The sequence below is a fragment of the Sturnus vulgaris genome, chromosome W (assembly GCF_052056855.1).
Source record: "Sturnus vulgaris isolate bStuVul1 chromosome W, bStuVul1.hap1, whole genome shotgun sequence".
Classification (NCBI taxonomy): Eukaryota; Metazoa; Chordata; class Aves; order Passeriformes; family Sturnidae; genus Sturnus; species Sturnus vulgaris.
In genome coordinates this window covers 26,901,046-26,973,134 of record NC_142282.1, presented here as the reverse complement: position 1 = coordinate 26,973,134, position 72,089 = coordinate 26,901,046, and the positions used below count along the sequence as shown (strand labels likewise).

General features: G+C 43.2%; 1 protein-coding gene across 1 annotated transcript; it reads left to right on the top strand.

Annotated features, from left to right (window-relative positions):
* The first annotated feature begins 18,508 nt into the window (after positions 1–18,508).
* LOC148220053 (zinc finger protein 131-like) lies at positions 18,509–66,408 on the top strand. The gene is made up of 7 exons (XM_088155522.1): positions 18,509–19,736; positions 21,897–22,035; positions 25,797–25,898; positions 27,544–27,688; positions 31,329–32,011; positions 51,664–51,794; positions 62,649–66,408. The coding sequence occupies exons 1-7, from the start codon at positions 19,635–19,637 to the stop codon at positions 63,309–63,311; spliced, it is 1,965 nt and encodes a 654-aa protein (XP_088011648.1). The 5' UTR covers positions 18,509–19,634; the 3' UTR covers positions 63,312–66,408.
* Positions 66,409–72,089: the final 5,681 nt, after the last annotated feature.

Sequence of the window (72,089 nt, the reverse complement as noted above, 5' to 3'; positions counted from 1 at the left end):
CAGGCTTCCTCTCACGCTCTTGCAGTTTGGGGCAGCCTGGTGTTTGTTTTGCTGGCAGTTCGATCTGTGCTCGGGAAAAGATTTTTTTTTTCCTTCTTTTTTCCTGGCTTGGAAAAATCTGCAGTGGCGATCTTTGGGCTGCTCAAGGGGGAATTCTGCAGCTACTGTTGGAGAGCCGGAGGCATCGCACTGAAAGAAAGTGGAGCAGAGCGACCTGACTCCAGCTCAAGCCACCATTTACCTCATTGAGCCGAGAGGAGGACACATGGAGTGACCCCAGCCCAGCCACCCAGCTGCCTTGCCTTGACTGCTCCTGCCAGATGGTCTGACACAGCTACCAGAATTCTCAACTGAGAGCTTCACTGTGTTGTAATTTTGTTGATGTTAACCCTTTTGCTTTTTGTTCTAATAATTGTATTGTATGCTAAAGTTTGGATAATTATGAAACAATTAGCCTACCGGCTACCCCCACTAATACTAGACAATCCAAGCACCACAAATGTGCTAGACAATCCACGTGGTAATAAAGTGTGAAACGCTCTCAAAATCCATTTGGATATCGTGGAGCTTGAATGATTATGGTCATGGGGTGGATTATGTGGAAAGATGGCTGGGGGTAATATTAGAGATAACTGAGAAGTTATATTCACATCCAAACAGAAGTTATAATGGTATGGAAATGATAGGGTAAAATATAGTTGTTGCTCTCTGGATAGAATGAGGTTGGAATGCTCGAAACCTATTCCGCAATGATTCCCCACACCCACAATAGGCAACCATAGCACCTGCTCAGGGAGATGGAACAGAGGGTAGAGTGTGGTGGAGATACTGTGGCCAGGGTCTGTTGAAATCCTTGTGGGGAGGGGAACTTGATGGTACTTTGCAGATGAGAAACTGTATTGCACCTGTCCACCAAAGGGAGAGAGGAGATGTCTTGTTGCTGAGCCAACAACTGTGTGGCAGAAGAGGGACAATGGTCAAAATATAAATATGGGTAGGCCTGGCAGATCGATTACATCACACTGCTGCAAACCTGCCAAGACAAGCACTATGTGCTGATGATGGTGGAAACAATGGCTAGATGGCTGGAAATGCACCCTGTGCCTCACACCACTTCCTGGATTACCATATTGAAAAGCAAGTCCTGTGGCAACATGGCACTGTGGCGCTGTGATGCTACCACACAGAGAGAGACTCACACCTGACTCCAAGCAACTTGAGCAGGAAAGAGCATTTTATTTACATTACATGTCTATTTATAGAATCCCAACAATGATCATGGATTGGACAGTGATGATGAGACCTCTTGACTCCATTGGTTCACCACATGTCCCTCAATTCTCTCTTCCTCCAAGGAGGAATGCCAAACATCCACTGTTTACCAGAAAGAGTGTGAGAAAGTGTAAAAGAAATCTGTCAGCATCAGAAGGCCAGAACACAGGTGCAACATGGCACCTCAGAAAGAACTGAGTCAGAGACAAGACTGTGGGGAAGAAAGGGTTGAAAAATGGAAGATTGGCAAGGAAAGAGAAAAATAAGTTGTTTTTAGAATTGTTTTCACTCAGAGACCAACCTTGCACCTGGGAGATGTTAGAAAATAGTGTGAGAGAATTCATGTTTATGTGTTTGCTTTGGACTGCTTTCTGTCTACTAAAGAAGTGGAATTTTCTCAAAATGATAACAGGATGTTGTTACAATTTGCTTAATTACAGAGGAGCAAAGAGCTCTCTGTGAATTGCAGAAAAACTTCAGGTTCAAATATTCCCCAAAACAAGATTAAAACTCAAACAAGGTTATATGTTAGTACCAAAAAAATCAATACTTTATTAATGGTAAAAGAGGCAAAGAGAAAGAAAGGGGGAAAGTAGAAAAAAGTTGGAGAGAGCTAAGATTATTTTATTTAATAGTAAATGAGAGAGAAAGAGGAAAAAAAGAAAGAGAAAAAAAGGTGGGGGGACAGAAAGAGTGACAGAGACAGATTAAGTAGAAAATATCACCACTCTGTGGATCCCAATTGTGTACAGTTGATCCTCACAGTCTTGACTTGTTGGTGAGGGTCCCCCGAAAAACATAGAGTTCAGTGGATTAATATGTTTAGGCCAGATGGGAATGCCCAAGTACCTCCTCGGGGGTGGGAGGGAGGGCAAGTTTGACACTGTCTCTTGCAACAGGCTCTGGATCAGTTGCATCACTTTGCATCATGTGTAGTCATCAGGTGCAAGGCCTCAGGAATGAGTCTGGGGAACACTTCAGGGGGTCTTTGATGGATATTATGATACCTTCAGCTGTCTCTCATGTGAATGTCCCATGGATGGGGCCTTCCCAGGGTGAGGGGGCTTTACAGCTGAGACAGTTTATGTAAGAGAGGATGGGTGTTCACTGCCTCTGACCAGAGGTTATGCCACACACCCAAAACTCTCCTCCTCCCCCTTTGGTTGGGGGGGAGTCTGTGCAAATCTGGCCTCATCAGATAAGTCTGTGAGCTATGGTGTCCCACATCCCAAATCCAGCCAGGGATGATTTTCAGGACAGCTGCTGGGCTTGGCCCTCCTGTGGATGCATTCTTCTTCCCCAGCCTTATCTGCTTCTTTCCAAACCTGAGACAATTGAATAACAGTGTCACCTTTATCTTACCTCAAGTTTCCTTAGGCGGTTTAACAGTCTAAGGTTCCAGTCAGGAGGCATATTCAGGGTGAGGTGGGCTTTGTTGGTGCAGCTTCGTTATACAGTCTTGCTATTGAGACAGGGAATTGAAAAGTAAGGAATAGTTCATCAAAAAACAAGACAACAAGGAATGCCTGACATTTTCTATGCTTGCAAAAATCGGGAGGAGAGGCAGACTGCTTTGTGATAAATGGAGCCAGGACTTGCAAACAAGGTGAGGGGTGCAAGGCTACCAGTGATAAGTGATAAATCCAAAATTCTAAACCAGCAAGAACTAATCTCAAGGTCTGGAATGTGCCCAAATGGCTAAGATGCATGCTCCAGAGACAAAGTTGAAAAGTTCAAGTGCGATGAAGAGTTTGGAAGCCTTCATCAGAGACCCCCGACGACCCCTGAATTGGGGAAGCACAAGCGCAAAAGGACTTTTGGTTCATTTTAATACAAAGTGAGAGTAGGCGGGGCTAGGACATGAATATGTATTAGGCGTATTGTGTAATCCTCTGCTTTTAGGGAATAAATAGAGCAGTAGTTTGAAGTTTTGGTGTGCATGCTTTGGGAGAAATTATCCCCGTGCACCTCAGCGCTGAATAAATGCATACCTACTTCGTAATTCTCATTTCCTACGAGTTATAGAGTCTTTTCCGCGTATCACTATAATGGGCAAAAATCTTTCATAACAATGTTTAAGCCATGAACCATAACATTTCGGTCTCTGACAGTTGTTAAAGACTTCAAAGCATTCTTCCCATAGGCTTGGGGCCTCTCTGTAAGGGAGGAAGGGAGATAAGAAGTTTGGAGACTATAAAACACAGCCTGGTGAAGATTTGTGCATGCTCTGGGCCCTTTGATAAATGTAACACAGGGCTCAGGCCCCACTGCTTTTTGCCCCTGCTAAAATGAGTTTAGCAGTGTGTGTGTCTCCATTTGCTTTTTGAATCCTCCAGCCAGCGAGATGATGGACTAAATCTACTCTTTGCACTTCAGCAGTGAGTCATGCTCGCCTTGGTGTTACTTGCATATATTTGGTTCACACAGGGACTCATTTCAAAAACAGCCTCAGAGACACTTGGGCCAGAGAGCATGGTATTGAGTGGGTGTATGATATTCCCTATAATGCACCAGCCTCTGCAAAAATTGAATGGTACTGTCGGGAGGAAAGGGTTAAAACCAGAAGATTTGGTGAGAAGGGAGAAATAGTTATTTTTTGCTCAAGATGACCTTGCAGCTGAGGGATGCTAAGAATATTCAGTGTGGGAAATTTCATGCTGTTTTCTGCCTGTCTTGAGAAGTAGAATTTCTGTAGAAGATAACAGAATGCTGTAAAAGACCTACAAAATAATCTTCACAGGCCAAGTCCTCCTGGTAGAAGGAAATACAGATAAGAAGCTTAGAGATTGTAAAATATGGCCTTGTGAAGGATTGTGCCTGCACCAGACCTTTTTGAAATGTGAGGCCTGGAATGGCCCAAGTGCTTTTTGCCCCTGCTAAGATGGAATAAGCTTAGCAGTCTATGTGTCCCCATTTTGCCAGTGTGGTGATGGAAAAAATCTACTCTTTACACTTCAGCTGTGGATTTTGGCCTTCTTGGTTACCTACATATATTTCAGTTCACACAAGTACAATGGACTGGTAAGAACCCCACTGAAAGCATTGAGTGGTGGTGATGCCTTTTTCTCTGGTCCTAGAATTAAGAGCCAGAGATGGTTAAGGGATAAAAGGGTTTTTACCTCGGTATTTAATAACGGTCCTTATGGTGCAACAATTAGTCAAGGTGGAATGCACTGAAATGCACACACACAGTATATTGCATATACAATTTTACAGACCTTGCAAATTAGCATATCTAACAAAGATTCCCCAGTGAGAGGCTTAAATGAATGGTGTGACATTTCCCTATTCTAAAGTATTCCCCCCAGATGGGTTTAATCCTAGTTTACGGAATATGTTCTAGAGAGAACCTTGGTTTCTCAAGATAGCATAAGGCTTTCTGGCCTTGTCGCGGTTTCGGTAACCAGGCAGAAATACCAATTTCATGTAGTGGTTTTGGTTCGCCAATTTGAGATTTCCCGGCCAACGCACCAATTTATTGTCATGGGTTTTAGCATTGGCCAAATTGCCAGTGCACCCACTAGAATTATTTACTCATTTCCTGCTGTGAGATAGGATTAGGAGGAAGGCAAAACAGGCTCAAACTTTAAAGGGTACAAAGAAAGACTTTATTACTAGAAACTATAAGAAAAAAAAATAAGAATAAGAATAAAACTTTCAGAACACTTCTCCTCCCCCCACAACTTCTTTTCATTTACACTGACAACGTACAGAAACAAATCAGTCAGTTTATGTCCTGGGGTACAATGCAAAAATGTGTATTCTATCACCATCTGTTGAAATGTGGGAGGGGTGGTGATCCTTATCTCTGTGGGAGATATCCTCTGCTGATGTGCCATCTGATAAAATCAGGGGGATGATCATCGTTATCTTTTCACAACCCATCCTTCCTCCAGAAGATATATTCTGTTAATGGGCCATTAAGTCCTATTGTGTGACTGATAAGATTACATCATCTCATTGGGAGATGCACCAGCCAGGGGGAGGAGCCAAACATTTCCTACCTAGATAAAAAGTGAGATTTGGAACACCAAGGCAGTCCTTTCCACTGGATCCCAGAGGAAAGTCGGACCTTTTTTCCACATCATCACTGGATCTTCGGAGGAAAACTGTACCTTCTACAGGAGCACTGCTTCAACTGAATCATATCTGTCATCCAGGAGGACTGCAGCCACCATTTATACGGACTGCTACCAACACCCTGACTGATGGGGTGTCAGGTTGTATTTCTGACTTTGTCAGTGTTTTTTCTTTTATATTATTGCATGTATTTTATTTTTTCTTTTTTCTCCTATTAAACTGTATTACTGACTTGGAGTCATGCACTGGTTTTACTTTCAAACCAACACAGTTTACCATCTTTAAAAATAGTCTTTTGCCAATTTACTTGGGAGAGGAGTTTCTCTCTTCAATCTATGAAGATTTCTCCACAAGAAACAGTTTTCTCGTGGCCTCAATGTCACAGTGAATCAGCTGCCTGGGAGAATGGAAATCTGATCACTGTGCAAAAATTCCTTCCTCGACTAACTGTCTTCCCACAACTGTTTTCGAGGACCAGATCAACTTATAGGTCACACTTTAAGGATTATAACAGTTCAAACAAAAGCTGTCTTCGTCTTTGAAAACAGAGATCTTTCTTCTTCTCTTCCCTGGGGGGCAGCAGGGGTCTTCATCCCTCCTCTCTCTCTGTGATCAAATTTCTCATCAAATCACAGCTACTTCAACATCTGCTTACTTTAGCACAAATGCCTCTGCTCATGTCCACAGTTAGAACATTTCATCCACCCCATAATGCATTCTCTATGAGTTATAGGGAAACAAGAGTCTCTTCTCCACATCTTGAAAAAAAAGATAAATTTCAGTCCAAGAGTGAGAGATCTCCATCAATTCCTTCCATCTGGGACCTGAATCTTCCTTTTGTCTGACCTTGGTGCTTTCATGCTGTTTCTGTGCTTATCTTCATCTCGGTCCTTTTCTTTCATTCAGGAGAGAGAACAAAGTGTCTGCAAGTCTCATTCTGGGCAGTGAAAGAGTTAATATTGTGCCTGGGCAGCGGCTGGAGCAGTTGGGATGTAGTATTTCAGACTGCGTTGGGGGCTGGGCCAAGATAGCAGGATCCCAGTAAGAAACGGTGGTGGCTGCTCTGGCTGCATGACTGTTTTCTGGCGTTTGCTACATTCAATTCCAGCTATGGGCTGATGGTCTTCCCTCCCTCTGCCCAGCAGGCAAGGGGGACGGGGGACGCCTTGGTGGAATGGGGCCTAGCTGTCTCTCCCCCAGGCCTCGTGGGCACCACGGCGGGGCAGGCCCGGCCGCCCAGAGCCACTCTGGGCCAGCGGCAGGGCAGGGTTTTAAGGTCGACTCGATGTTCAGCCAAGCCGCGGACTCCCTGGCCACACCAGTGTAGGGGGGAGGCGAAGCTAGGATCTTAGCAGCTGAGCGGGCCTGTCCTCCCCCTTTCTATTGGGGGCCCCAGCCAAAAATGTCAGAGCCCCCCTGCCCTACCCACCTCGGCCTGGCCCGGCCCTGGCCTGGGCCTGGCCAGGCCCACGGGCCATGTGGGAACTGGCCTCAGCCAGGCTAGTTACCTTCTGAGAGGCCAGAAATGAAAGAGGGCTTCCTGGAGTTTGTTAGTTTTAAAATGTGAATTGCACAGAGTCGTGTCCATCTCCTTCAGTGTTTAACCGGTTGTCAGTTCTCAAAACCAATCACTGATTGTTTTTTGTCAGACATAGAAGAAGCCTAGCTGCTCCTATCAGAAAAAATCACTTCCATGGGTTGTCTTTAATGCCAAACCAGCACAGGCCTCCAACTGTGAGGCCTTTAGGATGTTTGGTCTTCTGGCCTAGCAGAATACCAGAACTATGCTGAGATATCAGACTTAAAGAATTACAAGTATGTATGCTAAGAATACTGAGAATACATAAAGGTATATAAAAAGGCAAAAAATCATGGCATCAGTGGAACCTTCAAACATTGGGATCTACATTTAGCAAAGGCCACCTGGTTACTTAACACCAGAGGGTCTACCAATTGAGCTGGCCCTGCCCAAGCAAAACCTCCATGAACTGTAGAAGGGGATAAAGTCCCTGTGGTGCATATGAGGAATGTGTTAGGGAAGACAGTTTGGATTAGTCCCGCCTCAAGCAAAGGCAAACCCATCCGTGGGTTTTTGCTCAAGGACCAGGGTGCACTTGGTGGGTCATGCAGAGGAATGGGGAAACATGATGTGTACCTCAAAGGGATTTGATTTTTGGGTGAGAATAGTCTGTAATGTTGAATTTTATGACATTTGTTGCTAAATGACACTGCCACTGTATGTTAGAATGCCAATGGCCGATGGGAATGGACTGCTTCAGATACACCAGTTGGGAGCTCTGATGCAGCAACCAGCTGATAGCACACCAGCCCTCCTGCCCGGGAAGACACCTAGGACGGATAGAACCCAGAGGCATGGACTAAATGAACTAAACAGTCACCTTGGAAGGACAGCCATTGACTATGGAAATTATACCTGTGCTTGTGTATATTTATATATATGGATATAGATATGGATATAGATATGGATATGGGGGGAAGGTGTAGGATCTGGAGGTGAGTAGATCTTATAGAATAAGGGGTGAATAATGTCCTGGTTCCAGCCCAGATCAGTGGGAGGGGGCATGGCCAAGACTGTGTTATTCAATACTACATTACATCATTGCCAGGGGCAGGGAAAAGGGACTATCTTCCAGGAAGGAGGGGCACCCCTTTCCAGGGTGGGGAACCCATGTACCAGAAAACAAGAATAGATGTGTGTCTTGGGGTGAGTGTATTATGCCTATATTTTTAAATCGTCTGTTCTGTCGGTGTTGAATATTAAATTCTGCAACTTTAAGACTGGTTCTAGGAGTGAAGGGGGGGGGAAGAAGAAGTGCAGAGTTTGTTATCAGAGACTGCACCGGCTCCCCCGCATTCCTGCTGACAGACTGCGTTGTCTGCAGTGGACAGCAAGAGAGAGCTCACTTTTGCTCTTTGTTAGTTTTCTGGCTAGCTGAGGCAGAGAAGCCCCCTGGATTGGTTTTTTTTTTTTTCCTTTTTTCTTTTTTCCGGGAACTGTTTGAACCTGCTCTGGACTAAAAACCCGGAAGAGCACCGGGAGCTCACACCTGTGGCCCACCGGGCCTGGCCTGGGCCATGGCATTTCCCAGCACCAGAGGGACTGAGAACAGAGTGAGTGAACTGGGCAGCCCACAGAAAGAACTCTTCTAAATCTGTCATCTCTTCGGAATGGCGAAAAGTTTTGCTGTTTACTGTTGCTCATTTTTGTGCTGGAAGGTGTGTTGCCTGTTAAATAAACAGTTTTTCTTTTTTCCACTTCTCTGAGAAATTTTTATTTTCCCCGAGCCAACTGGGAGAGGGACTGCTTGGATCTTTTCTTTTTTTTCCTAGAAAGACCTCATTCAAAAGTTTCCTCCCAAATTTGCCCTAAACTTAGACAAATACTTTTTGGCGCCCAACGCGTGGATTGAGAAAGTAGAAAAAAAAACCCTGTTCTAATTGCATTTTAGTTATACTTACTCTGTATTAAGGTAAAACAGTCAGTAACCATGTTGCTTAAATTTATAATGTCTGTTGTGTCTGTCGAAGTAAAGGCCTTTACAGGTCTCAGGTCTCTAGGCTTTTTTGAGGTTTTAATATCTTTCTGGTCTCTAGGCTTATTTTCTTATCTGGAGATGGCTCCAGTAGTGTCCCTAACATGCAGTTTTTTTCAGTAGAGGAGCAGAAATTAAAATAGCTATTGTGCTGGGCTCAGTGATAATGATTTATAAAAGGTTTATAAAGGTACTGGAGTTTGTTCCAGGTATTTATGGTTTATGGTTTCTTTGTCCTACCCTGCATCCCAGTTCCAATAGCATGTTTTGGGGGTTCATTAGTAATTGCACCTAGTTTGTTAGAGGAGGAGCAGGGGATGAGGCTTTTCAGCCTTTCCTTTCCTTCTTTTCCCTTGAATCTGTTAAGTCATTTTTTGAGAATGTTCAGTTAGCTAAACCAGATAGTAAACCTAAGCCACTGGCAGTTGCTGTGGGAAGGAAGCACACCAGCAAAACTAATCGGCCAGTGGACGATGATGATGAAGAGAAAAGATCCTCAAGGCTGGCTTCCAATACAAAATTAGAAGTCAGAGCAACTGACACAGGATCCAGATGCCAATATTAAGTCCTTATCTCTGAAAGACCTTCGTGGCCTGAGAAAGGATTACACCCGACGACCTAATGAATCTATAATTAGTTGGCTAGTCCCTCTTTGGGACGCTGCAGGCGAGGCTACAATTCTGGATGGCACTGAAGCCAGGCATTTGGGATCCGTGTCACATAATCCGGTTATTAACCAAAGAATTATGAGAGGGGCTAATCCTCAGAGTCTCTGGGCATGGGTCCTGGGAAGTGTGGCACAAAAATATCTGTGTGCAGACTATCTCTATATGCAACAAACCCAATGGAAAACCATAGAACAAAAAATTCAATGCTTGAGAGAAATGGCAGTGGCAGAGATTGTCTTTTCAAATAACCTAAGAACTAAAAATCCAGACTTGGTAACATGTACATCTGTAATGTAGCGAAAACTTGTACAACTTAAGCCACAAAAATACGCTTCTGCTTTAGCAATAATAAAGCGGGATGACAGGGAGGAGACTGTGCTCAATATGGCGAAGAAGCTTTTAAAATAACTACTATAAAACCAGAAAGCATTAAGCAATTAAACACCTTGCCTGGACTATCAAAAAACCCATCTGCAGTAGGACTCCTAAAAGTGAAAAAGCAACAACTGCCAATTGCCACCTCGACGGTGCACCGTCAGCAGTACCGAACGAATCGAGATGCTGTGATCCCCACACACAAGATGATCCGTGAGCTAAAGAGCCAAGGGGTGGTCAGCAAAACCCACTCACCCTTCAACAGCCCCATCTGGCCTGTGCGTAAATCTAAAGAAAAATTAAAATTAACAGTGGACTATCGTGCATTAAACAAAGTGACTCCACCGCTGAGCGCTGCTGTGCCGGACATGCTGGAACTACAGTATGAGCTGGAGTCCAAGGCAGCAAAGTGGTACGCCACCATTGACATCGCCAATGCATTCTTCTCCATTCCTCTGGCAGTAGAGTGCAGGCCTCAGTTTGCTTTCACCTAAAGGGATGTGCAGTACACCTGGAACCGACTGCCCCAGGGGTGGAAACACAGCCCCACCATCTGTCATAGACTGATCCAGGCTACACTGAAAAAAAGTGAAGCTCCAGAACATTTGCAGTACATCAATGATATCATTGTGTAAGAAAACACAGCAGCAGAAGTATTTAAAAAAAGAAAAAAACCATCCAGATTCTCCTAAAAAATAGTTTTGCCATCAAAAAAAGCAAAATCAAAAAACCTGCCCAAAAAATCCAGTTCCTGAGACTAAAGTGACAAAACAGACGGCACCAAATTCCCACTGAGGTCATCAATAAGATCACCACAATGTCTCCACCGACCAGTAAGAAAGAAACACAAGCTTTCCTAAGTGCCATAAATTTTTAAAGAATGCACATTCCTAAGTACAACCAAATTGTAAGCCCTCTTTACTTAGTCACCCATAAAAAAACCTATTTCCATTAGAGCCCTGAACAGCAGCAAGCCTTCACCCAAATCAAGCAAGAAATCACTCATGCAGTAGCCCTTGGTCCAGTCAGGATGAGACCAGAGGTGAAAAATGTACTCTACTGCCAGAAGCCATAGTCTGTCCTGGAGCCTTTGGCAGAAGGTGCCTGGGGAGACTCGACGGCGACCTCTGGGATTCTGGAGCCAAAGTTACAGAAAGTCTGAGGCCAACTACACTCTCACAGAAAAAAAATCTTAGCCACCTATAAAAAAGTTCAAGCTGCCTCAAAAGTATTAACACAGAAACACAACTCCTCCTGGCACCCCGACTACCAGTGCTGGGGTGGATGTTCAAAGCAAAAGTTCCTTCTACCCACCATGCCACTGATGCCACATGGAGCAAGTGGATTGCCCTCATCACACAGAGTGCCCATATTGGAAAACTAAATCGCCCTAAAATTTTAAAAATAATTACCAACTGGCCAAAAAGTAAAAACTTTAGTCTCACCAATAAAGAGGAACAGGAACAAGTAACCCGGGCCGAAGAAGCCCCACCGTATAACCAACTGCCAACAGATAAAACACACTATACTCTTTTCACCGATAGTTCTTGCTGCATCGTGGGGATGAACCGGAAGTGGGAAGCAGCCGTATGAAGCCCCACATGGCAGGTTGTACAAGCTACCAAAGGAGAAGGTGGATCGAATCAACTTGCTAAACTCAAAGCTGTTCAGGTAACCCTGAACATTGCTGAAAGAGAGAAGTGGCCAAAGCTCTACCTTTACACTAATTCATAGATAGTAGCCAATGCTCTGTGGGGTTGGCTGAAAAGGTAAAAAAAAGGCTGGCTAGCAACGTAAAAAAAAAAACAATTTGAGCCGCTAACGAGTAAAAAAACATTGCCACTCAAGTAAAAAAGCTACCTGTAAAAGTCCGTCATGTAAATGCCCATGTCCCCAAAATAAAACTAATAAAAAACATCAAAACAACAAACAAGTAAATCAAGATGCACAAATAAAAGTGTCAAAGATAAACTTAAACTAACAGCACAAAAAAAGTTGTTTCTAGCTCGATGGGCCCATAATGCCTTAAGTCATCAAAGCAAAAATACTACCTATATGTAAACATGAAACCAAAAAGTAAATCTAACCATGGACAGTATTTCTCAAGTTATCCATAACTGTAAAACGTGTGCTACCATCAAACAAGCCAAGCGGGCAAAGCCCCTCTGGTATGGGGGGCGGTAGTCTAAATATAAGTATGGGGAGGCCTGGCAGATTGATTACATCACACTGCCCCAGACACGTCAAAGCAAGCACTATGTACTAACCATAATAAAAGCCACCACCAAGTAGTTAAAGACCTACCCTGTGCCTCATGCCACTGCTCAAAACACCATCTTAAGCCTTAAAAAACAAGTTTTATGAAAGCATAGGACTCCTAAAAAAATTAAGTCAAACAACAAAACTCATTTCAAAAATAACCTTATAAACACCTGGGCTAAAAAACATGACATTAAGTAACTATACCATATCCCCTACCATGCATCAACTGCAAAAAAACCAAACAAACAAAAAAAACCCCAAAAAACCCAAACCCCAATAAACTGTTAGAAACCACTTTAAAAGCATTAAATAAAGAATCGTTTAAAAATTAGGAGGAGCATTTAGCAAAAGCCACCTGCTTAGTTAATACCCGAGTTCCACAAACCAAGCAAGCCCTGCCCAGTCTGAGTCCTTGCATACAGTAAACAAAAATAAAGTCCCAGTAGTACATGCCAGAAGTTTAAGGAAAAAAGTTTAAATCAATTCTTCTTCAAATACAGACAAACCCATTCATTAGACTGTCTTTGCTCAAAAAACAAGTTACACATAATAAATAATGCAGAAAAATAAAACAACACAATATGTACCTCCAAAAAATATAATTGTTAAGTGAAAACCATATGTAAATATTACTATTAAATAGCACTATCATTGTCTGTCTATAGCTGTATCTTATATATGTATATGTGTATGATGTATGTGTTTATAGAATTAGAGTATGTATTAAATATGGTAGTAAACAGATGATATGGAGATAAGGAGTAGAATGTCTTGGGATGGCTGTATGGTACCTGTATCCCCAAATAGTCTGTTCTGTTGGTGTTGAATATTAAATTCTGCAACTTTAAAACTGGTTCCAGGACTGAAGGGGGGAAAAGAAGAAGTGCAGAGTTTGTTATCAGAGACTGCACTGGCTCCCCTGCATTCCTGCTGACAGACTGCGTTGTCTGCGGTGAACAGCAAAAAAACCCCTCACTTTTGCTCTTGGTTAGTTTTCTGGCTAGCTGAGGCAGAGAAGCCCCCTGGATTGTTTTTTTTTTCCTTTTTTCTTTTTTTCCTGGAACTGTTTGAACCTGCTCTGGACTAAAAACCCGGAAAAAACACCAGAAACTCACACCTGTAACCCACTGTGCCTGGCCTGGGCCGCAGCATTCCCCAGCACCGGAGGGACTGAGAACAGACTGAGTGATCCGGGCAGCCCACAAAAAAACTCTTCTAAATCTGTCATCTCTTCGGAACGGCAAAAAGTTTTGCTGTTTAGTATTGTTCATTTTTATGCTAAAAAATGTGTTGCCTGTTAAATAAACAGTTTTACTTTTTTCCACTTCTCTGAGAAATTTTTATTTTCCCCAAGCCAACTTGGGGAGGGACTGCTTAAACATTTTCTTTTTTTTCCTAAAAAAAACCTCTTTCAAAAATTTCCTCCCAAATTTACCCTAAATTAAAACAGTGGAACAAATTGTGACAGGGTGGGGAACCCATGTACCAGAAAACAAGAATAGATGTGACAGACAATTGTCTGAACAGATCTACTGACAGAAAAACTAACATTATTACATTAGCAAGGCTATTAAGCGGTAGCATGAGGAAATAAAAGTGATGTAAATTTAATTTCAATTTTTTATAATAAATTACAAACCATTAGTATTGATGAAATTGACAATCTTTCTATATTACTGTATTATAACTCACTGCACAGACTCTTGGGAATTTCTATATTAAAGACTATGTAAAATTAATTTGAACTGGACTGAACGTTTATGATTTGTTTTGTTTGATGTAGGATTTCTATGCTGAATAACTGCCTTAATTTCATAGGCACTTACCCTTTTAGCAGAAGATAAAGATGGTAAAGGTAATCATAGATTTAGCTAGGGAAAAGTGTTGAAAAAGTTTATAATAGATGTTCATTCACAAGAATTACATGGCAAGCTCATAAGAACATAATCATTGCATGCAGAAACTCTTCTGTTGTCATGATTGACATAAAGGCTGTCGAAGAGGTGAACATCATATCTATTTTGACAAATTAAATTATTATGCTTGTTTATTTGGATTAATGTTTTCATCTGGTGACAACACATGAAGCTTGGATGACTTTGGATGCTCCTGAAGACTGTGGCAGAGAAGAGAGTTTGTATTTCATGCTGCCAACATTCAGACAGGAGGGCCTAGTTACAGCCAGTGCTGCTCACTTATCTTTTTTTAAGGTGCCTCAGACAAATAAACCAGCAGCTCTTCTGTAGCTGTTAGGTGTTGCTCAGCTGTTTTCTTCAGCTGTGGGGAGTTGGAGCTTCAGGAGCCAAGCTGGGCACCACTGAAAGGAACACTTAGACTTGCTGAGTAGTATTTCAGTGCAGTTTTTGACACTACTTAATGATATTCAAGTACCACTGAAATGATAAGAGAAAAACAACACTGTGCATGCCCTGCATATAAAGCTAGTTATGTAATGAAGGGAGCTGAAGAGAATCATATGTATTGATTTGTGTTGGTAAGAGCTGAGGATCCCAGGCCCTTCACCAGTTAGGCTTCCAGAATATTTTGGCAGACCACATTAAGCTACATATCCACTTGCACAAAATACAGCAACATAACTTTCCAAATCACATCTATAAGAGCAAGCATATGTATTTGCCTTCAGCAATCAGAACGCACCCATGTATTTGTTTTGATTTCACAGGTGTATGATTTGGTATACTACTTATATAGAGCTTGTTTAGCATAACTTGCTTAGCATTAGTAGCTAAATTTGCTGAAGCCTCAGATCACAGGCCATGAACTTTTGTCTAGATAAGTAAAAGAAGGTCCCAGAGCCAGTTCCAGCCAGAAGATAAGGAAGCTACATTCATTAACAGAAGTCACAACCTTAGAGAAAAGAAATTAATCATGATTATAAAGAGTTAAGATTTTAGCTAAGGGTTAGAAGCAATTCATATTAATCAAGATGTGAGTTAGGTAGGCAAATGGTAAGTTAATGATTATTAGATGCTTAAGCTAGAGCTAATTGTTATATTGTTTGCCGTTATGAGCTTGCTTATAGAAAGAAGTGGAGTAAGTGAATCGTTATAAAAGACTGAAACCAGTAAGAACAATGGCCAGCACCTGGACTGTATATCAATTAATCACGAAGCAGGGGGCCTTGGATCGTGCCAGAGGGTCACAGACACCTGATGAAGACTGTCCTGACTTCATCCTTTGAGACCACTGACCCAATTCAAAAGAACCATTGCGCATGCGTGAAGGACTGATAGCCTTATTTTAATAAATAGCCTTATTTTAATATTAAATAGAGATGGGAGATGCTGGGGTAATGCATATGTATTGTATGTAAGATCTTGGGAAATAAATAAAAGGCAAAAAACCCTTTCGGAGACGACTCCTATGCTGCCCGCTGGTGAATAAACATACCACTTTCTAACTTTAACTAATTAAAGGGTCTTTGTCCGTGATCATATCAGTTTTTAACAATTCAAAACGGCCCACCTGGAGACAATGAAATGTCTTGACGAATGTGATAAGTATATTACAGTGTCAGCTTTTGCAATTGTTAGAGTGAATACTATGTGTTTTATAATGTTGACTTTTGTAAAAGAAGTTTTGCTACAGTTTACAGTTCTTTTAATGCAAATGTTGTGTTGTGATGCCAGTGTTGGTGAAAAGTTGTAATGTTAACATTTAACCAATGAAGGAACCGAAACCTGTTGAACGTATCGAAAGGTAACAAATGACTACGACTAGGACGACTGCACAAGCCCTTTGAATATGTATATCCGTTTGTAAATATGTATTAGGCTGATGCAATACCCAGGATATATAAAGGGGTGTTGCTGTGTTGACTGGCATGCCTCTGTCTGTGGCTAAGCAGCCAGTCCTGTTCCTTTTGCTTTATTGACTTTGTCCTCTATTGTCCCTTATTAAATTTTCTTTAAATTTTAACTGAGGAGTGGGTTTCATTTCTCACAATGAAGAACCAGATGACACAAGACCCTAATATTATTAGTGGTTTGAACTGTTGCATGAGGGGTGGAGAACTGAGATTATAAGGGTATAATTGCCCAGTGATTTTTTTTGTTTGAGGTCCCTCTTCAGAAACTTCCAGCTTAAGCTATACTGCTACTAATAAAAAGTACTACATAGAAGAAGCTCCTTTCGACTTATTGATTCAGCAGAAACCTAGAATTGAACTCGATTATGGTGGTTCGCATGTATAATTTCCATAACACAGTAAAGGCAGTCAATTATTGCCAACACTTGGTTACAAGTAATTTGCACGTACTTGTTGGTTCATTTATGAAACTGGCAAACGTAGAGACTTTAAGTCTGAGGAAAAAAAGGCGGTGTTTAATCTTATCCTAATTGTTATAAGTACATGACATGTTGTTGGCTTTTTGCAAATATTGGGATAAATGCTATATGTATAATGTTGAAATAGCTTTTCTGTATGAATATAGTTTTTTTCTTTTCTTCTTTCTCTTCTAATAGCAAAAGTTAGACATAAGATTTTTTGAGATAGTATGCTTAAACTACCCACTTAGTTGAGATAACAGCCTGTGAACGTGTGATGGGAACCCTGCAGCTGACACAATTATCAACACTCACTGGCTGCAAAAGGCCGGGACCACCACCCAAATTAAAAGGTGATAAGAAGAGGATTAAAACCACAAGCCAAGAAACACGCATGCTCTAAAAAGGCAAATCCAAGGAGTGGCCATGATAAACGGTTCCCAGAAAAAGTTTGACTATGCATGAAGGACTATGAATATGCAACAAGTTGATGTATTGTAAAACGTATTTAAAGGGGAGTTTCTGAAGCAGCCGTGTGCTCTTGGCAGCATGCCAAACATCCGGCCGTTTTAACCCTGTGACAATTGATAAAAGATTCGTGTTAATCACAAAAGCATTGGGGTTTGTATAAACCAGAATATTAAGCTCTGAAGTGAAGCATGGACACTAAATAAAGGAAATTATATGATTAAATAATTCTGTTTAAAATCACCTTGTTATGTTAGATTATGTTGTATTTTGTTACATTATATTATATGTTATGTTTTCCAAATAAGTTGTATCGGCTACCAGCTTGCAAAATCAGACTTCCCAATAGCCTTTCCTGCCTTTGTCTGATCAATACTGCCTATCTCAAGGACCAGACTTCCAGAACTTCTCTAGTGATTATCTACAAGGACCCGATGGCTATCTGTGACTGATTATCGCCCGGAGGCTTTGTGAATTTATGTAAGGATGTTTATTCGACCACCACTGCTTACCTGGCAAAATTATGACAGAAAAAAAAAACCAAAAAATTATTGATTACAATGAGGAACCACAGTATAAGAAGAGGCTGCAAACCGAGGTTGGGTGGAGCGTGGAGTGGGCGGTGACCCCTCACGTTCCCCAGCGCGATGCTTGCTCTTTCTATATCAAATAAAGCAATCTAAATTTTGCTGAATATCGATACTTTTGTCTCTCATTTATAACAACCCTTTGCTTTATGTTTGTCTCCTATTGTCTTTTTATTAAACCTTTTAAATTTTACCAGGGCAGTGAAGCGTGTTTTTCACACTAATGATGAATTAAATTGCATTTTTCTTTCATGTTCAGAAAGCATCCCTGTTCCTCCCAGGGGTGGAACAGTCAAAGCCCCTCCCACAGCCAACCGTCCTGCTAGGCGCAATGGCTACTCGCCGGCGCTAGGACTCCCACCACAGCTCAGGACCGGGACTGTGCGAAATAACCGTCGGAGCCGCTAGTTCCCGCGGCTACCCCACCCCGCGTGGGCACTACCTGCTCCCCCGCAGAGAGAGCTAGCGCCACGGAGGCGGGACAATCCTAGGGGAAGTAGCTCCCCTGCCCCCTCCCCTCGCCGTTCCCAGGCCCAACCTGGCCGGCTGCGGCGCCTCATGGCATCGTCACCCACCTCCAACGGCCACTCCCCACCCGCAGCCATACGGTGCTAACACACGCACAAATCCCAGACTACAACTCTCAGAATGCTCCGAGCAGTGGAACCACACCCCTCACTACCTGTGCACCCTGTCGTGTGAAAGGTGACCCTAACCGTCACTTCCGCACGCTGTGCAGGCCGGGAATGCGAGTAGCGATTGGCCGGCGCTTGCCCTGCTTTTCAACGTGCAGGGGAGCAGGAAGCGGTAACGGCAGAGCGAGCGCGGCAGGGTGAGGAGCTCCTCACGGTGAGTTACCTAGCAGAACTGTCTCCAGAGTGTGACCCGGCCGGGAATTGAAAAGGAATCCATTTAATGCGCCCTTTGATGACGTAATAACGACTAATGAGGTGGCGGTATGCTAAACGTATGGTTCGGGCCGGTACTGGTTGGGTCCTTTCCTCAGGGGTGCCCTTGTGGGATACTTGCGCCTGCCGGCGGTTGCGCACACCTCTTTCGCAATGCCTGTGCCCGTTTCCAGCAGGCACTTAGCGCTGATTAGGCCTTCTACCGCTTCTGAGACTCGGCGGACGCACATTTGCTTCTCCACCTGAGGCGGGTTCTGCTGCCTCTTTACGATTGGCGGGGTTTGTGCAGTCTACTGTCAGCGCCCGCCAGTGGGGCTGCAGCTGTCCGCGGGGCTATGAGGGACTTTGACAGGGCTGGACCTCGGCCTCGCTTTCGAGAGGTCCGCGCAGACTCGAGCCGGCGGGAACTACAGGGGGTTTTGGCGGCGGGTTGCAGTTCCGTCGTCAGCTGCTATGGACAGCGTGAGGCCTCTCCTGCCCCTTGGAAGTGCGACACCCTAATGTATGCCCTGCCCTGCTTGTCAGGGCGTGGGTGCCTTGGTCACCTCTGTCTTAGCGATAGCGAGGCCTTCCATGTGATTGAGAGGGAACTGAGGGACTGGCTCGTGTCTTTGCTCTGTGGTTGCTATCTTTGAAGAAAAAGAAATAGAAAAGTGCACAAGAAATTCTCATGTCTGTGTTATTTTGAAGCAACTACTGCTGTTACCCACCAAACACCCCTCATTCTCCTTTCCTGATGTGGCTAAAGCGAGATGGCAGGGGTTTGACCAGTGCTCAGAGCTGTTCTGTGTTGTCTACTTTGCCTGCTTGCATTCGTGTACAATACATATAGACAAAGAAAACAAACATCTTGTGCCTGAAATAAGAGGAGTTCCTGTTGAAGACCAGGGGTGTGGAAGTAATAAGATGGCTTTATTGAGGTAGATTTATAAGAAAAAAAATGCTAATTGTGTGCATATTGTGAGATGCATCTAGTGTCAGAAGTTAATAAGGTTAAGTCAGTAGTCAACTGGGTCTACTGAAAAATCCGGGTAAATAACTGAATTAATCCACTTTTCATCACTCATAAATGAGCCTGCATTTAAGTGTCAACTTGGATCACTTCTGTCTGCCTTCCTTGGCATCTTGGTTTTTCTCTGAGGACTGCATTTCACTTCTTGCTCCAAAGTAGTCATGCTTTCATTGAACATATGCTGTTCTGTTGGGCTTTCTTCTGCAATACCACTGAGTTTGAAATTAGAAGATCCAATTAATGCTGCAACTGTATTTAGATTGGTGATAAATTCACTTTCTTTTTACTAGTCTTGTGTTAATTCAGGACAATAAATTATCTATGATAAGTTAGTTTTTTATTTGTGATTTTTAGTGTTCTGAGAGACAAACTTTTTAAAATTTCTTGGATTGGGGGCTTGCTCTGTTATTTTGAGGGTGTAAACACAATTTGGAAATAAATTCTGGATAGGTGGAAATGAGATTTGAGGTTGAAATTTTGTTTGGTTTAACTTTTAGGGAATTACACTTTTAACTGCAAGTCATCTATCAATGTACAATATGTCAAAAGTTGGCAAGAAAAATTAAACAGTGAAGTAAATGGCTGACAACTTTCTACATTAAACTTTATGGAATGATGGATGGAAAAAAGATGCTGATCATCTGTCTAGACCCATCATTACAGATGAGGTGGAGGCAGCAGCATTCTTTTCCTTCAACCTCACTTTCTCTCTTGCCCTCACAAGATCCTGATATGTATTTCAGCATCTGCTTGGCAAAGCAGTGATAGCAGATAGAACTAGACTTCCATAAGCAGTTGCCTCTGCTCTTTTCCATCTCTTGGCAAAATGATTTCTCTGTGAGACAGTTTTTCTGAGTTGCAAGAAAGAGTGTGTTTTGTGGTAAAAATAGGAATTCCAAAATTTCCTTTGCTTGATGTCTGTAAGTTATAAGACAGTAACTTTGCTTTTATCATAAACAAGTAATTCTTCTTCAGTATGTGTTTGTTGGAAGCAAGGTAGAATTTACACATCTGCTCAGGGGTTTTAGTAAGCATGGTGGCATCAGCTCAGGACTTTTCTATTCCAACCACATACAAAAAAATCTCAAGTTAGGGAACACTTGCTATGTAGTTCCTTCTAGCATTCTAAAGAAAATTGCTTCTTAGCCACACCTTAATTTTCCATCTTTGTATTCAATGTTTGGTTTGATACTAGCAGCTCTCCTAACTTTCTTCCTTTTGTCCATACTAAGTACAAAAATAAAGGAATTTGACATACCTTTCACTATAAAAGTAATTCAAGCCTAATGACCATCTTCTCTCAGAAACCATATGTTCTTCAAAGTGAGTTAGACTATGACAAGAAACAAAGTTTCTGCATTAGTGTGACTGTGAAATGTCTTTGCTTTTTCTGTGGCATTCTCAGTGTGAGCCATGTGAATGTGGAAGCTGAGGATGAGTGCTGCTGCACAGATCCGAAGTAATTTTGCCCAGAATTAATTTGAAAAATGCTTTCATTGAAGTATTTGAACTCTCTCCAGAGATTGTTTTGCATCAGCAGCACACCCTCTGTGTCTCATCCATAGGCACAGACTTCTGCTAAACTTTTTCAAGTTTGAGGATCTCTGCAACTCTCACCTCTAGCTGTTTGTTGTATAAGTAAGGGAGGAAGAGCCATGAGATTACAAGCCTATATGTCTCTTAAAAGTTGGCAAAGAATATTTCACCTTGTCGGGGGAGAAGTATAAGAAGCTCTTTGACCCTGGGTGTGACATGTTAAATCCCTGGCAACTCCTGTGTACCCAAAAGCTGAAAAGTGCTGTTGTATTACATGCTTATTTAAAGGAAGTAAACATCTTGCGTTTACTAGATACAAAATGTGACTTAAGTATGAAAAATTTTAGAACCATTCTTTCACAAAGAGGATTAGTAGAATTGCAAGAAGTAACTATAAAGATCCTGACATTATGTTGTTGCTAAGATGGAGAATATTTAGCTGTGGAGATGTTACACCCCTGCCGTATTTGCTTTGAGGGAGGTGAGTCCTCGCTGAATTTGTAGAATAAAGAAATGCATTTACCAACTTTGACGGTTTCTTCATGCTGTCTCGGTTTGAGACAAGTTAGGGGGAAACATTCTGAAATTGTCTCCTCTGAAGAAGGCAGGTCTTGGTACTTCCTCCCCCCACCGAAAGGAATTTCTTGGAGGAAAGTGAAAAAACTGTTTATAAACTGCATATAAATAAGGCCACACTTCATTAACCCTCATGTTTCCTACCTGACAGCTAAAATGAGGTAAATTTGTTACCAAGACAGTTTGATGTTTCTATTGGTTTTGTAGTCTCTGAAAAGTGCTAGTTAGTTCATGTCTGTATAATAAGCTGACTGTGCATAGTATTTTCTAAGTTGCACAGTATTCTTACTGTCCTACCACATCTTTTGCAGACTAATCCTTTTGCCATGGAAGCCGAAGAAATTATGGAATGTATCCAGGAATTCCCTGAACACTATAAAGTTATTTTGGATAGACTGAATGAACAACGTGAGCAGGACCAGTTTACAGATATCACACTGATTGTTGATGGTATGTATACACCTGAGAACCAGAGAATTCTGAAAGCTGTGCTGGGAAGCTGTTGGGTTTTTCACAGGTCAAATGTCAAACTGGGCTGCTAATATTCTTGGCTCTGTATTGGTGTGAGTTGCTTGCAAAGTTTCAGTTATTAATCTTGGGCTGAACAGAGTCTCCAGCAGAGATTAATAATTTTGTTTCTGCTTTTTATAGAATCCCAGAATGGCCTGGGCTGAAAGGGACCTTAAAGCTCATCTGGTTCTAACCCCCTGCAAGAGGCAGGCACACCTTCCATTAGACCAGGTTGCTTCAAGCCCCATCCAACATGGCCTTGAACATTTCAGGGATGGGGCAGCCACAGCTTCTCTGGTCAACCTGTGCCAGGGCCTCACTACCCTTACAGGGAAGAATTTCTTCCTAACATCTAATCTAAATCTCCCCTCTTTTAGTTTAAAACCATGCCCACTTGTCCTATCACTATCTGCCCATGTAAAAAGTCACTCTTTTTTTTTAAGCCCCATTTAGGCACTGGAAGGTGCTCTAAGGTCTCCTCAGAGCATTTTCTTCTCCAGGCTGAACAGCTCCAACTCTCTCAGCCTGTCTTCATAGGAGAGGTGTTTCAGCCCTGTGAGCATCTTTGTGGCCTCCTCTGGACCTGCTATAACAAGTCCACATTATTCTTGTGCTGAGGACTCCAGACCTGGATGCAGTGCTCCAGGTGGGGTTTCATGAGAGCAGAGTAGAGGGGGAGAGTAGGGAGCCCCTTCCAAACAAGGGGCTGAACTTGTACAAGTATTGGTTGATTATTTAAAAAGAAAAAAAAAAAAAGAAAAACCAGCTTGAAATAAAGTCACCTTCTTGCTTCTTGGTTATCTGTCTACTATTTTAATCTATAATTAAAATAGGGTAGAACCACTCACTTATCTTTTTCTATGTGTTCTAAAGGCATAAGTATTAGTTTAAAAGGAAGATGGAGATGCAAATGCTTATTATCGCATTAGAAAAGGTGGTGTCTGATAGGTCACCTAAGATTGCTTCTTATCCCAAACATGTCTTAGAATGGATGAGCACTTCAGTGAAGATAGGCAGTGTCTGCTAGGACAGACCAAGCTAAAGGAGTACCACCTGATCCTTAAAAGGATAGCAAGAATTTACTTGAATAAAAAGACCTACAGAGCCTGGATTAGAAAAAAGTAAGCAAATGAAGAAAAAAATTATTCTTTGGAATCACCGTAGTTTCACTGACAATGCTTGCACAAAACTTATCCTGAATGTTTGTTCTTGCTCTAGTATTATCAAATCCACATGTTGAGCTCAAAACTGTTTTCTTGTGCAACTGTGTAGTTCTAATAGATGTTGGTTCTCTTACCTCTGTCCCACGGAGCCTTCTGGATGTTCATGCCTGCACCAGGGAAAAGGCAACACCATGATGGGAATACACAGTCTGGAAAACAGGAAGAACAGAGCTAAACCAATTCTGTTCTGCAGGGATCTTTATGCTGGCAGAAATGATGGTTAAATACATCCGTATGTAAGAGCAGCAAAATCCAAGGAGAGCTTTGTGTTGACTTGGCATGGCCTAGTTTTTGGTAGTGGAGGAGGGCCACAGAAGTAGCTTCTGTGAGAAGCTGTTAGAAGCTTCCACCATGTCTGATAGAGCCAATCTCTGATGGCTCTGAAGATGAACAGATGGACATGCTGCTGGCACAATTAGAGAGGTTGGTAATGCCTCTGTGATTACGTATTTGCGAAGAAAATCAAAACAGTGCACGCGCAGTTTTTCCAGGGGTGGCGAGGCGCCATGGCCATCTTGGTGCAGCCTGTGGTGAGCCTTGCCCGCCTCGCCACTCCTAGCTGGCTGCCCCGTAGCTAGCTGCGCCACGGGCAGAAGGGCAGGGGTGGCGGCAGTGGCTTCTCCTTCCTGGCACCCCGCATGAAGAGTCATTAAATAGCACCAGCGCTGTGGCGGCTGCCACTGCCCGCATGGTGGCAGCGGGGCCACCTGGTCGCAAACATGGTGAGTGACTTCCTGGTGCGGAACCTAAATGAGATCGACCTTTTGGCACTGAGGGATCCTGCAGGAATCTGAGTTGGTGGAACTTGTTGGCAAAAAGTCTTTTTTCACTTCTCATTATCCTCTGACTCTGTTAAAAATAAATTTACCTTATACCTTTAAATTTGAACCTGTTTTGCCCTTGGAATGATTTCTCCCAATCCTCATCTGTCGTGGTTTGACACTGGCCCAATGCCAGGCACCCACGAAAGCTGCTCGCTTACCGTCCCCTGCCACAGCTGAGCAGAGGAGAGAAAAAAAATTAACCAAGGGTTCATGAGTTGAGATAAGGACCAGGAGAAAAACACTTCAAGGGCAAAACAGGCTCAGCTTAGAGGTACAAAGTGAATTTATTACTAACAGAATCAGAGGAGGATGAGAAGTAAATTAAGCCCTTAAAACACCTTTTCTTCCCCCCAGCCCCTTCCTCCTTCCCACCGACAATGCAGGGAAACAGGGCATGGGGGTTTTTGGGTCAGTTCATCACAGAGACTTTCTCCCACTGCTTCGGGAGAGGAGTCCTTCCCCTCTGAGACCATGGGGTCCCTCCCACGGGAGACAGTTCTCCATTAACTTCTCCAGCGTGGGTCCACTCTCACGAGCAGCAGTCTTACCACACCTGCTGCAATGTGAATTCCCCCCATGGGCAAACAGTCCTCCCAAAACTGCTGCGACATGGGTCACTCTTTCTGCAGAGTGCAGTCCTCAAAGGACAGGCTGCTCCAGCCTGGAAGCAAGGGCCCTCTCCCTCCACTGGGTCTTCCACTGGATCATAGCCTCCTCCAGGCATCCACCTGCTCTGGTGTGAACACCTCCCCCACGGGCTGTAGGTGGATCTCTGCATCCCCCATGGACCCATGGGCTGCAGGGTGACAACCTGCTTCACCATGGTCCTCACCCCGGCCTGCAGAAGAATCTCGGCTCTGGCGCCTGGAGCACCTCCTCCCCCTTCTCCACTGACCTTGGTGTCACCATGTTGTTTTCCCTCACATATTCTCACCTCCTCCTCTTCTCTGACTAGAAGAAAAACTGTGTGACTTTGCTTTGATTTTCGTCTTAAATATGTCATCACAGAGGCGTTACCAACCTCTCTCATTGGCCCAGTTTTGGCCAGCATCATGTCCATCTTCAGAGCTATCAGGGATTGGCTGTGCTGGACATGGTGGAAGCTTCCAGCAGCTTTCCACAGGAGCCACCTCTGTGGCCCCCTTGCTAGCAAAAACTAGGCTGTTCAAAACCAATACATCATCTCAACTCATGAGCCCTTCGTTAATTTTTTTCCCTCTCCTCTGCCCAACTGAGAGCAAGAGAAGATGAGCAAACAGCTTTCATGGGTGCCTGGTGTTTGGCCAGTGTTAAACCATGACAAGCTTGGATAAAATCTGAGAGCTGAGCCCAAGACACACAGGAAAAAATTTGAACAGGAGTTTCCCACAACTTAAATATTTGAAAAGAGAAACTCTTTTATGAGTCCTTCAGCTGATTGAATTGCAGAGCTTCAACAAGGTCACTGATGTCAGGCAGGATCTGCATAAGATGGGACAGGCTAGCTGCAGTGGTATCCCATGTTACAAAGAGACATGCTAAGTGACTATGTGCTGCTGGAATAGATTTGTAGACTGGGTGATTCTGCAGCTGTTCTCTTCTCTGCATCTGCACTTATTCTGCACCACAAGTAAAGGTGGTGTTATCCTAAACCAAATTTTTTCTCTCTTTGTAGGTCACCATTTCAAAGCTCATAAGGCTGTTCTTGCTGCCTGTAGCCAGTTCTTCTACAAATTCTTCCAAGATTTCACTCAGGAGCCCTTGGTGGAGATTGAAGGTAGTCTGATTCATGCAAATTAAAACCTTCAGAGTTGTGTGCTCATGCTCAAAATGAATGTAGTATCCCCGGTTTGGGCTTAAATGCATGCTTGATCATATTGATTAGCTTTCTAGATATCAGCTCTTGAGTTGTGAGGTAATGTTGTGGTTTAACCCTGACTGGCAACTAAGCACCACAGAGTCAGGCTGGCTCATTTTCCACCAGTGGGATGGAGGGGATAATCAGAAGTGTAAAAGTAAGACAGGAACTCATGGATTGAGATAAAACCAGTTTAATAATTAAAAAGAAATAGTAATTTTCTAAAAATTATAAGTAAAAGATAAAAGAAAGAGGAAAAAACCCAAGGAAGACAAGTGATGCAAATTAAAACAGTTGCTTGCCACCAACTGACCAATGCCCAGCCAATCCCCTAGCACTGTCCCTTCCACCTGCCTCCCACACACACTTTATATACTGAGCATGATGTCATATGGTCTGGAATATTCCTTTGGTCAGTTGGAGTCACCTGTCCTGGCTGTGTCCTACCAATTGCCCACACATCCCTAGCCCACTCACTGTCAGGGCAGTGTGAGAAGCAGAAAAGGCCTTGGCTTTGTGTAAGCACTGCTCAGCAGTAATTGAAACATCAGTGTGTTATCAACACTGTTTCAGCACAGGAAGGATATCGACCTCTTGGAGCAAGTCGAGAGGAGGCCACCAAGATGATCAGAGGGCTGGAGCACCTCTGCTATGAGGAAAGGCTAGGAGAATTGGGATTGTTCAGCCTAGAGAAGAGAAGCTTCAGGGTGACCTAATTGGGGCCTTCCAGTACCTGAAAGGAGTCTACGGGAAAGATGGAGAGAGACTATTTACAAAGGTCTGGAGTGACAAGGCAAGGAGGAATGGCTTCACACTGACAGACAGTAGGTTTAGATTAGATATTAGGAAAAAATTCTTTATTGTGAGGGTAGAGACCCTGCACAGGTTGCCCAAAGAAGTTGTGTATTTTTTATCCCTGGAAGTGTTCAAGCTCAGGTTGGATGGGGCTTAGAACAACTTGGTCTAGTGGAAGGTATTCCTGCCCATGGCACAGGGTTGAAACTAGATGATCTTTAAGGTCCCTTCCAACCCAAACCATTCTGTGATTGAGCACAGGTCCAAAACATAGCCCCATGCTAGCTACTATGAAGAAATTTAAATCTGTTCCAACCAAAACTAGTACAGGTAGCTACTGCCACTGGAAAAAGCTTCCCCTGAAGAAAAATTAAAGATTAAAAGATACCTTTGCTGGGATGCAAGAACAGGATAGATGGGGAGCAATACCCTCCTGGTAGGTAAGAAGAAATTTCCTGGAGCAATGCAGCTTCTAATAACTTGCTGCTCAGAGATCTTTTGAGAGAGAGATGTCATATTTTCATGTTTAAATTTGAACTTTTTTATTTTATACAAGTAGCTTTTTGTCCATCTTATCCTGCTTTTTATCTTTGTTACGGAATGACTCTGTAGTTGTTCCACATTCACCTATTTCTATAGTAGACTTTTTATTCCAATGTGAGCCTTTGAAGGGCGGCATCTTGAAACTGGCTATTGGAGTACTGGGAGAAGGCAAGTGTGAAAGACTGAGGAATTGTTAAAAGAGGCTGTTTTTCCTGCTTGTAAACAGGTGTAAGTAACATGGCATTTCGTCACCTAATTGAGTTCACCTATACAGCAAAACTAATGGTCCAAGGTGAGGAAGAAGCAAATGATGTTTGGAAAGCAGCTGAGTATCTACAGATGTTAGAAGCTATCAAAGCACTTGAAATCAGGTAAATACATACACCTCTTTTTCTTCCCAACACTGAACTTTAGAGTCTTAAGAATCCTTGTATGAGAGCTGGCAGTATTTTGCAGTGCTCTTCTTTATCCTGAAACCTCCTAAACTCATGTGGTATCGTATACTCTTCTACTATAAGATATGGGTCAGAATTATACAAGCTAAAAAGATTAATGTCACATTCTTTGGGCTAGAACTCAATGACAAGTGACATGGCTGGTAAATGTTGCAGACATTGTAGGGCTGTGACTTTGTGATAACTAATACCAGGTCTCTATACTGACTGCCTGCACCTGATTGACAGCTGGCTGTACAGTGATGGTATCTCTCAGGTAATTAGACCACATTAACAAGTTTGCACTGCTCTTTTGATTTCATGCAGCTTTCTGCTTTCAAGATAATAGGTAGTAATTTTAAAGCTTCATGTGGCAAATTTAGTCTCTCAAACTTCTTAAACAAATGTAGTTGTTATAATTGGTTTTATATGGTATCAGTACTTAATCAAATGTTGCAGTAGTACCTTTTATCTAGTACAAGGAACTGTAATCCATTACCAAACTCCAACCTGAGAAAAGCAGGTGCCATTGCCATCATGCTATTTTTCTTCCCCTTCCTTCTCTTTCACAGTGCTGTCATGTTCTCATTTCTTCTGTATGCTATACTGTTCTTCTGTCATGAAGCAGGGGGAGGGGCAATAAATAACTCCCAGCATTACAGTTATCCTTGCTTTCTCTTCTAGACATGCTGAAAGGTCTTTGTGTTCAGGCTAAGGAAAGACTGTTGTTTTTTCTTTATCTCCCCATAGACACTTAGCTAAGGGGAGTGGCTCTGACACTGAGTTCCTCTAGTAGCCAAACACAAAACCTCCATGACATGGTATCCTGGAAACTTGATTTTCAACATCAGTGGTTTTTTTTGTTTTTTGGAATCAAGTTATTCTGTTGATTGGTAGCAGAGCTGAATAACTATGTTGGGGTTTTTTAATAGAAAAGATAGGATTGTACATTTCTAGTTCTACTCTCCAACCCCAACAATACCATTTTTTGACATTATTGAGATTAAACATGGTATCACCAAAAGAACTTTTTTACTTTTTTTTTTGTTTGTTTTGTTTTGTTTTGTTTTTAAGGAAAAGCAGACCTTTGCTGTCTGTTTGAGAAATTTAAGACACTTGAAATTGAAAAACTATGTTCTAATTGGTAGCACTTTGAGTCTCTGTACACTGGTAGAATTGTTTAACCAGGATTCAGATCAGTCTGTCAAGCTGAACTGTCTAGTCTGCAATTAATTCCCACTAATGTATGTTTGTTGGTTATGCAGCACTAGTAAATGCTATAATTCTTATTTTACAAGGAAATAAATGTTTGGCTTAACACACACATGTGCAAGCCAGTCTATTAGAATTATTTCCATTGTTCATAGATTTTTAGGTAGGTGTTTTTTGGTTAGAAAAACAAACTTGAGTACCACTGTCAGTCAGTTTTCTCCTTCACAGTAGAAAATTGCAATAGAGTGCCTCTAGCTAAGTTTTGACTAAAAGGGGCAAGCATCAGAAACTTCAGCTAAAGTAGAGGTTATTATATAACTAACCATTTGTGTAATGCATCAAAGAGTTGCACAGCACATAATCTAGACTTGAAAGAAAACAACTAGCTGTTATTCCTTGAGGTACACTGTACTGTATGTGTGTATCCTCATTCAGTTTCACACCTGAGCCACACAATGTACTCAAGGACAGTAATCTCCTCTTTGCTGAGCAGATTATTATTGTACATGGTCCTGGAGCTCCTTGCAGTAATGTGCAAAGTAACTGTCACGTTCTAGGCATCAGAAATATGGCCTAGATGAAACTCTTAAGTTTAGCTGCTGTGTCTGAATATAGTAAGGTGCAGTGTAATAAGCTGTATCCTGCATTTGGTCATTAGCCACACATCTCTACTGTATGACATACTGATACTGGAGAAAAACCTTATCACCCCTATTACTAAAAAACCTGAAAGTGATAGGGAGTAGGTTACATAAAAGGATTTATCAGGCTGCAAAGGAAGGTAAAGGTACAAATTACTCTGATTACAGTCTGATTTGAGGGGAAGATAGCCACTCATTTTTAAAACTGATAATCAGTAGTTAAACCTCCAGCATGTAAGTGCTGTGCATAATCATGAGTGTGTGACTTCAAAGCATTGGCCCAGTGTCTTGGGGTGATTTTATGATGATGCTTTATTCCCTGTCTGCTTTATGCCCAGAAAACAACTGCTGTAGCTTTAAGATGGACCCGGGGGGTGTGGCGGGGAGCCTAGAGCTCCTGCGCAGGCTCTGTTCAAGATCTCTCTCTCCGGCGTGGTCAGCGGCTACACGGGCTGTTACTTCATTGATTTGTTTGCTGGATTAATTTTCGCCAACTTAGGCGATAAGCTTCTGGGGTTTTTTTCTGGTTTTTTTTTCCCCTTCCCCTGGCCTGGCGGCTTTTCACTGGCAAATCCTTTCGGCAGGTTTTTTTTGGGTTTGTGTTTTTTTTTTTTTTCTCTCCGGCATGGGGAGCCTGCAGGGTGGCTCCTGCAGGTCTAAACCCTGGAAAGACTGAGCTAGCGAAAGAAGGGACATTAAACTCCACCAACTTCACCGGCTGCAAGAAGACTCATGCCAGAAATCCAACAGGTTCCCAGCTGCTTTGTGAACCCTTTTCTCTTCCCCTGACAAAGGGCAATGTCCATCTTTGCCTCAGCCACGCGGCAAGGTGGGGGTGGGGTGTAAAGTTCAATTTCCTTTTTTTTTCCTATGCTTTGTGGGTATCTTGCTTTGTTAATAAACAGTTTTACTTTTTTTTTCACTTTCATCCTCTGGTATCCATTTCTCTCATTGTCAGAAGAAAAGGGAGTTATTAAAGCCCTCTCTCTTTAGAGAAAAACACTAATTTTAGAGCATTTGTCACCAAACCGAGACACCCAGTCATCTCTGTCTGTGTTTGATATGGGATGCTATCTCTGACATCTTGGAGGAAGGGGGTTTTGTATTTATGGTGCAAGGAAAAGAAGAACAGAGCTGGGAGCTGTGCTTAAACACAGATAAACTAAATTAAAATACTCTTTTCACATCCTAGTGGCTTTTTTCTTTTTTACTACAACTCTTAGCTGTGTGTTTTCCTGAAGTACAAGATGTTATAATAATCATTGTGTGAAGTCACAGCTGTAGTGTTTTGTAAAAAGTTGTAAGTGCTGCAGGCAATTTAATGCACTCCAGAGCTTGAGAGGTGAATAGTGTAGGAAGAACTTGAATCTTATTTCTGAGTAGGCAGGTTAAAGTACAGAATTTTGCATTTCTTATAAACCTATGTCATTAGGCTAACTGGCCTTTCTTCTTGATAGGTGCTTTGTATCATTCAAGTGGAGCAATTTAAAACACTTTAATAACCTTATGTTAAAGGCTCCACAGCTTTAACTGCTGTTCTACAGCTCTAAGGAGTATAGATTAAGGACAGATTAACATCTGAAATGGGTGCAGGTTATGTGATCACTCATCATTCAGCTTCTTTGAGAAACATCTAGCTAGTGTTTAATGCAGAAGCTCAGCATCAGGCAGGAATTATGTAAGTGCTTATGGATCTTAACTATGTTTGTGTAAATGTTTTGCAGGAACAAAGAAAATTCATCACCCTTAGAATCAAATCAAAGGCAAGGTAAAAATAAAGCAAAAAAGAGGAAGATTGCTGAAACATCTAATGTTATCACAGAAACATTGCCATCTGCAGAATCAGAGCCTGTTGAAATTGAGGTTGAGATCGCTGAAGGGACGATTGAAGTGGAAGATGACAGCACTGAAACACTTGAAGTAGCTTCTGCAGAGCAATCTATTAAATACATACATCCAACAGGTACATCAGATGAATCTGCTTTGGCTCTTTTGGCAGATATCACCAGTAAGTATCGTCAAGGAGAGACAAAATGCCAGATTCAAGAAGAAGGTGGTAATGCAACTGATCCCTCATGCAAACAGGTAGAAGATATTGAAATTGTGGAACTTCAGCTGTCACATGTGAAGAATTTATTCCACTGTGAAAAATGTAACCGTTCATTTAAATTGTTTTACCATTTTAAGGAACACATGAAAACACACTCTGAGAGTTACAAGTGTGACATATGCAATAAAAGCTACCTACGAGAGAGTGCTTTGAAACAACACCTCACCTGTCACCACCTTGATGAAGGTGGTGCTAGCAAGAAGCAAAGACCTGGCAAGAAAATACATATATGCCAGTACTGTGATAAGCAGTTTGATCACTTTGGACATTTTAAAGAGCACCTCCGAAAGCACACAGGTAAGAACACTGATATGGTTCTGTTCTGGCTTTGGGTCTAGCATTTTGGGGTTTTGCATGTTTTGGGGAAATAGAAAATATGCTGAAGAAAATGCATGAGTCCTAAGTGCTAGAAATACTTGGCTTGTAGTTGCAACTAAAATGCTGGTTTGGTTTTTAATTTTTTTTGTTTGTTTCACATTGATATAAACTTTGAGGGATTGAGGTGGTTAAAAATAGATGCCTAAAACCAGAAAGCACTAATGAATCTTCTCTTTTCAGTCTATTAAATATTAAAATATTTCTTTCAAAATAATTTCTTACAGCATGTTTTTTTCTTGAAAAGTACCAAACTGAGGAGCTGCTCTTATTTTCACAATTCTACTAGAAAGTGTTTCTATTGAAATATGATCTAAACCATGAACTTCTAAGTGGAATATACATTTTAAAGTTTCCTTTACTAGCAGAACATGAGCAAATGCCTATTAATGCATTAGGCATAAAGTACCCCCTTGCTCTTGACATCTCATCTGATTTCATTTTCTTTGTTAATGCAGCAAAACATTTCTAGTGACTATAGTAGACTTTTGTTACTGTAAAATCTGCCTCTGAAATCTGAACAGTATCTTTTGAGTACAAAATTACTTGTTCTATATAATATGGGAGATTAAGATGCTATTTCTTCATGTCACTGAAAAATCTGTACTATCTGCATAGGTACTGAGTATTATATAGCTAGCTCTCTGAATGTAAAATATATGTTGTCCTAATCTTTCAGCCGTTTTTGTTTAATATATCAGTCATGAATCATCAGTAAGAATTTAATAGAGGGTAGCAGTTTTATTTCTTTTGCAGCTTGCTGTTGCAAAAGCCTTTTAATTGGAACTTCTTTGCCTCTGTATATGACACTGCATCAAATCTACTCCAAATAGCCCCTTAAAAGTTGCATTTATGAAAACTCTTTGGCAAATCCTTCTTCTTTATCAAGCAGGGAGTTTCTCCATTATGACCAAGCCAAATGCAAGCTACCTAACAAAAGTCTTTTCAGAGAAAAGTTTGTGGAGGATTAACAGAATAAGCCAAAGATAACAGTTTATTTGTTCCTGTTGTGACAGAAGTATTTTGGGGATGAAGCAACTTAGCATATCACAAGAGGTGCAGAGTACTTTCTAAATATTTATTGATGCAAGTATCACACATGGAATCTAATTACTTCCAGTTCTAGTGATGTGCTTGAAGCAGCCAAATTAATCAGCCCATGTCTGAAAACTCTAACTGAAGCAATTTGTATGCAGATTATAACAAACTTCTTGAGAAAAATTCATCAAGGTCTTTGCTGTTCTTCATGAATGCAAAATATGTTTCACAGGAAGTGTACTTTGAACTGCAAATAACATCTTCCATAGGAGTGAACAAATGGACTCTATTTACATACCATGAATAAATGATCCCAGTAAGTTAATTTGATAAATGCCTGCCTTTGTGTTTCTGGGGGAGAAAAAAAGAAAGAAAGCCAAACAAAAAAATCCCAACAACCTTACTATTTCTCTCTAAACCAGATCTAAACAATGATATGGCAGCTTTATGGTTATGGGTGAATTCCCTGGTATTTCTTACATACTGGCAAATAGAAGTCACTGTGTTATTAGGAATGTCTTTGGGTTAAAAAATATTTATTTTGGGCAGTCCCCTTTCTGTGGCTGTAGTGTTGTGGTCGGGGTATTTGTTGGAGTGACACAGGTGAAGAAACAGGATGGGCTTTTGCAGGGGTTTTACAGAGATGTTTATTTCAGCCACGCATGAGCACAGTCCAGTGTTCAGAGTCAAAAAGCCCAGGCAATGGTTTGGGGCTTTGGGTCAGGTATCTGGGATGACCAGGGTGGGGGAAGAAGTATCAGAGACCAATTACAAGGGGACATGGGGGTGTTACAAGAGTGGGATTGGGGCATGGGGGCTAACAAGGAAACAGGGTGGGAGTGACTGAAAGGCTGACGGACAGGGAGAGAGCACGGGTTTGGAACAAGACAGGGATTGTTCTGACTTGATAGAACAGGATTTGTTATCAAAAGGAGATAACTGAGAGAGAGGCCCCTCACCTCTCTCTAACTGAGAGTGCCTTTCAAGGTCTCCACACTGCAGGATTATAAAGGTCCAGCAAAATATTGGACTATCTTAGATCAGAATTTCTGTCCTGTGAGTTACTTATGATTGGCAAGTGAAATCTCACCTGTTCTCATAAAAGGAAAAAAAAATGTTAGATCAGGCCAAGAACCCTCCCTCTTTAGTCTTATTTAAGTGAGATTTTATAAACTCATAGTTTAATGACACCCAGGGGAAGAGAAGCGCCACCTTTAGCAGAGGAGTTCCGTTCTCAGCTCGCTAGTGTACTTCTCAAGCTAGAAGCAGGCTGATACACTCTCTGTGTTTTCCATTGCTGCTGCTGAAGTCACAGCGTTGATTTGCACTGTGCAAGAAGTCACACAAAGTCTTTTTGGCCTTTGGATATTCCCACTCTTGATTTTGAATTGTCTGTTTCAGATACTTTGGGCAGAATATGAAGAGTGTTTAAGAATTTGGGTAAAAATAGAATAAATCTGTCCTTAACTGGGCAGTGCCTCACTTCAAGTAACTCTTTAAATGTGACCATATCACAGAGCAGGTGAAGGTTTGTGGTGTGAGTTTTGTTTTGTGATATTCATAGAATCATAGAATGGCCTGGATTGGAAGGGACCTTAAAGCTCATCTCATTTCAGCCCCTCCTGTCATGAGTACCTTCCACTAGATCAGGTTGTTCCAAGCCCTGTCCAACCTGGCCTTGAACACTTCCAGGGATGGGACAGCCACAGCTTCTCTGGACAACCTGTGCCAGGGCCTCACCCTCCTTGCAGTAAAGAGTTTTTACTAATATCTAATCTAAACCTACTCCTTTTCAGTTTTAAGCCATTCCCGCTTGTCCTCTCACTCCAGGCCCTTGAAAATAGTCTATCTCCATCTTTCTTGTCAGTTCCCTTTAGGACCTGGAAGGTTACAATTAGGTCATGCTGAAGCCTCTCTTTTCCAGGCTGAACAATCCCAATTCTCTCAGCCTTTCATAGCAAAGTGTCTCAGTTTAAAAGACAGATGTCTGCCAAGGAAGGTGGGAATCTTCCCAGAATGGAAAAGATGACCCCCTCCCTCCAAATTATCACTTCGAAATTACAGGGTTTCCAGCTAAAAATATGGGAAAAGGAATAACAGTTCTTTACAGGCTAATATAATATAATATAAATATATAAAACAGAACAAACAGCAACAAAAAAAAACAATAGCAGAAGTTTTCCTGCCTGTTAAGTAAATTTTCCCCACAACCGGCAGGGGCACTGTTGACTCCTAGCAGGGCAGAGAGGCTGCAGTGACTCCCTGTGGCTTCAAGGGGTGCTCTGACACAAGGTTGGCAACCTCTTCAGGTGCTGGTGGGAGCTCAGGCAAAGAGGATGACACGAGATTGCTCCTTTGGCAAAGCTCATGGGCAGCAGTTGGTCCTGGTACCCCCACTGTCAGCTGGCATACTCTAGGGAGGTGGGCAGGGCTTGCTCGCTACTAGTGCAGAGAAGTGGCCTGGTGGGGGCAGTCCCAGTCCTGGCGGTATTCCAGACATTGGCTCTGGACCCCCAAACGGCTGAGAAACAGAAAAAATGAGCAGGCTTGCAGTGTAGAAACTGTCGCGGATTGAAGTCCTGGAGCCTAACACACAGGAGTAGCTGCAGCCACCACAGTGCAGGCCAGGGTCCAGTGGGACATGGTCCTGGTCCCAGGTGGCACCACATGCACTGGCTCTGAGCTCCTGAGTGGCAGGGAAGCAGGTAAGCAAGCAGGCAGGCCCTGGTCACAGTGCCGGGAAAAAAACAGAGGGCAACAGTATTTCAAGCCAGATGCACTCACTGTGTCCCCACGTGGCTGCCACCTCGATCCTGAACCACAAGAGAGTGAGTGAGCCCCAGGCCACACCCCCCCCCCCCTTCCGCCCCGAGGTCCCAGGCCAAGCTTACACCTCTCACGATATCCCCTGAGCCGCAGAAAACCTGGACAGCAAGGATTTTAAAACAGCCTGCACCGAAACAATGGCTCTCCATACCCCCAGCCCTACACACATTCAGTCCCTTGCCTTAAAGATACAGCAACCATTTTTTGGGCACAAAGCAGAGGATCCAGAAATATACGATCATAATAACTCATTCCAAGAAAGAAAGATGCTCCATCCCTCTGATTGTCTTGGTGCCTCCTCTGGACTCACTCTAACAGGTCCATGTCCTTTCTGTGCTGGGGACCCCAGAGCTGGAGGCAGCACTGCAGGTGGGAGGTCTCATCAGAACAGAGGGGCAGAATCCCCTTCTCCCCTGCTGCCCACACTGTGGGATCAGCCCAGCACACAGGGGGTTTCTGGGTGCCAGTGCACATGGCTGGAGCATGTCCAGCCTCTCACCCACCTGTACCCCCAGGTCTTCTCCCTAGGGCTGCTCTTGTTCTGTTCATCCCTCAGCCTGAATTGATCCTAGGGATTGTCCCTACCCAGGTGCAGCACCAGCACTTGGTCTTTTTAAACCTGAGAATCCCATGGGTCACTTCTTGAGCTTCTCCAGGTCCCTCTGGATGGCCCTGTCCTTCAGGTGTGTCACCTGCACCACTGAGCTTGGTGTCATCTGCAAACCTGCTGAGGGTGCTGTCTTGGTTTGAAAGACAGGTATTTGTTAAGAAAGGCAGGAGCCTCTCTTGAAATGGACAATGTAAACCCCCTCCCTCCAAATTATAATTTTGAAATTAAGGAGCTCTCAGGGAAAGATATGGCAATAGGAATAACAGTTCTTTACTAGGAAAAATGAAAATAAATGTACAGTAATACAAAAGAAAAAAAAAAAGAACCAAAACACTGACAGAGTCAGAATACACCTTGACACCCCTTCAGTCAGGGTGTTGGTAGCAGTCTGATTAAATGGTGGCTGCAGTCCTCCTGGATGACAGATGTGGTTCAGTTGAAGCAATGGTCCTATAGAAGAGTGCAATTTTCCTCCGAAGGTCCAGTGATGATATAGAAAAGCCCAGTTTTTCCTCTGGAATCCAGTGGGAAAAGGCTGCCTTGGTGTTCCAAATCTCAGATTTTATCTAGGTAGGAAATGCTTGGCTCCTCCCCCTGGGAGCATCTCCCAATGGGATAATGTAATTTTATCAGTCATACAGTGGGACTTAATGGCCCATTAACAGAAGCTATCTCCCTGGAGGAAGGATTGGTTGTGGAAAAGATAAAGAACACTGCCCCACCTGGTTTTAACAGATGGTCCATTAACAGAAGATATCTCCGCCTAGTTTCAACAGATGGTGATAGAATACATACTTTTGGTTACATCCTGCTTTGCAAACCAAGACAGGTATCCTCGACCCGTTTGTGTGTGTCATTAAGGAAGATATTAAATAACACTGTGTAGCGGGTTGACCCTGGCTGGGTGCCAGGTCCCCACTTAGTCACTCTATCACTCCATTTCCCACTGGGACAGGGAAGAGAATAAAATGGAGATCAATCAGCAGGGTGAGTGTTTTGGTTTAGTTTGATTTTTCCGGTCAATGTATTAATAAATGTTATAGCTTAGGTTTGCTAATTTTAATATACTAATTTTTTGTTGTGAGATAGAATTAGGATTAAAACCAAGGTAGGCCTAAAATTTAAAAGGATATGAAAGAGAAACTTTATAAACAACACAAAGAAAAGGAAAAAAAAAACAAATTAAGATTTTCAGACTACTTCTTTTCTTTTTCTAACTTTTTTAACAACAACATACAAACAAACACTTGAGTCAGTTTTTAATTTAAATAGTGTTTTTCAGTTCATTCCAGAGAGAGAAGTTTTTTCTTGTTAGGCTATAGGGATTTCTTTACAAGAAGAAAAAAAACAGTTTTTTCCTGGCTTTACTTTTTACGAACTTTTTTTATTTTCACAGCTTTTTTAAGCCTGTGCTAATGGGTCATGTTACATTTATGGGGTATTTACTTTTAAGAAAGGACTGTTTTGAAACAAAAGGTTTTTTTATTTTTTTTTTCAGTTTATGTTTTATTTTTAGAAATAGCGATTTTTTTTCCTTGGGGCAAAGGACTTTTAACACAGGTGCTTTTGGTTAATGATTTATTAAATTGAACACTTCAACATCTCCATGTCTTTTATATGGTTAATAGGAATTTTTTAATGTAGTATAGTTTATTTTTATAGCTTACAAAAGGATTTTTAGTCTAAATTTATGGTGTTTTCTTTTTTTTTCTTCTATTTGGAATCTGACTCTTGTTTTACTGACTTTGGGGGTTTTTTTCTATTCTTTTCCCTCTCAGTCAGGGGAGGATTGAAGGTTTACAAGTCTTATTTGAGTATTGAAAGAGTTAAGATTTTATACAGAGAATGCAGAAGGTGTGGCCAAACCATGTTGGAGCTGTGCCAGGATCTTAGGAGACTTAGGCCTTGCTGGAACGGTGGGGATGGGAGATGGCAGACAGGGGGCCCGACTGCCTCCCCTCAGGCTGCGTGGGCAGCTGGGCGGGTTTAGCCACCGCACAGCTGCTCTGAGCCAGTGGCAGGGCTCTGCCGAACTCTGGCTTTGGGGGTGAGAAGGGAGGGCTAAAATTTTAGCAATGGGCCTCTCCTCTTCCTGCCCATCGGGGCCCCCTGTTGTAAACCGGGCCCGGCGGCCTCCCGAGCCCACCCCTGCCCGGCCCGGGCCTCATGGGGGGGGAAGGGGGGGAGGGGGACCAGGTCGATGTTACCTTGAGAGAGGCAGGAAAATAAAGAGAGCTTTTTTTCCGGTATACCTCCTTCAAAATGTGTTTTCACAGAGCGAACTAACTTCTCTAATTGGTTGCTCAGACTGTCAATAACCCAGCCAGCCTCTAATTGGTTTTATCAACTCACAGAGGAAGTTCTCATAGACAAAAACCTCTGTGAGTCTACCCTCCCCCAGGTGTAACCAGCACATTCCACCCCTCGCACCATGAATACACATTTCAAATTCATTATCAAAATTATATTCAACTTATTACATTAATAAAAAAAAAGGAAATGTAACATTAACTACCACTTCTAGATACTTTACCATGATCATAATATAAGCTTTCTACCATCATTCTTACTTTAACTTTATAATCTAATACATGCCTTGCCCTTACTCCTTTGAATTGATCTCATCTCCCAACTCTATTAATTGCCTGCATTCTCCACCAAAAGATGGCTTGGTTTAGTTTGATTTTCCCGGCCAATGCACCAATAAATGTTATCATTTAGGTTTGCTAATTTCAATATACTAATTTTCTGTTGTGAGATAGAATTAGGAGTAAAAGCAAGGCAAGCCTAAAACTTAAAAGGGTATGAAAGAAAAACTTTATTAACAACACAAAGAAAAGGGGAAAAAAAAACCAATTTAGAATAAGATTTTCAGACCACTCCTTTCTCCCCTCTCACAACCTTCTTAACAACACTTCAGTCAGTTCTCAATTTAGTCTTTTTCACTTTGCTCCAGAGAGAGAAGTTTTCTCTTGTTAGGCCATAGGGACTTCTCCACAAGAAGGAAAAAACCAGTTCTTTCGTGGCTTCTCTTTCCATGAATTCCTCCCATCTTTAGACCTTTCCCAAGGCTGTGCTTATGGGTCATGTTAAACTCATGGAATATTTACTTTTAAGAATGAACTGTTCCAAACCAAAAGTTCTTTTCATCTCTTTTTCTCTCTGTTCATGCTTCATCTCCAGAAACAGAGATCTCCTTTTCTCCTTGGGGTGAAGGATTCTCAACACAGGTGTTTTTGGTCAATGATCTATCAAATGGAACACTCCAACCCCCCCATGTCTTTTTCCACGGTTTATAGGAATTTCTTAATGCAGTACACTCCATTCCTATAGCTTGCAAAAGGATTTTCAGCCTAAATTCACGGCGTCTCCTCATTCTTCTTCCATCTGGAACCTGACTCCTGCTTCACTGACCTTGGTGTCTTCTCTCTATTCTTTTCCCTCTCACTCAGGGGAGAATTGAAGGTCTACAGGTCTTATCTGAGCGTTGAAACAGTTAAGATCTCACACGGGGAATGCAGAGGGTGTGGCCAGGCCATGCTGGAGCTGTGCCAGGATCTCAGGAGACTCAGGCTGTGTTGGAAGGATGGGGATGGAGGACAGCTAAGATCTCAATCAGCCTCCCTGGAGTTCAGCTGCAGCACCCACTGCTCATGGCTACCTCTCTTCCCTGCCGGGACATGCCAGCTTTCCAGACAGGGGGCCTGACTGCCTTGCCCCAGGCTGCGTGGGCAGCTGGACAGGCTCCCATGGCTGCTCCGAGCTGGCAGCAGGGCCCTGCCAAGCTGTAGCTCTGGGGGGAAGAAGGGAGGACCAAAATCTTAGCAATGGGCTTCTCTTCTTCCTGCCCATCGAAGCCCCTGGTTGCAAATGGGGCCCGGCAGCCTCCCGAGCCCACTGCTGCCTGGCCCGGGCTGCATGGGGGGGGAAGGGGGGGGAGGGGGACCAGGTCGATTTTACCTTGAGAGAGGCAGGAAAAGAAAGAGCTTTTTTCCAGGTTACCTCCTTCAAAATGTGTTTTCACAGAGCGAACTAACTTCTCTAATTGGTTTCTCAGCCTGTCAATAACTCAACCAGCCTCCAATTATTCCCATCAACTCACAGAGGAAGTTCTCATAGAGAAAAACCTCTGTGAGTCTACCCTCCCCCAGATATAAGCAGCACAGTGAGATAAGGCAGTTTTATTACAGTAAAAGAGAGAAATAAGCAGAGACCTGTGTGTGCATAGGCTAAAGAGAAAAAGGTCAGTCTCTACTTCCCATCAGCAGCGATGTTCGGACACTTCCTGGGAAGCAGGGCTTCAGCACCTGTCATGGTGCCTCCAGAAGGCAAACATTGAAAACTCATGAGTGCCCTCCCTTCCTCCTCTCTCTCTTAGCTTATATATCTGAGCTGATGTCATATGGTATGGAATATCCCTTTGGCCAATTTAAGTCAGCTGGCCTGGTTGTGTCACCTCCCAGGATCTTGCCCACTCCCATCCCCTTTGGCGGGGGAAAGAATGTCAGAGGGACAGTGTTGCTCTGCATTAGCCAAAACACTGGTGTGTTATCAATACCCTTCCAGCTACCAATGCAAAGCACAGCACTGTAACGGCTGTGAACTTTACCTTGGTCAGACCCAATACAATTTCCACCCCTTATTCCATACCATTTGCGTCATGCTTGGATCCCATATAATCTATATACTCTCATTACTAGGATCCTTAAACCATCTCTATACCAAACATACATTTTATTAACTACTATTACCTGTCCTTTCACATCCCTTCAGGTGGTCTCCATTCCATCAGGATGTGGGGTCAGGACACGAGAAATAGTACACTTGATGGTTCATGGTTGGGCACCGCCACTGTCCCTGTTCATCATCACATTCTTCTTGCTCCTGGCAAAATTCATTCTTTGTCAGTTCATATCCCTCCTGCTACTTTACCTCCTGTAACATACAATTTACACTATAGGTTATTCTTAGCCCAAGGTTAAATCTTGAGGTACACACTGGGTCTCCCTATCCTCCCACCAAGTACACCCAGGTCCTTGGGCAAAGACGATCCCACAAATGGGTTTGCCTTTTCCTGTGGGGGAAGAAATCGACACTGACTTCCCCAGCCACTTCCCTATGTGTAGTGCAGGGACCTTGTGTCCTCTCAGAGTGTCTAAAGGCTTAGTTTGGGCGGGACATGGGTGGTTAACAGATCCCCTGGTGTTGACTAACCAAGTGGCTTATGCCAAGTTTGCATCCCAGTGCTTCCATGTCCCATTACCTAATGCCCTTAACATAGTTTTTAGCAGCCTGTTATATCTTTCAGTCTTCCCAGAGGCCTGTGGATGATAGGGAATGTGATATATCCACTTAATGTCATGTCTCTTTGCCTAGGAGTTTATAAGATTATTTTGAAAATGAGTCCCATTGTTTGACCAAATACTATCTAGGGTTCCATGTTGCCACAAAATGTGTCTTTCAAGACCTGAAATCGTGTTCCAGAGAGTGGCATGGTTTAATGGGTACATTTCCAGCCAGCCAGTTGTTGCCTCTACCATGGTGAGGATATAACTCTTGCTTTGGCATGTTCATGGCAATGGCCCAATGTAATCAATTTGCCAGGCTTCACCATACTGGAAACCCAGCCACAGCCCTCCACTCCAAGGAGGCTTCACTGCTTGATGGCAGCACGTTTCACACTGATGGATAACCTGTGAAATAGCCTCCATGGTCAGGTCCACTCCTTGATCACGAGCCTATCTCTATGTTGCATGCATTCCAAGATGCTCTCATGTTTCATGGGCCCATAGGGCTATAAATAGCTCACCCTTTCTTTCCCAATCTAGATCTACCTGAGCTATACCAATTTTGGCAGCCTTATATACCTGTTCATTGTTTTGATGTTCCTCAGTGGCATGGCTTCTGGGCACGTGCACATCTACATGATGTACTTTCAGAGCCATGTTTTCTATTCGTTCAGCAATGTCCTGCCACAATGCAGCAGCCCAGATGGGTTTACCCCTGCATTGCCAATTGCTTTTCTTCCACTGCTGCAGCCATCCCCATAGGGCATTAGCCACCATCCAGGAGTCGGTATAAAGTATGAGCCACTTTTCTTGTTGAGCAATCTCTAGGGCTAGTTGAATGGCTTTTACTTCTGCAAATTGGCTTGATTTGCCTTCCCCTTCAGCATCCTCAGTGACTTGTCATGTAGGACTCCACACAGCAGCTTTCTACCTCTGATGGTTTCCTATCACTCGGCAGGATCCACAGTACATAAAGCATAGCTTCTTTCATTTTCTGGTGTCTTGGTTTGAAAGACACGTGTCTGAGAAGAAAGGCAGGAGCCTCTTTTTAAAAAGGAGAATGTAAACCCCCTCCCTCCAAATTATTATAATTTTGAAATTAAGAGGGCTCTCAGGAAAAGATATGGGAATAGGAATAACAGTTCTTTACTAGGAAAATTAAAATAGAAATACAGTATTACAGAGAACAAACCCAAAAAAACCCCACTGACAGAGTCAGAATACACCTTGACACCCCTTCAGTCAGGGTGTTGGTATCAGTCCGTATAAATGGTGGCTGCAGTCCTCCTGGATGACAGATGTGGTTCAGTTGAAGCAATGGTCCTATAGAAGAGTGCAATTTTCCTCCAAAGGTCCAGTGATGATATAGAAAAGCCCAGTTTTTCCTCTGGAATCCAGTGGGAAAAGGCTGCCTTGGTGTTCCAAATCTCAGTTTTTATCTAGGTAGGAAAGACTTGGCTCCTCCCCCTGGCTGGAGCATCTCCCAGTGGGATGATGTAATTTTATCAGTCATACAGTGGGACTTAATGGCCCATTAACAGAAGACATCTTCTGGAGGAAGGATGGGTTGTGGAAAAGATAAGGATGACTGCCCCACCTGATTTTAACAGATGGCCCATTAGCAGAGAATATCTCCCACAGAGATAAGGATCACAGCCCCACCTGTTTTCAACAGATGGTGATAGAATACATGCTTTTCATCACATCCTGTATTGCAACCTAAGATGTCTGGTAGCTCATTTCATGGTGGTGCTTCTTGGGCATGAGCCACCTTCTCAGGCAATGCTTCAAAATCTCTGGATTCTGGCCTATCCAAAATCTCTTCTAGGATTCCTGGGAAATTGGGTTTTCCCATTCGGACTTGTGTAATTAATGCTACCCACTTACTCCATGTAGCGCTGGTTGAATGATGTGTTGAGGGAATGTTTCCTTTGAACATCTGTCACGATCCGCTATTAATACAGAGCGGGGGTCTTGATGGGTCGTTTGATCTCAAAGGTGCAAACAGGCAAATAGCAGGGGACAAAATCAGTTTATTCAACAACAGCAATGCATTTTTATTACATGCCAACAACTCAGTTGCGATAGAGGGGAGAGATAGAGGAAACAAAGTATAGAGAGAAAAAAAGGGGGATGAGAAAATAGCTGCCAACGAGACAACACGGACGTCCTCATGGGTCAGCCAATAGATGGGTCTTCATCCGTGGGGAGTACTCAGGGGTCTTCTCCAGAGGGTCGTTCTTTTATAGTCCTTTTCCAAAGCGAGTGGCTTCTGGCCAAGAGGTGGGGAGATTTATGGACTATTGTGAGGGTTGCTCCAAGAAACAGGTGTACAGAACCTGCCGCTCCAGCTAGTGCCTGCTCAAGAGCAGTGTACCATGAAGGACAGTGAGCACCTGCAAGCAGTCCCTTGTCAAGCATCCACCTTGGTCAAGCCAGAAAATCATCGTCCAGAGTCAACCTGGGTGGGGGTCCTCAGGGTCTTCTTGCGATGGTCATGAGGCAAAAACGAGGGAAACTTCAGACTGACCCTTACAACATCCAGTGTAGCATGGGTAATCACAGTGTCAAAAGGAGACACGCTTCTGTCCCAACAACTTCTGAGGCAGCTCAAAGCCCCTCATAGGCTTCTAGTATCTCTTTTTCAGTTGGAGTATAGTGAGCTTCTGATCCTCGATAACTCTGGCTCCAAAACTCTAATAGTCTACCTCAGGTTTCTCCTACGGTCCTTTGTCAGAGGCTCTAGGTGAGGCTCTGCTCCCCAGGTGCAGTGTAGAGTATATTTTGCACAGCTGGTCCTGTCCGAACAGACCCAAGAGCTACCGCACGAGCTCTTTCCTGTCTGATGTGCTCAAAAGCCTGTTGTTGCTCATGACCCATGACCCCACTTGAAGTGGTTCTTTCTCTGGATCACTCAATAGAGGACACTCACAAGCTGACTATAACCCAGAATGTGCATTCTCTAGAACCCCACAAGGCCCAGGAAAGGTTGTCTTTCCTTCTTATTAGCTGGTGGAGACATAGTTGCAATTTTGTCAACCACCTCTGTAGGCGCATGGTGGCATCCATCCTGCCATTTTATTCCCAAGAACTGGATCTTCTGTGCAGGTCCCTTTACCTTACTTTGTTTTATGGTAAAACCAGCTTTCAAAAAAATTTGGATTATTTTCTTTCCTTTCTCAAAAACTTCTGCTATATCACCCCACACAATGATATCATCAATATATTGTAGGCGTTCTGGAGCTCCAGCCTGTTCCAGGGCAGTCTGGATCAGGCTATGGCAGATGTTGGGACTGTGTTTCTACCCCTAAGGCTGTCGGTTCCAGGTGTATTGGACAATCCTCCAGGTGAAAGTAAATTGTGGTCTGCACTCTTCCACCAGAGGGACTGAGAAAAATGCATCAGCGATGTCAATTGTGGCAAACCATTTGTCTTCTTTTGACTCCAGCTCATACTGGAGTTCCAACATGTCTGGTACATCAGCACTTATAGGTGGCATGACTTCATTCAGGCCCAGATAATCTACTGTCAGTCTCCATTCCCCATTAAACTTCCACACTGGCCATATGGGGCTGTAGAAGGGTGAGTGGGTTCTGCTGATTACTCCTTTGCTCTCCAGTTGACAAATTAGTTCATGGATAGGAGTTGCAGAGTCTCAGTTTTGTGCGATATTGCTGCCGATGCACTGTCCTGGTAGCAATTGGCACTTGTTGGTCTTCTACCTGCAGCAATCCTACAATTTTGCCATCTGTTCCCTGTTAAGCTCACTTCAGCCTCTATTAAATATAACTCCTGGCATCCCCCTATCACTCCAGAGATCCAGATAGGTTATGCACTCTTCTGCCTTGAGGGCATCAGTGCATCGGTGCCTACTAAAGCTTTATACTTCCAATGGATCCAATGTGCCAGGCCATTGAATCCATAAAGTCCAGTATACACAGTCATCTCTTTCCTCCTCCTGGCCGAAGGCAGGGACCCTCTATTCCTGTTCCTGGTCAGACTATTCACTATCTCAACTTTGTGATGCCAGATCAGAAGTTCCCTCATCAGGGCTGTAGGAAATTGTTTTAGTTCTCTTATATCTGGGAGATTGCTGATTGTCTTCTGGTCTCTCTGCAGCAACTACACTGACAGTCTTCTTGGGTGTCCCCTTCTTAACAGCTCTCTTCCCTCTCAGTTCACGGAGACGGGCTTTCAGCTTAAAGGTGGATTTACCATCCTACTCCCTCATGTCCTCCCCCTGGTCATGCAGAAAGGATCAGAGTTCGTTATGTGGCCTGTTCTTGGGGCTTCCATTCCTTCTGACCGGCATTGGAGAGGGGTTGTCTTGGTTTAATTTAATTTTTCCAAAAAATATCTTGATTTAGGTTCGATTCCTCGGCCAATGCACTAAATAATGTCATGGTTTTGATTTGCCAATTTAAATATACTCATTTTCTGTTGTGAGACAGAACCAGGAGCAGAAGCAAGGCAGGCCTAAAACTTAAGAGGGTATAAAAAGAAATTTATTAACTACACAAAGAGGAAAAAAAACATTTAGAATAAGATTTTTAGACTACTCCTTCTTTCCCTCTTGTAACCTTTTTAACAACAAAACAAACATACAACTACTTCAGTCAGTTTTTAACTCAGTCTTTTTCAGTTCACTTTCAGAGAGAGAAGCCTTCTCTTGTTGAAGCTGTAGGGATTTTTTTTACAAGAAGGAAGAAAACAGTTTTCTTGTGGTTTCATTTTCACGATTTGCATCCGCCCGGGAACCTGCACATCGTGGCACTCCTTCCAACTCCACAGCCTTCCCAGAGCTGTAGATGTGGGCCATGTTTTTTTCATGGGGTATTACTTTTAAGAATGAAATGTTTCACAGCAAAGGTTCTCTTTATCTTTTCTCTCTGTTTATGCTTCATCCTCAGAAAAGTGAGATCCCCTTCTTTCTTCAGAGCAAAAATTCTCAACACAAGTGCTTTTTAGTCAAATTATCTATCAAATGAAACATCTCCAACCCCCCATGTCTTTCTCCATGGTTTATAGAAATATTCAGTACATCAGTTTATTCTTACAATCTTACAAAAAAAACCATTTTAGCCATTTTCACAGTATTTCTTTATTCTCCTTCCATCTAAAAAAACCCTTAGCTCTTGCTTTACTAACTTCAGAGTATTTCCTTTTTCCCTTTCACTCCAGGAAAGATTAAAAAGTCTGCAAGTCTTATTTGAACATTAAAAAAGTTAAGATTTTGAACAAAAAAAAAACCCAAAAAACAAAAAACCAAGACTACAATGCTGAAGCTTTGCCAGAATCTCCAAAACCGTCCACGCTGAAAAAAAGAAAGAGAAAAAAAAGCGGCTGGGATTTTAAATCAGCCTGAGTCTCCCTGGCCACTGTCCATGGCCACCCCCTCCTCTCTGCCAAGTCATGCCAGTCCCCAGACAGAAGGGCCTGGCCCTGCCCCCCTGCTGGGCCCACAGGCCTGCAGTGGGACCAGCCTGGAGCCCTGTTACCTGCACTGCTGCTGGAAAAACAAAGAAACTAATTTCCGGATTACTTCTTTTAAAATGTGTCTTCATGGAGCAAACAAACTTTCTCCAATTGGCTATTGAAGCTGTCCCAACCCACCACAGAGAAAGCCCCCTTAAAGAAAACTTCTAAGTTTTTTCTTCCCATGTCAAACCAACACAGGGGTGATCTCTTGGGCTGCCCCTAAAATTTGGGGTACTGGCTCATAGGCATGAGGGAGCACTCAGTTTCTTCTACTTTTCGGAGCCAGGAGGATGCCATCTCTACAGTTGGTGTATCCATTTGCAGATAATACAGTGCTACCAAACTGCTAGAATATGATGCAGGGGCACCTTGAACCACCTTCCTCCACATGGCGAGTGTACAAGGGACATCCTCTGGATCTTTAGAGACACTGTCATTCTTTAGATCACTACAGAAGCCTTCCAGCACTGCTAGTTCTCTCAAGCACTGGATACCTTCATCTGCAGTGGTCCACTTCCCTGGGGATTACACAAGATCTTCCTTAAATGGATATCTTGACCTCATGCTTGAGAGAAGCCATTTGCAGATGCTGCAAATGGCTCCTTCCTTTCCAATTCCTCTTTCAATTTCCCATGGGCAAAAGGACAGGGGCAGCCGTGGCAGCTTCTCCTTCCCGGCTCCCCACCTGAAGAAAGGTATTAAATAGCACCAATGCTGTAGCAGCCGCCACTGTCCACATGGTGGCAGCGGGGCCGCATGGCCGACAGCAAAAGCGCGGCGGGCAACTCCCCAATGCAGAGCCTGGACAAAATCAACTTCTTGGTGCTGCGGGACCCTGCAGGAATCTTTGAATTAGTGAAACTTATTGGCAATGGTACCCACAAGCAGCAATTTTTCTTCTAGTCACAGAAGAGGAAGAAGTGAGGACATGTGAGGAAAAAATATGGCGGCACCAAGGTCAGTGGAAAAGGAAGAGGGAGAGGAGGTGGTCCAAGTGTCGGAGCTGAAATTCCTCTACAAGCTGTAGTGAGGACTATGGTGAAACAAACTGTCCCCCTGTAATGCATGAAGTCCATGGGAGATGCAGAATCCACTCGCAGCCCATGAGAAAAGTGCTCACGCTGTAGCGGGTGGATACTAGTAAAAGCTGTGATCTAGTGGGAGACCTGAATAGAGAGAGAGGGCCCCTGCTTCCAGAGATAGAGAGAAAAGACCCTTGCTTCCAAACTAGAGCAGCCTAGACTTAAAAGACTGCACCCCTTGGAAAAGTGACCCACACCACAAGTTTTGGGAAGATTGGCCACAGGAGGGACCCCACAGCATAGCAGAGAAAAGACTCCTCTCCCTGAGCAAACAGAAAAAGATTTCAGATGACAAACTGACCAAGACCCGCGTGCCCTGTCTCCCTGCGGTATTGGTGGAAAAGAGAGAAGGAGTAGGGGAAAAAAGTGTTTTAAAGGCTTGTTTTACATCTCATTATCCTCCTCTGACTCTGTTAATAATAAACTTACTTTTTACCTTTAAATTTGAACCTCTTTTACCCTTAGAGTGTTTTCCTCCCAGTCCTTAACTCATGAACCCTTCATTAATTTTTTTCCCTTTGCCCAACTGTAGCAAAAAAAGGTAAGTGAATGACTTTTGTGGGTACCTGGCATTTGGCCAGTGTCAAACCACAACCGTCCAACCACTTTCTTACCCATCTAAGAGTCTACCCATTGAATCTATCTCCAATTTGGAGAGAAGGATGTTGTGGGGCTCCATGTCAAAGGTTTTACAGAAGTCCAGAGAAAAAGACATCTGTAGCCCTTCCCTTGTCCACTGATGGAGTCACTCCATCAGAGGAGGCTACTGGGTTTGTCAGGCAGGACTTGCCCTTGTTGAAGCCATGCTCGCTATCCTGAATTACCTCCCTGCCCTCCACGTGCCTTTGCAGAGCTTCCCGGAGGATCTGTTCCATGATCTTCCCAGGCAGAGGGGTGAAGCTGACAGGGCGGTGGTTCCCAAGGTCCTCCTTTCTACCCTTTCTAAGGATGGGGACAATGTTTCTCTTTTTCCAGTCACCTGGGACTTCACCTGACCCATGGCTTTTCAAATATCATGGAGAGTTGCTTGGCAACTACATCAGCCAATTCCCTCAGGACTCTGGGATGCATTTTATCAGGTCACATGGACATATGTGCATTCAGGCTCCTCAGTGTCAAGACATTTATGGGTTTAGGTCTTCAAAGAGGCAAGAGCAGTTGTTGGTTGCTGTAAAATTGTTTATTGCAGAAGCACATCAGTCTCAAGTGCAAGAGGCTGAAATGTTAATGTTAATCCTTATGCATATAGCTCTATCTAGTCACACAAATAGTTCTATCTGTTCTATCTCAAAAATATAAGCAATATTCTTACTATGTTTTCATTATGTCTGGGGCTAAGTTTCTGAACTTTCACTGAGACCTAAACTTTGCACTAGATTCTAAGGCTTTTTACTCTTTTAAGGCACTTAAAGCATATTCTTACTTAAAACTAAGATTTATACTTCTACTTCATATCTATGTGACTTAATAATATTTCTACTTACTTAAAACCAAAGCTTACACCTGTTTCATGTCTGTGGCTTAATATATTTTAATTTCTCTAAAAGCTTTAATTCAATCCCTGCATTCTAATGTCTCTCTGAGGGACTCAGAGGGGCTTCTTTTTTACACACTCCAACACCTCAAGTGGTTATGAGCCTGATCAGAGTGGGAGAGACTTTGCTCCCCCAGTCCCCATCCTGTTGTCCATCCATTTGATAGATGTGGGAAGAGAGGTTGGCATTGAAGACTGAGTCAAAAAAGTTGAGTACCTCAGCCTTCTCTTTGTCCACTGTTACCAGTTTTCCAGCACTATTTATCAGGGGGGTAACACCTTATTTGACCTTCCTTTTCTAGCTGACAGACCTGTAGAAGCCCTTCCTGTTATTCTTTGTGTCCCTTGCCAGGTTCAGTTCAAGCTTCACCTTGGCCTTCCTCACCCTATCTCTACACAACCAAACTCCATCTCTATACTCTTCCCAGGATAGCTGTCCTTGTTCCCACCGCCTGTGCATTTCCTTCTTTCCCTTTAGTTTGACCAGCAGTTCCCCACTCAGCCATGCCAGTCTCTTGCCTTCCTTGTCCAGTTTATTACTCCTGGGGATAACCTCCTGGGGTATTCTTTAGGCTCACCAATGTATTTGGTTGCTCGTGCAATGTCTGTGATTTTCGATCTGCGAGACAGGTGGTAGTTCAGCATACTCTGCATTACCTGTACGAAAGTTTCCAAAAATGTAGCCTTTTTTAACCATTAAGGGGAATGTTCCCTCCATTTAATGTTTTTCTGTGGCCTTTGGGTGCATAAGTGAGAATTATAGGCTACTTGTGGATTTCTTTTGAAAAGTTAGATGGTGCTGAATATGTTTATTTCTCAAAATACAGGTTTATTTGCTTTCCATCTCAGTTGTCAATAATTACTACAACCCTGAAAATGTAGGCTTTTAAACTGACTCGAGCTAGAATAGATTCTTATGTTACTCAATGAAATGTCTCAGCCTCTTTTGGAGTTCATTAAATAGTTTGTTTCAATAGTGATGTTGGTATCAGTACCTCCACAGATTAATTATCAGACTTAAAAGAAACACACTGTTACTAATTTTTTGTACTTTAATTTCCTTGAACTTCATTGTATTTGTGCATGATGAAATTAGTAAACAGAGACAGCAGTTGTTCTTTGTTACTATTTGATGATGGTAATAACAGTATACTACTTTGAATTAAAGTTTCTGGGGTTGGTTTGTTTTAATACCAATGCATTGTTACTTCATGGTCATTCTGTGCCAACTTCTTTTTCTGGAGCTTAGTTTCGGCTCTCAAGCATAAGGTGTCATTGTTCTTGAAAATAAAACTTTGTATTATTTAAATACCTCCTTTACTGTGTGACTTTTTGTATGTACTAATGTTGAGTCTTTAACTGTTATCAGGTGAAAAGAGAGAAATAGCTCCTATTTCTTTAATATATTTCATCAGAGTAATAACCTTTCATAAAAACCTGAATATACCTTAAATGACACTGGGAATTATGTTACTTTATCATGTCTGTGGGTTTTGTTTTGTTCAGTTTGTTTTGTTTTTATAAATGAGAGTTATGACTCCACATTAGGTTTTTGCAATTTTATTTACATAAAATTTACATAGAATGTCTTTTTCTTCTGTAGAATAGTCCAGTTGGCCACATCATTATAGCATATTTATCAACCTACACAAAAGGAAGAGTTGACCAAAAACTGGCTGGTTTTATACACTTACAAATCCCTGTGTCTGTCTTAACAGGTGAAAAACCATTTGAATGTCCAAACTGCCATGAGCATTTTGCTAGGAATAGTACACTCAAATGTCACCTGACAGCCTGTCAGTCTGGAGCTGGAGCTAAAAAGGGAAGAAAGAAGCTGTACGAATGTCAGGTGGGTAATAGAAGTAGCAGAGTCTGAGGCTAGACACATCCTTCCTGTGCTGAGGGAGGGAGTGTGAGAGTACTGAGCAGGAAAGGCATAACGAGTAGACTTTTGTCTCCAAGAACTATGTTTAGCAAAATAAATTATAAAGGTTGCATTTAACCATGACATGAAGGTAAATTCTTATATCTAAGTAGTTCCATTTAAAATATGAAATTACTGATATGGAGCTTCATAATAGTTAATCAGTTAGATTCTTGTGAGTAGGTAAGTGTTCATATGCATCTTACTGATCTTTCTGCTTCTTGATGCACAGACCTAGGCCTTTCCTGCTTGTGAGCATGCTTCACTAAAGTCCAAAATACAAAGTACTATTTTATTTCCTAATTTATTATTTTTCTGTTTAATACCAATATACTGACTGTCTGGAAAGTAATTTCAACTTAAGATGACAATCTGTAATGTCTTGTAAGCAAATATAAATGCTGTAGATGGATAGCTAGGGTACTTGGTCACTATGCAACTGACATGTGAAAAGCTGCTCAGAAGAATATTACTTAGCTTTTAAAAGTTGATTCTGAAAAGCTAGAAAATATGAGCTGAGGTTGGTTGTAGCATTTTTATTTGCCATTTTGCTGCCCCAGTTCTGTGACAATCTCAAATAAGGCCCTCACCTTATTCAGTTCACAGCATTGCTGTAGTTTGAGGTTAAATTGGGTCATATAGTAAAGAAAACTGTTGGATATAGGCTTTATTTGTTAGGATAAAAACCCAGTTATCTTATTCACAGAAAGCAGCAAATACTGTAGGAGGTGAATAAGTTCCTCATTTAATCAGAAGTTTCACCAGTGCTGTGGCATTGCTTAGTTGTTATGCTAGACTGAAGTTAATTCTTGGGAGCATGCCTTTGTCTTAAAGATAAGTTTGTTTTGAACATGAGAACTACTATATAACGCAAAATTGTACCTAGTAGCTTCATTGAAAATACTGTTTTGTCTTTGTGACCCTTTGGTTTAATTACTTCACCTTGTAGCTTTCTGTTACGGATAACTGTGAATGTGGGTTAGTGTTTTTTCTGCCTGCAGCAACTACAAGAATTCTTGGATAAATGCTTCTTGATTTTTTTTCTCTTTAGAACTGAATTTGAATAGTGTTCAATAAATAAAATCTTGGCTCACTGAACAAGAAAGAAAAAACAAAATTGCACTTGCTTGGTGAGCACTTTTGGTGCTCTTCAGTGAATGCCTTGAGTACTGAATTAGGCTCCACATGGCAAGAACAGTAATTATGTGCTTGGGCATTACTGATAGTCATTACCTTTATGTATGACTAATTAATTTTGAGTGCTTATCTATAAGGTTAGTATTTTAAGAAGTCTGTGTGCAGGGGTATGAGAGAGACTTCCCCCTAGTTCCAGACTTGCTCAGATCCTAGGAAGAAGCCTCTGTCCCCCTGCATGGACATGAGTAAAAGATAACAAAAGTGGCTCTTTCCCCCCTGGGGAGAATCTGAGGTTTATTTCTTGTGAGCTTCCAGGAGCGAAAGAGGGTGAGGTCAGGGGACATAGGTCTTTTCTAGGGTCTGAAAGGGGGCGGGAGGAAATTTGATCTCAGCCAACTAAGCATGGCCAGATGGGAGAGGAACCAGACCACAGGACATTGCAGGGGTCACGGAATCTACCATTTCCAATATATCTAGTGAGTTACAACATCTCCCCGTTTTTTGTTTAACAAAGTTGAAGGAAGGATATTAGGTTCATCTTGATTCAAATTATGATCTTGCCCACCACTTGCAGTTAGTGGGAGAGTTAGATTGTTTTAGGTTTTTCATCTCTATGAGATTGACTACTGAGGTAGAAGGAATGAGACCATTAATAGCCTTGAAAATCAAGTGACGTAGGAGTCCGAATACCATTATTACAAGGACAAGAATAATAAAAATTAACAAAATTGTTTTAACTATAGAAGTCCACCACCCGGTGAGTCCCTAGCCTTTGAACAGTTCATTGAACCAATCTTCAGATTCTTGCTTCACTTGTCCGATCAAGCTGTTCATGCTTTGGAGGGCAGCGTGGATGTTAGGAGCTTTCAAGGTCAGGTTCATGCAGCAAAGTCCTTCAAATTCCTGGCACTCATGTCCATGCAGCAGTAGGAGAAAATGTATAGCAGCACAATTTTGGAGTGTGGCCTGCCTGGTAATTTCCTCATCTTCCAGGAGGGAGCTGATTGCTGTGGATGTTAACTTTGCCAGTTTGACTACCCAACACTCTAGGTGGCCCAATTCGCCTAGAGCTTTGGCTGCTGCAACCCACGGAAGAAACAGGGACACAGCAATTCTTTTTGACTTTGCCCAATGGAAAATTTCAGAATCACAGTTTGGGTCCAAATTGTCAGCACTCCTCTTTTGGATTTTATTACCCGATTTGTTTTTGTGCATCCAATTGTTAATTAAGGATTCGTTGGGTGCCAACAGGGACAACCGCCTGAAGGTGCATGGCCCTCCTAAGAGCTGAGAAGGGATCCCTGCCCATGCCCGATCTCCACAAATCAAGAACAATCCCCTAGGAAGGCTTTTGGGGCTTGAATGAGTTGGGGTGTCAGCTGCAATATGGTTTATAATATTACACCACATTTTGGCAGTGAATTCCTCACGATATTGCATTATGTTGTGGAACTCTTTTAAGCTAGAAGGTTTTGGGACAATCCTAAAATGAATGCAATATTGTGCTGGGTAAGAACCCAACAGCTCTAATTCTTGGGGTTCCTGGGCTGCTTTGGGCAAACTTGGCAGCAACTCCTCTATGGGGTTCTTACTCATTACAGCTTGCTGCCTACAATTTTTGTATGATGAAATGGTGTGTGACTCAGGAAGTTCATTGGGCATCTGTGTTTTAAAGCTGGCTGAATATTCTCCAGCTTTCAATGGGATTCCTACCAGGCAGGTGGACACAGGGTTTGTTGTTGCTGCAGTGGACAGACATATGTTTTCCTGTTGGAATGTCTGTGCCAGGGTCACCCAGATGTTTTGACGTGGCTGAGGGATGATCCATGCAGCTGCCCAACTGTTCAGTGTCAACAGGAAGACAACTTGGATGGGGTTCATCACGGGACTGAGTGGAGGGAAGGTTCTCTAAAAGGAAAGACAAACGTTATAAAACCTGTTAAAAGTCTCTATCTGCCGGAATGTCATCCTCTATGAGGATTTCCTTTCCCTTTTTTTGGAGGCGTCTTCTTTTCGAAGCCACAGCCACTTCCTCCTCGTCCCCCTCAGTTCGAGCAGAATGTTTGGGGACATACGGTTTCACCCACTTTTGGGGAATCCACCGAGGGCCTGAGGGAGTGGATGCGCAAGCATAGCCACGTCCCCAGGTAATGAGCTCGTAGGGACCTTTGGTTTCCCAGGTTTCTGGGAATCTAATCAAGACTGGTGGATGTTGGGATAACTTGAACTGCTTCCCACTGTTAAGTGATGCACCACAGGTGGACTTATATTTTCAAATGAACAATTCAGAAAATTGATAGTAAACATGGCTTTGCAGAGCTTCTGCTGTGGAGACATCCACACTGTTGAACTGCTCTGTTTAGCCAAGACCTGCTTGAGCATCTGATTGGCATGCTCAACCACACCTTGGCCTGTGGGGGAGTAGGAGGTGCCAGTTTTATGTTCCACTCCCAACTGCTGGATGAATTCCAGGAACTCCTTGGCTATATACGCTGGGCCCCTATCAGTTTTGATTTCCCTAGGGATCCTCAACACTGAAAAGGCTTGCACTAGGTGTTGTTTGACGTGCACAGCCCTTTCTTCCTGCGTGGGCAGAGGCATAGACTGCTCCTGAATATGTCTCAATGCTTAGATGAACATATTTGTGGCGGCCAAAACTGGGAATGTGTATGATGTCTGTCTGCCATACCTCATAGCTGCCAAGACCTCGGGGGTTAACCCCCATGCCCATTGATGGCATGGTCTGGAGCTGACAGCTGGGGCAGGTGGCCACAATGGCTGGAGCCTGACTCTGTGGTAGCTGGAACTGATGGATCAGACCTGGCACATTCTGATGATATTACTGGTGGCTCAGCTTTGCCTGTTGGAAGATGTCAGGGAGGCGTGCTTGTTCAGCTGGAGTTGCTTGTTCAGCTGGGGTTGCAAGGGAGTCTGCCTGACGATTCCCTTCTGTGATTTCGCCTGGCAAATTGGTGTGACCTCACATGCATCACATAGAAGGGATGTTCTCTATGGGAAATCAAATAAATTAGTTTTGAAAGCAACCTGAAAAGGTGCTCATTCTTGATGTCCCTGAGCACTGCCTGCTACGCCCTGGACACTACCCCTGCTACATAGGCTGAGTCCGTTACCAAGTTGATTTGCTTTGAGAACTTCTTGAAGGCTCTCACGACTGCTGCCAGTTCGGCTACCTGGGGTGATCCCTCCACAAACTCAACATCAGCTTCCCACTGCTGAGTCTGGGGATTTCTCCAAGTCATCACCGACTTGTGGGAAGCCCTGGATTCATCAGTGAACACTGTGAGAGCTTTGAGTGGTCTCCGACTCCTCACGAGGAATGAGGTGGAATTCCTCATTAAACAGCTTGTGAGACGGGGCATGGACTGATATTTGTCCTCTATAGCTGTCCAGAGACAATTGGAGACTGGCATTGCACTGGAGCAAATGTTCAAACATCTCTTTAGTCAATCTCTCGGGAGAGTTCCTCCCCTCCTCAGAAAGTTTGACTGGGAGGTGAATACATGTGAAGTGATAACCAGCCAGTTCATACAGTCTCGTCCTTGCTTTCCGAATCAGCTGAACTATCAGCTCTGAGAAACAATGGTCCGTGCAGTAATTTCCAAGCCCAGGTACTTCCAAGGTGGCATCCTTTGGACTTTGTCCTCCTGCAATTGAAATCCAGCAGAGGTTAAAACTTTAACCACTAGGTCAAGTGTGTCTTGGAGCAGAGAGTCATCGGGGGCACACACAAGCACACGTCCATGTAGTGTAAGATGATGGCTTCCCTTCTCTGAGCACGCACCAGGGACAACAATGAGGCCACATACCACTGGCAGATAGAGGGACTACACTTCATTGCCTGTGGCAAAAATCTCCAGCGGTAGTGCTTCATTGGAGCTTCTCGATTGATGGTAGGAACTGAGAAGGAAAACCATGGGGCATCTTCTGGGTGTAGGGGAATGTGGAAGAAACAATCCTTGATGTCTAGAACAGCCAATTGCCAATCTCTGGGAAGCATTGTTGGAGAAGGCATCCCAGGTTGGAGTGACCCCATGTCCTCAATCACTTCATTTATTTCCCAGAGATCGTGGAGCAGCCTCCACTTGTCCTTCCCTGGCTTCTTTATTAAAAAGACCAGGAAATTCCAAGGGCTGGTTGTCTCTTATATGTGGCCTTTGGCCAATTGCTCCTCCACAAGCTCTTCAAGTGTCTTGAGCTTCTCTTTACTCATTGACCACTGTGCTACCCACTTTGCGGTGTCATCTAGCCATGCTAATTTATGGGTAGTGTGCTCTACAGTGGCCGCCTCTAAAAATCCCAGGGAGTCTTAGGGATAATCAATTTCACCCCCCACTGGGACATGGTGTCTCTCCCCCATAGTGAACATTTATAGTCTGTAACAAATGGACAGACACTAGCCAATTTTCCATCCGGCCCTTCAATTTGCACGATGCTTTTTGATATTTTTGCCAATTTTACTCCTCCTACACCTTGGATTTTGCCCGCCACAGGTTGTAATTACCAATGTGATGGCCACATCCTCTCGGGTATGATAGTCACATCAGCGCCTGTGTCCAGTACCCCTTCCACATGGAGGTGGTCTGATCCATGGGTTAGGTTGCATGCCAAAGAAGGCTTTTCCTCACCCACCACTTCTGCCCAGTACACTTCAGGTGATTTTCCATCTACTGGGACCTCCACTGGAATGGGAATGGCCTGGGCAAGGATTTGTCCCTCGACCAGGTAATATAGCGTTAGAGGGCAGCATGCCAGGAGAATGAGGCAGGTTATGCTTCCCTTGATGGTCATGGGAGCCAGCTCAATCTCCAGGGGGGTGGGTGTGTGTGTGTGTGTGTGTGTGCGCACGCTCTGTCCCCAATAACAAAATACTCACTGTCCAGTTTCATGTAGTATAACGTCATGTCCTGTGAGCTCTTAGGCAGGTCCACTGTAATGACTGTCCCATCAGCTGACCTGAAATGAAAACCTTTGGTAGTCACAAGCCTAAAATGGCCTCGTGGCTGCCAAACCGTGTTAATTGAACATTTGACATTTTTGTTGTCATGCATCCCCACACCCGGCATTCCATCTTCCCCCTTTTTTTTAAGAGAGATACTTTTGTCAGTGTGCAGCCCACAGTATTTATATCTTTGCGCATGATTGTGTTAATGGTGGGTATGCGCTGTAGTTCTAGTTTTTTTGTTTGTTGGTCTTCTGTTTCTGGTTGTGTGAACAGTCTCTGGCAAAATGTCCTGGCTTCTTGCACTGGAAGCAGATGATCTGCTGCAGCTGCTCTGGTGACATTGGTTGCTTCTTTGCTCCTGGTGTCACAGCTGCCGTGGTCTTTGGGCGTGCCAGTGCTGGTTTTCTCTCGTGTCCACTGAGCAGTTCTGCTTTCCTGGCGCAGGCTTCTATCATCTGTGCTAAGCTAGGTGCTGGCTCGAGGGGAAGGCTAAGGATAACCCTACGGCAGGTTTCATTAGCATTCCTCTGAACCATCTCCTTAATCAATTTGGCTTGTACCACCGGATCACTCACCTGCCTTTCCACTTGCACACGAAGACAATCTACAAACTGTAAGAAATTCTCAGAAGCAAACTGTTTAATGTTAACATAACTACCCTTGGCGTCCACTGTTGGTAATTGATTAAAAGCCTTTTCTGCAACATTGCATATTTTATCCAGGACAGATTTGGATAATATTCTGGTTTGTTTCTCGGGGCAATGCCAATCCCCTTCCCCACATAGGTGTTCATATGCAATTTCATTATCATCAGCATCTTTCGCATCATCAGAACTCTGTAAAAGCACTTTCAAAGATCTTTTCCACAGGCTTTCCCACAGATCATATTCTGAGGGAGTTAACAGGCATCAGAAAAGATCCTTGATGTCATTTGGGACTAGTTTGTTTGAGCTAAAGGTGGCTCTCATGCTTTTAAAAATTTCACTAGCTCTGCCAAATTCTCTCTGTACTTTACAAATTTCCTTTTTATCTTGATAGGACAAAGGCTGATAACTTCTCTTGCCATTTCTCCTACTGAGATAATCCACGGGAGCAGCTGATGGTATATATTCTTCTCCCAGGTTTTGACTTCCAGGGCTGGGCACCCCCTTCCCACCGGGCCCAGGAGGCTGCCCACCCTCCCCCACCACAGGGACACCATCTGTCCCACAGGGGCTGAGGGCTGTGCCCTCCCCATCCCCACGGGCACTGAACCCTGCAGGGATTCCAGCCCCCCTCCCCCCCCCCACTTCTGCAGTAGCTTGGAGGGCAGGCATGTGAAACTGGAGCAGGGGAGGGGTAACCATGGGAACCAGGGTTGCAACACTTGTGGGCAGGGTTGCAGGGTGATGCCATGCAGGGCAGGCTTTTGGAGGAGGGAGGGGGCAAGGGGGCCGAGGGCAGGAATGGGTTATGGGAGGGGAATGGGACCAGAGGGTAAAAGCGATTGTGGGATGATGGAGGAAACACGTGGCTGCCAGCATATGGGACCCCCGCTACACGGTCTACAGTGCCCCGGGGACAAGCCACATGGCCAGTGCCATCTTGGATCTTGCCCCCGGCCCCTTCAGGCTTAGCCACATGGCCGTTGGCCTGAAGGGAAGGGAAGTCACTTCTATAGCTTTCTGAACACTCCTCTGAAGGGAAAACATTTGGGAGGGAAGGGTACAAAGAAGAATGGGTTACAATTTTCAAAAAATCTTCAGAACCGGGATACTGGAGAGGACTCAGGGGCCCAGAGCAGCTACAGCTGTGCTGGGTGCCCTGTGGTTCCTGGGGAGACCTGTGGGTCCTCTCCAGTTCTAGGTTATAGGGTTTTGGGGAAAGGGAAGGTGAATCCGAACTGTTTTGCTGCTGCTGTCTGTTGTTTTCTGTCTGAAGTTAAAGTTTTCGAATTTGTAAGAATATCGGGAGGAATAGAGAGGCTGTTTCATCTCCATTTTCCACTTTTAAAGTTAATAAATCCCCTATTTCATCCCAAAATGAAATTGAATTTCTATCTTGCAATTCAAGGTCTAATTTTTCAACAGCCAACCAGCTTGTAAAACGTGCTAATCTTTTCTTGGAGATTAAAACATCTCCCAAACTTAATATTTCCCTGAGCTGGAAACATAAACTCTTTTGTTGGGCAGACTATTACAAAACGTCATGGGCGCACAGCAATGTGCCACTATATCTACCCCACTGCAGTTAAAACACAGAAAAACGGGTCAGTTGTTAAAAATCTGCCGTATATAGCACAGCTTCCGGGCTCTCCCGCCTAGCAAAAAAGCCACGGAAATGCGCTCGCCAGCACTTTGCCTGCGCGCCGCCTGCCCATGCCTGCACGCTGCCGCTGTGTTGGCTGCCCAACCTCCCGCCACACTGCCGCACCCTTGTTGTGAGCAGCACCGAGCTGGCCAAATGCTGCCACGTGCACCTGCTAAGCAGTGCTGGGCTGTCCACGCCGGCACGTCCACTTGCACGTTGCGGAGGTAGCCGCACGTGTCCCATCCTGTGGTATGCCCAGGGAACCCTTCCCCCACCGCCAGAAAGGAATCTCACCTCCCTCCTGTGGGACATGGACGTCTGTGAAACTGCAGAGGGTCCATGTCATAGAAACCGACTCGCCTGGCACAAGGCGAGCTGCCGATTTCGTCCTTAAAGTCTCAGAACTGCACAAAATGTAGCTCAAAGAAATTTAAGGCAGTTGAACAGCTCAAAGGCTTATTGAATCCCAAAAATGAGAGTCACAGCCGGTCGTGGAGTTCTCTAACATCCGTAGAGCTCACTCGCATTGAGCGTCAACTGCAGGGGTATGAGAGAGACTTCCCCCTAGTTCCAGACTTGCTCAGATCCTAGGAAGAAGCCCCTGTCCCCCTGCATGGACATGAGTGAAAGATAACAAAAGAGGCTTTTTTCCCCCCTGGGGAAAATCTGAGGTTTATTTCTTGTGAGCTTTCAGGAGCAAAAGAGGGCAAGGTCAGGGGACATAGGTCTTTTCTAGGGTCTGAAAGGGAGCAGGAGGAAATTTGATCTCAGCCAACTAAGCATGGCCAGAGGGGAGAGGGACCAGACCACAGGACATTACAGGGGTCACAAAACCTACCATTTTCAATACATATAGTGAGTTACAACACTGTGTGTGTAACTTCTTTCTAAAGCACAAGCCTAGGGGACACATATGCAAAAAGCATGCTACTAGCATCACAAATGTGGTTTTAAGATTTCAACAGCAAAATGGGGATATTCAGCTCTATTACACAGACCTGTTCCTTGAGTTAATCCCTTATTTCCAGCTGCTTCCTCCTCACACAGGGCACCAATTGAAGGTGGACTCATGACTGATGCAAGCATCAGTTGCTTATTATCTTAAAAACTTTCATACTTACTCCCTGTGAACTCCCACAGGTAGCATCACACAGCCTTCTACCTCCTTCCTTCTGCATGACTGGCTAACTCCTTCCTGTCCTTTGCATGACCACCTAACCCCATCTGTCCCTCACGTGACTGCCTAACTCTTCTTCTTCTTCACAGCATGGCTAACAAACTCCAACTGACTCTTAACTAGCTAACCCACTCTTTTATAAAAGCCATCCTCATTGGACATAGCTGTGACCTATTAAGGGCAAGGCTGTTCCCACTCTTTGGTAATTAGCACAGCTGCAATTTATCAGGGGTGAGATTGCCTTCAGCACTATCTCTATTCTCTTACAATCCATCCTCTCACAATCCCTGTCAGATACTCCATCATCCTTTTTTGCTGTTGCTCTACATCGAGGAGATGGAACATTCTGTTTCAAAATTATTTGCCAACAGTGAAGGGGTTCCGACAGTGAAATGCTCGTTCTTTGCTTTTTTCTGAAGCCAAGAGTACTTGTATGGACAAAATCCTCTGACCCTGTTTATTTACTCCAAGCCTGATTCTACCCCACTCTTCTCTCTCTACCGTGGCACTTCATTCATTTCTGCAGTCTTTGTGTATTGTTTTCAAGCTACTTACCTCACTGCCAGAAGAAGGGAAGGAAGTGTGGTCATGTGCTTTATGAAAATAGTATGTCTGCAATCAAAGCAGTACTTTTAGCTGGAAGAGACCTAAAAAGATGAAGTTTTAAGAGATTTATATCTGTTACAATTACTCAAATATTTTTTTTTAAATGGCAAAATGTGAGAGTTTAGTCTATCCAGGTAAATCTTACAATGCCATGAACAAATTAAAACTGATAAGTAAAAGTAAGCTATTAGTACTGCATCTAGAACCTCAGTAAAAGGACAGTTTGAATTGCACTTTGATCATATGGTATTGCATAAATAGATTTCCACTCAAAATTCTAGCATCAGACATTTATTGGGGTGTGAATCTGTATGTGAATTTCATATAAAGTTAAAATAAGAAAGCTTTTACATGCTGTACTGGCTCCTTAATGTTATAGGTATCCTCTATGCACAACTCAAAATGGCATACTGTATTTTAAAAATAAATAAATGCCAGGTCTTCTGTTCATTTGAAGCTGACTTCTCAGCTTTTACCTCTAATATACATGGCGGGGTTTTTTAATCCAAGTAGCAAGAAGCTATACTATGTGAAGCCATGATCTGAAATAAGCACTATACTTTGTTATATTTCTGTTGGCACTGTTTAACGCTATCTTTTGTTTCAGGTTTGTAACAGCGTGTTTAACAGCTGGGATCAATTTAAAAATCATTTGGTAATACACACTGGTGACAAACCCAACCACTGTACCTTATGTGATTTGTGGTTTATGCAAGGCAGTGAGCTGAGAAGACATCTCAAAGACATGCACAGTATTTCAGAACGAATTGTGACAGAAGAGAGTCTTCCAGTGGAAGCTATGGAAGCTGAACCAGTAACATCAATGACTATAATAGAACAAGTGGAGCAAGTCCATGTCCTACCAGTAATTCAGGTACAAGTGGATCCTGCACAGGTAACTGTGGAACAGATGCACCAGGATTTCATACAGGACAATCAAGTGAAAGGCTCACAGATGGAGGAACTGCAAGAACAGGTGCAAATTAGTTATTTAGAAGTTGAACACATTCAGACTGAACAAGGTGCTGAAGTTCATGTGGAACAATTACATGTTGGGCATGTAAATCGAATACAGATGGAAGAAGTACAGGCAGAACTTATAGATGAAACAGACTTTGAACAACTAGAATATGAAAGTGTTGATCAAGGAGAAGCAGAAGAAAATGAAATTAGTCAAGTAGATGATGCAGATATGGAAGATCATGAACAGGCTGAAGACTTAAAAACTCAACAATTAGTGGACATACAGGATAAAAAGGTGGATAACTAGGACAAATAACCAAACTGTGAAGCTTTAAGAATGAAATACCCAATTATTTTTGCTAGCTTTTACATTGGTTTTTGAAACAGTGGTCAGTGTTCACCTTTCCAATATGCTGTCTTTAGGAAGCTGGACAAGTGGACCAAAGTTAGTTTTCTTCATGTACAACAACCTCTCATAACTTCACCATTCATGTAATGCTGTGGAACAGAAACCACCACAGCTTTGTCAGGATTTTAATAATGAATAGTTTGTATCATTTACATCATCCCTGGGTATATGTAAGAGTAACTTTGCCTCTTTTCCTCTTGCTATAGAAGCAAACTCTTGGTGTAGGTTTGCAGGGTGTCTGTGGCAGAAGAATCAGTAAAATCTGGTGGGTTCTAATGTAAATGGATAATCAGGTACCTGTGAATTTTCTGGGCAGACTGCTGTTTCCTAACAGCAGTCCCTAACTTTCAGGCTGGGGAAAAATCATTGTTGCTGGAGGTCTCAGAGCACAAAAATATTGTGCCTTTTTGACAGGGGTGAAATTTCCACAAAGCTCCTAGAGAGAGCGTTCAACCTAGTTCAATAAAAGGCAATGTGGATAATGTTATAGTGCTTTTTATTTTTGCTTAAAATTGTCAGCTAGCGATTTGGGTTTTTTTTCATTAAATTTAGGAGGAGATGAGGGAGGAAACAGATTCCATGTGGAGGCAGCAGGACACTCTAAAAGGGATACTTTAAATTAGGAAAAGCTCAGTAGAATCTGTGATAAACATGAGCTGGAAGAAAGCTATCAGCAGGCTCTTCTTTTATAAATTGTCATTTTTGAAAAGGAATATTTTAAAACATATAGAGAAGGCTTGTCTATATGGTATCAGGTTCCTAACTTTTTAAAGTGAAATTCTGACACTTGACAAAAAGAGGTTGTGCTAAAAGTAAAAGCCGTAGGTATGAGTGGTAAAATCTGAATTGAAAAATAGGAGTGTAAATATTTTAATCAGTATTAGACGACAAAACAACAGCATCCGTGAAATATTGCATTTGCTTAATCCAATGAATTTGGAACAACTGAGTGACTGTCAATTACAGTGCCAGATCCCAGTGGCAAGAATTAATATAATTTTAATAACTTTATAGTAATGACCTATTAATCTAAAGTTTGTTTAGAAAATACTTGTCTGGCTCTATGTTTAAGGATGCTAAGAACTTACAATTCTCAATTATTGCCTTGAGATTAGAGGTGCCTTCTGAAAAACTTTGTTTTCAAAGCCCTAAGTAAAGGGAGAAATTTTTGCAAGGATGTTCCCAAATGCTCTTGGTATTCCTGTAGATCTTGCTTAAAATCAGGATTTTCTATTCAGTCTTCTCCAAATACAAAATTATTTCTTGAGATTTGTGCTTTTATTTAGTATCATTCAAAATGATTCTTGTGTTTCATCGTAGCTAGCCTTGGAGAAACTGTTGCAAAACAAACATGAATCTCAATTAAAATTTCAAACAATTTAATTAACGTAACTTACATTTTTTTGTGATGTTTTGTATTTTCTGAGATGCAAATAATATGGGATGAGATTATGTGCAGAGGAAAGAATGTGGCCTGATATTAATCATGAAAGTAAAAGAGCTATTGGATTTATACCTGGCTTCTGATAAGAAGCCTGTCTTTTGATAACATGGAGGGAGTGTAACTTACTTAGCTGCATAACTAAATTTTTAGGCATTTATGCATATAGACACCAGATCTGTATCAGTGGAATTAAAGGAACAATCTGGTTGTGTCTAATTAATGAAACTAACAGGCAATTTAAGTCCAATGTAAATTGAGCAGTTAGGTGATACTGATAGCAGGTCTATAATTTCATAAGCACAGTTGGGCTATTTTTTTTCTGTTTGATCTCCTCTTTTTAACAACAGCTTGCAAATTTGGTAGGAGAGAAATGATGCTTTGTTGTTGTGCCCAGTGCTGCCTCTACAGACTTCTATTGAGCCTGAATGGGAATGCAGTGGGGGCATGACCAATCCTCTCCTCACCCTGAGAGACAGGGTGAAAGGCTCTCCTGAAGTAATAACTCCACTCTAAAGTGTTTCCCTTTGCAACTCCCTCTTCCCTAGAATTTCCTTCCCAAATTGCTTCTACCAGTGGAGTCCCCCATGCCTCCTTACTACAACAGCAACTGCAACTGTGGGAGGGATGATTGACTTGGAGAGTCAAGTTCTGGTTGCCCTCTGTAACAGCCACCTTGCCATCCTCTTTCTGCCACAAATGTCTGTATAGACATACAGACCTCTCCAAACTATATACCTATGCACCATTGGAGAAGTTCTTCCCTTTAAATAAGTATATACTGCTGGTCCCCAGAGTGCCCTGTGTTATGCTGGTACTGGTCTGTAGCTTGCAATGAGGCAGCATGCAGCTGCACTTGTTGCCTGATGCCTGCAGGGGGCCATGTCACATGAGGTGAATGCTTGAATTTATGCTGAATTAAACTAATTGGCTAAAGCGCTGGGGTCTAGGCAGTGAGAAATGGAAAAGTTGGAATGAACAAAAACCTGTGAGGTGTATCTGGATACAAAATAAAAAGTGAACATTAAATCGAGACTTGTGGATTTATATACAATATTCATGAGAGGCCACAAGCTACTTCTGAAACAAGGGCAGGGAGAGGAAAGGGAGTTGATCTATAGTTTGAGATCTGCTAAGTTATTCACACAATATAAGAAAGTATTAGCTGCTTTTTTGGAAAACAGTTGCAAAAGCATGTTTCATCTGCAGGCTTATGAGGATGGAATTGGATGTCAGTCCTGCGTGAGATGGTCACTAGAGGAGGATCATGCAGCTTCTGCTGTTTCATGGTCGCAGTGGAATTTTTAATTAGCTAATGGTGCAGAATATGGTAGTATCTTAGACAAATTCTGTAACTCAGTATTATTTCAAATGAGGAAACATTTAAATAGGCATTTTATTTGGTTGCTTACTTTTAAGGACTGAAGTATCTGTCCTATAAGGACTATTGTGAAAATGTAACATGCAGTTAGAATTTTTTTTTTGTTATTTCTAACAACTTCCTTCTTAAGCTGTAGTGTTTGCTTCTAGAAAATAAATTTAAGATTAAAACAACCTGTTTACAATGAAAATACAAATAATTTGTTGCTTGTTAAACACTTGGCAGGTACAACAGAAGCTGGAGCTCACTAGCTCAGATCTTGTAAAGCTTCAGCCATGGCTGAACCTAACTGTGGGAGCATGCTTGTGTTTGCATCCTGGCCACAGCTTTGCATGCAGTGTGAGTAATGCTCTCACAGCTCCTTCATACTTTTTCCCTAACTGGAACCTTGACATCTATAGATGTCTCTGCTGGGACTTGTCTTTCCAATTCCTTTGAGAGCTTGGTGGCCTGTTGAGGAAATAATTTGTACCATTAAAAGATCTGAAACTAGAAAGGGGGGTTCAGCATGTAGATCCTAGAGTGAGGGTCTCTGACATGGGGGTACAAGGACCCAGAGGGTGTAAGTGGTGTGCAGGGGGCTGTGCCTGACAGGTGATAGCCAGTTGTGGGATTGCAGCCCAGCTGTCCAAGGTTTTGTAACAAAGATGGCTGCAGTGGCTGGCTAGCCTGGACTGCAAACCCTCTCAGCCAGGGTGTTGGGAGTTGGGCAAGTGGGGGATGTGGTGAGGCAGGGAGGTCCATCCCCATCTCATGAGGAGAAGAGTGATGGCCAGTGATTGGCAGGGGCTGCAGCGGTGCTGAGGCACACAATCACAGGCAGGCCTTCTCTGCCCAGAGTTAGCCTGCTGAAAGGTTGAAAGGAGCAGTGAGGCACTGCAAAGCTGAGGCTGGAGGCAATGGGGAGGGAGCGAGTTTTCAGGTACAGCAGTGGAACCATGGCACCAGCGGTGGCCGGCTATGTTCCCTGCTCGGGTGGAGATCTGGCCCCTGCACTGCCTCAGCCAAGCGTCCCAGGCTGGTTCTGGTCAGATTCTGCCAATTGATTTTTGTGGGAAAAGGAGGCTGAGCCACTGCACATTGCCAGCTTGCTGTGAACATGCATGAACTCCCCACACCCGTATGTGCTATTTTGTAATTCTGGTGCTCTTCCAGCACAACTGGGTCTTAAAGCTTTAGCCAAGGTGTTATGGGTTGACCCTGGCTGAACAGGTGCCCACCAAGCCACTATATCACTCCACTCCTCAAGTGGACATGGGAGAGAAAATATAATGAAAGACTGTGGTGGATTTAGTGCTGGCCAAATCACCAGTGCACCCACTAGAATTATTTACTCATTTCCTGCTGTGAGATAGGATTAGGAGAAGAGCAAAGCAGGCTCAAACTTTTAAGGGTATAAAGAAAAACTTTATTAACAGATACTAAAAGAAAAAAATAATAAGAATCAGAATAAAACCTTCAGAACACTTCTCCTCCCCCCTACACCCTCTTTTCTTTCCCACTGACAATGTACAGAGACAAATCAGTCAGTTTGCCATCTCTAAAATAGTCTTTCTCCAGTTCACTTAGGGAGCGGATTCTTTCTTCAATCTATGGAGACTTCTCCACAAGAAAACAGTTTTCTCGTGGCTTTTAATTTTCATTAATAGAAGCCACCTGGAAATCTGCAATCGTGAAGTTCCTCCCATTTTTACAGCCTTCCCACAGCTGTGTTTATGGGCCATGTCAATCAAAGCTATGGGGTACTATTTTAAGGATGAGCTGTTCAAAAGCAAAGGTTCTCTTCATCTATCTCTAAGATAATATTCATCTCTGGGAACAGAGGTCGTCTTCTTCTTTCCCTGGGGGCAAAGGGTCTTCATCACTCTTGTCTCTCTGATCAAATTTCTCATGAGATCACAGCTACTTCAACATCTGCTTGTTCAGCATGGATGCCTTTCCTCATGTCTACAATTTGAACGCTCCCTCCCTCCATGCTTTTCCATGAGTTACAGGGAAAAAGAGTCTTATATATCAATCATATCTTCACCACAGCCTAACAAGAGAATTTCAGTCCAAGCTAGGGCATCTCCTCATCCCCTCCCATCTGGGACCTGACTCCTTCCTTACTGATCTTGATGCCTTCATGTTGTTTCTCTATGTATCTTCACTCTGTCCTTTTCTTTCACTCGAGAGATGATGGAAGGTCTGTAGGTCTCATCTGTGCCCTGAAAGAGTTAATATCTTGCCCGGGCAACGGCTGGAGCAGTCACAGTGGAGTATTTCAGGCCGTGCTGGGGGGCTGGGCCAGGATAGCAGGGGCCCGGCCAAAACGGGGGTGGCCACTCTGGCTGCATAGCTATCTTCCAGCTCTTGTTGCATTCAATTCCAGCCGCGGACTGAGTGGCTTCTTCTGCCCCTGCCCAGCAGCCGTTGGGGGCCAGCCCAGCCCCTGCCGGACCGCGCAGGTCATGGCGGAGGGGGCCTGGCCCGTAGCTGCTCCTGCGGCCTGGCAGACCCCGGCTCAGCCCAGGCCAGCAGCGGGACAGGGGTCAATATCGGCAAGATGTTAGCGGTCGCACTGGGGGAGGGGAAACCAGCTCGGCCAGCGCTGCATCAGAGCAGGGCCCTGCCGGGACCAGGCTGGGCCAGCCTGTTACCTGTACTCAGGCAGAAGTAAAAGAGAGATTCCCGGGGTTTTTCATCTTAAAATGTGAATCTCACAGAGGTGAGTCCATCTCTTTCATTGGCTTATTAGCATGCCTATTTTCAAAGCCAGCCAGCAATTGGTTTTGCCAGGCATTAAGGAAGCTCTTAGCAGCTTCTCTGAGAACGTCACTTCCTTGGCTGGGCTCACTCTCTCCTCACCAAAACTCAATTAATACAAAACCAACACAAAGACTCATGGGTGAAGATAAGGACGGGAAGATCACTCACCAAATACCGTCATGGGCAAAACAGCTCAACTTGGGGAAACTAGCTTATTATCAATCAAATCAAAGTAGGATAGCAAGAAAATAAATAAATCTTAAAACACCTTCCCCCAACCTCTCCTTTCTTTCTGGGCCTAATCTTACACCCAAATTCTTTACCTCCTCCCCCTCATCAGTGCAAGGGGACAGGGAATGGGGCTGCAGTCAGAGCACTTTCTCTCTGCCGCTCATTCTTCCTCAGGGGAGGACTCTTCCCCTACTCCAATGTGGGTCCCTTTCCATGAGGTCAGTCCTTCAGGCACAGTCTGCTCTGGCATGGGCTCCTTCAGGGGCTGCAGGTGGATCTCTGCTCCCCCATGGGCTGCAGGGGCACAGCTGCCTCACCACGAGCTGCAGGGGAATCTCAGCTCTGGCACCTGGAGTACCTCCTGCCCCTCCCTCTGCACTGACCTGGGTGTCTGCAGAGTTGTTCCTCTCACATATTCTCACCCTGCTCTCCCAGCTGCTGTTGTTTCACAGTTTTTCTTTCCTTATTAAATATGTTATCCCAGAAGCACTACCCCTGGAGAAGTTTTAATATTTTCAGTAGTACTTGTTGCTGCTGTTTAAATTTGTATGTTAATTTTCTTAGAGAAAGTATACTGGCTAAAGCGATTTTTTTCTTCGTAAAGTTACTGGCATAAGGTCCCACATTTTTCTAATGCTGACTTTTCTTTAACATATTTTAAACAATTTAAAGTGTTTCCAATAGTTGCCTTCAGCTGGAGATCTAATTCTGCATATCCTTTGCTGGGACTGTAGTCTGATTCATGAAAATGCTCTCATATCCTGGTGCTTTGCTCTGAAAAAGGAGCAGAGAAATCCACTGGCTTTCAGGGGCCATGCTGCAAGAATGGTGCTTCATGGGCAGACTTGCCTAGAGGGCGCACAAATGAACTACACGGAGGTGAGGGGAGAAGAGGGGGTTTTGCTGTTAAAATTGAATAAACAAGAGACAGTACCAATGTGTTTTTAAATTATTTACATGCAGATCATTTGGAAGACATATTTTTTCTGACACCCTCTTCTTATGCTAGGGCTAATTGGAGCCTGAAGCCAAAACATTTTCAGTCTAAGAAATCTCATACTGTATTTAACATAATAAGCATATGGCTAATTCCATGGAAGAAACCAGAACATGCTTCTGTGTTTTCATAGCTTTAGAGTGGCTGGCACAGTTACTGATAAACAGAATAGCATGTGTCACAAGAAATTTGTAGTTTCAGGGCTTTCTCTCTTCAGGATGTAGACTGATGTTTCAGCTGATTCACACCAAATAGATTTGTTGAAGTCATGGATATGCATATATGTTAGAGCATGTTTAGATTGCCCCCCTCTGTTGTGTTGCGTTGTTTAATGTTAATTTTCCTTCTGTGTTGATGGTTTGTTCCAGTTTCTTTCCCCTAAGTTAAGTACATAATGGTTTTTCCCTTTCCCGCCTTTGTCCTAGTCAGTCATCCTAAACCCCTCCCCTTTATCTGGAACATTCCCTGTCCCTCACCCTAAACCCTGCCCCACTGGATGTCAATCCTCTGTAGCCCCTCCCTTTGTTCTACAAGTTTCCGTGTCAAGCATTCCCTTTTGTATTGATGATTGGTTATGTTGTATGTATCCCCACCCTCGGTTTACCTTATTGGCTCAATGTACCCCTTTCCCCACCTTCTGTACCTCCCCCCGTTAACCGTTATTGGCCAGAGTTTTGTGCCTTCCCCTTGCTCCTCCCCCGTACTTAAGCCTGTGTAGAACCCCCTCAAACTGCCTTTTGCGGTTCCCCCTCCCAACCTCCGGACCTGTTACCTCTTCCTTCAATAAATCCCTTCCCCCAGAACCATAAAGGGTCTCTCCTGCACCTCTTTATCCCTCCCTGATGACTCGCCCAGGCATAGCTGTTGCTACACCCCTTCTGCGGCTCCCAGAGTGGTGCCAGGGAGGGGCCACTCACCGACGCAGGCTTCCCGGAGCTAGCTGTTAGCCCAGGTGAGGTGGGCAGTGGGTGGAAGAAATGTCACCCCTCCACAGTTAAGGAGAGAAATACAATAAACTAAAAATTGGTACTCATTTTCAGGGAGAGAAGGGTGTTTGTGCATGTGCGTGTAAAACCAACCAGAATTAAAAATAATTGTTCTATCAAAAAGAGTCCTAAACCATATATATAGCCATGACTTCATTCCCTATTTCATCTGTTTTACTAACATGACCACAGGGAATCATTTTTCCCTACTTTTTTTCTTCTTATGATTTTTTTAAACTGTTTTTGGCAGTAATTAAAAAAAAATATATTCTCAGATCTAAAGCAGTTTCAGGGGCTGAGCAACCCCATTGGTGTAAATGGCAGGGAATAACTTTGTTGAGTTTATTTTTCCTGACTACTTAAGTATTATCACCCATCTTCTAGTGCTTTAATTCGACTTATGCTTCTTTTCTAAATAGTATCTTATCCCACAAATAGATGCAAGGACTTGAAAATTTTAGTTCTAGACAGTTGATCTGTTTGGGAATCAGAAACTAAAGCCTTGTGGAGAAGGACTTAGGGATTCTTGTGGATGAAAAGCTGAACATGAGCCAAGTGTGCACCTGCAACCCAGAAGGCCAACCACATCCTGGGCTGCATCAAAAGAGGTGTGGCAAGCAGGTTGAGGGAGAGGATTCTTCCCCTCTACTCTGCTCTTGTGAATCACAGAATCATAGAATGGTTTGGGTTGGAAAGCACATTAAGGATCATCTCGTTCTAACCCCCTGACATGGGCAGGCACACCTTCCACTAGACGAGGTTGCTCCAAGCAGGCCCCATCCAACCTGGCCTTGAACACTTCCAGGGATGGGGCAGCCACAGCTTCTTTGGTCAACCTGTGTAAGTGCCTCATTACCCTCACAGGGAAGAATTTCTTCCTAACAGCTAATCT

Bases quoted from the DNA above. Each gene is read 5' to 3' on its own strand.
- LOC148220053 (XM_088155522.1), top strand. From the start codon at position 19,635: ATGCTTTCATTGAACATATGCTGTTCTGTTGGGCTTTCTTCTGCAATA. The intron at 25,899-27,543 runs GTAGTCTGATTC...GCTTGTAAACAG, and splicing joins GCCCTTGGTGGAGATTGAAG to GTGTAAGTAACATGGCATTT. The intron at 27,689-31,328 runs GTAAATACATAC...AATGTTTTGCAG, and splicing joins ATCAAAGCACTTGAAATCAG to GAACAAAGAAAATTCATCAC.